The sequence below is a fragment of the Pongo pygmaeus genome, chromosome 7 (genome assembly GCF_028885625.2).
Source record: "Pongo pygmaeus isolate AG05252 chromosome 7, NHGRI_mPonPyg2-v2.0_pri, whole genome shotgun sequence".
NCBI classification, from domain to species: Eukaryota; Metazoa; Chordata; class Mammalia; order Primates; family Hominidae; genus Pongo; species Pongo pygmaeus.
This window is the reverse complement of record NC_072380.2, coordinates 138,754,216-138,826,304: the sequence shown is the minus strand read 5'-3', so window position 1 is coordinate 138,826,304 and position 72,089 is coordinate 138,754,216. Positions and strand designations below refer to the sequence as shown.

Genomic DNA, 72,089 nt, shown 5'->3' with positions numbered 1-72,089 from the left:
GTCTTAATTAGCACCTAGTCACCAAGCTGAAAGTGGTAAACCATGAACTCAAGAGGCAGGGTTTGAGTGAGAAGTCCTTTCAACCTAAGGGATGACAGGGTGGAGGATATGGCCAGTATATAATTTCTTACAAAGTGGTCTTTTGTTTCCATAGTAGGAAAGTCAGTAGTCCTACCTAAATATAGGAGTCCATATAATAACTCATGAGACAATCCCACATTTTTCCTTGGGGCTGTCCTAATCCTAAGAAGTGCTATTGGCAGACATTTGGTCCAAGGCATTTTAGTTTCTAAGATTAGTTTAGTAATATGCTTTTTGAGGATCTGATTCATTCTTTCTACTTTTCCAGAGGAGGAGGGATACCAAGGGGTGTGGTAATCCCATCTAATGTGTCAACCTTCCATAATTCCCTTTAGCACCCTTGAGGTAAAGTAGCTCCCATTGCCTGAATCAATATTTTCTACCAGGCCAAATCTGGGTATAATTTGTGCTAAAATTATTTTGATCACATTCCCGGGAGTGGCAGTTGGGAGGAAGAAGGCAGCCAGAGAGGTGGTTTACCATTGCCAGTAGATACTTTAGTCTCCCTATTTTGGGCATTTCTGTAAAATCTATCTGAATGCTTTGAAATGGCCTTAACCTAGAAGGTTTTCCTCTGGTAGTCTGTTTTTTAACTACCTTTTTGTTTATTTTCTGGTGGCTCACATAACCCCCACACACTTGTTTAGCAAGTGTATAAAACTCTATACACCCATAATTCTTAAGCATTGTATTACACATCAGCTGGGGACCCCAATGACTTTCCTTATAGAGTATGGACATTAGTTTTCTCATTATGGATTTATTTATCATTTCTCTCCCATCAGGGAGCACCCACCTCCCATCCTCAGTTTGAGTGGCCCCTATCTTGCCCAGCTCTTCCTCCTCCTCCTTAGAAAATTGGGGTTTTAATACCACCTTAGGGATATCTAGGATTTGTCCGAACAGTTTAACTTTTTCCTCCAGGGAGACTTGCTTAGCAGCTTTATTTGCAAGCCTATTTTCTACAGCTTCTATACTGTTTCCTTTCTGATGGCCATTTACAGGAACTATGGCTACCTCTGCTGGAAGCAGAAGGTTTTCCAAAACTTTTTTGACTAGTTTCCCATGTACCGATTCTTTCCCCCTGCTATTTGTTAGGCCCTGCTCTGTCCAGATTTTTCCAAAGGTGTGTACTACTCCATAGACATATTTGGAATCAGTATATATAATGTCTTTTTGGCCTTCTAGGAGCTTTAGGGCCTAGTTAAGAGCATATAATTTACAGGTTTGGGCTGGCCAGTTATTGGGCAATCTATCTTTTTCACATAAGGATTGTTTGTTTCCATCAGTGACAGCAAAGCCATCGTGTCTTTTACCATTTATCACTCGGGATGACCCCTCCACAAGCAGCCTTATCCCATAATATAGTGGAGTTCCTCTAAGGTCTGGTCTAACTTTGGTTTGATATTCTATGATATCTAAATAGCTATGGTCTGATGCCTCCTCATTCTCCTCTCCTGTCCATAAGAAACTGGCTGGATTCAAGCAAGTATCTGTTGTTAAGACCAAATTATCTTTTTCTAGTAATATGGCTTCATGTTTTAAACTCTGGGAATCAGTCAACCATCTGCCAGCTTTTTGATTTAATATATTCCTGACCCAATCTGGGGTGCTTACTACCAGGGCCCTGCTGAAGGTCAGCTTCCAACTCTCCTCTACCAGCAGGGCCATGGCAGCTACTGCTTTCTTGCACTTTTGTCTCTTTGTCTCCCATCTTTTATGGTCTCTCTCTCTCCCTCGCTTCCTCTTGTACTTTACTTTTTCTTCCTCTTATGTTATCTTTCTTTTCAGTCTCACCTTCTGTGTCTCTCTTTAATCTCCATCTGTCCCAGTCCCTCTCTCGCTTATTTTCTTCTTCTATCTCTCTCTCTGTCATCTCATTTTCTTTCTCCCTCACACTCATTTCTTCCTCTTTCTCTCTCTCTCTAGCCCTCTACCTTTGCTGTTTCCTCTCCTTTCTCTTTCTGATTTCCCTTCTTACTTTTTTCTTTCCCTCCCTTCCCCAGTTTCTCTTTTCTTCGTTTCTTTTTTTTTTAACAAAAACCTTTTGAGCTTCCCTCAGTAATCCCTTAATCCATTATTTTATCCATTAATCTTTTGCAGTTTCTTAGTAATATCAGGACAGCTTTTAGTCACAAAATTAACCTTTAAAAGGCTTTGCCATACTGGGTTCTCTGGATCTAACCTTGAATATTTTCTCATTTGATCCCTGAGCCTCTGCAGAAACAGAGAGGGAGATTCTCTTTTGTTGTTGTTGTTGTTGTTGTTGTTGTTGTATCTCAAATGCTTTGGAGACATTATGTGTCCTAGGAGTGGACTTTTTAATCTCTTAGTTCCCTTAGGTCCTGCATTTGGGTCTGATCTCTGGGGTTATTGTTATCCCATCTGGGATTTTGCGTTTTGGAATTTCTGCTCAGCTGACAGGACTCCTTGCCTGGGAGGATGCTGTCTCTCCCAAATGTTCATGGCTGCCCTTCTAATCATTCCCCTCTCTTCCTCAGTAAACAGAATATTTATGATTGACAGCATCTCAGCCCAAGTATAAAAACTGAGTCCTAAAAAATTGATCTAGCTGCTCTGCTAAAACTAGGGGATCTTCCAAGACTGGCATCATTTCCTTTTTAAAACTCCTAACCTCAGTACTTGTTAGAGGTGCACTCACAAATCCAACTCCTCCCTGTCCCATAGGGACTTCTCTAAGAGGGTACATGTTAGACATCTGCTGCTTAGAAGGGATAGGGAAATTCTCAATGTCCTTCTTACATTGTTCTAATTCTTTCCTCAAGTTTGGACAGGAATTTAAGAGAGCATTGGGTTTACCTCCTTCATGACCCCCAGATTACTCTTCCTCTCGTCTTCCTGTTGCGCCCTGATCTCCATGTCTCCTACTTTGTGAGACATATGGGGGTGGGGTCAAGCATGTTAAGGGATCACAGGGCTTTTCATTGAGTGAGAGCTCTTTACTATGCTCTTTTTTTTTTCTTCCTCTTTTTTAAGGGGGAACATGTGAGTTAATTCACCAATCCAACGAAGACTGTAACCCATCTCCTCTTGTGAGGATGGGGAATTAAAGTTTGGCACACTCAATCCTCATCTGAGCCAAACTTAGGCCAAAAGACCGAAAACTGATCAATGAGCTCTTTGGGCCAGATAAAACAACTATACTTTATCATCTTTTGGTTTTCCTTGTGGTTCGAGGGTTATCCCTCCGAACCTGCAGCATTCTCCCCAGTGGACTATTTGGGGGAATTTCAGAGGGAGTTTCTTTAGTTCCCTCTTTCCTTTGTTCCCTAGGCCTAGAATTCTTATTTCCCATTTTCAGTTAGTTCTGTGTCTGAGTGTTTCCCTATATATTCACCGCCTTGCCACTGGAGGTTTCTTGCACACCCAAGAATCACTTCATCCATCTAAAGCCATTTCCCTCGCGGGAGTACAGAACCATAGATTGGGACCCCGCACTTGCTTTGTGTCTTAGATACATCTCAGTCACACACACTTGACTTCCAAAAATGCCCAACCACCAAGGCAGTGCTTACAGTCCAATTTTCCTAACTTGGCTCATGCACAAGGTTGCCTGGTTGCTGCTGTGCCTGCTTTTCTCCCTGTGTCACTTCTGTTGTCTCCTGAATAACAGTCTCAGGTTTGTCTATGGCTTCTGTGGGGAGCCGGGACACAAGGACAGAGTGGGCCACCTAAATCAAGTGGGATGAGTCTCCCCTCTCAGCCAGAGTCCCACTGCATGCAGGCACAGAGTTCCCCATACTGGCTACCAGGTTGTGAGAAACAAACTCACCCGTCCAAATCCAAAAAATAGACTCAGTCAGCCTATTCTCTCCTAAAGCATTCTGCACCTGTCTCATAGCACTTTCTCTCCACATTCTATACTGACAATTCCTAACAGATTCTAAAATTTCAATTCTGAGCCCTACAGTAGATAGTTTTCAGATAGATACTTCTCCTTACAGTTCAGGACCTTCTCCTCAACTTATTCTCTATTACTTTTCATGGGCACTGCCTGGGCATTCATCTCAAATGAGATGAGGTCTGGAGAGTCATCAAGAGTCAGTGTTTGCTGACAGGTAGGATATATGAATTTCCAGGGCTCTGGCTGATATCATTCTCACATCCACACCCACTGAACAAGCTACTCATGTCGGCTTCTAGCACAGTTGCTGAAGATAACAGATATTCGTCTAATGGAGCTCACCTGCAGTGTAGGCAGTAGAAGGGCATGTGGTTTCCTCCTGGCTCTATTACTTGTTTCTTCTTTTTGTTTTTGTACTTTAAATGAATTGAATTTATTAAAATTTGTCATCTCCAGCATACTCTTCTTACTAAACTTTTAGTTTCTGGTTGATAGCAGCCATGTCCAATGGACTTTGACATCTGTACATCACACCTCAAAAGAGTAGTCTATGTTCTCTCTCTCTTCAGTTTCCTTTAATGTAAAGAGCATTTAGTTACTGCAGTCCCATTTCAGTAGCTCATAAATTACTTAAGATAGATGCCTATTAAGTTTCCTTGGAAGCTGAGCTCGTGGAAAAGTGCTCAATATGTTTTGAAGGTTAATTATGATTTAGCAATCTTTTCATCTCCCCTAAGAAATGTATATAGTTAGAGTGAAGCAATAAAAGCAAATGTCTGCACAGCAGATACTGAGAGACATGAAGACCACAATGGTAATATGGAGCTAACATGCTTTTTCTTAAAGAATCAACTATAGCTGTCTGTCTTTAAAGACATGTAGTTTACCTGATCAATTAATCTCCCTTGTAGCTACCCTGAACACATCTCCAAGTTTAGTGACAAGGGGTAGTAAAGTTGTATGTTTCAAGAATACTTCTGCATGGAAAGATGGTATGCAGATCCCTTCTATTGGTTTTGAAACCTGGATTGTTCTTTCTCTAAAGTGGTTTTCCCACATTACCCAGTAAGCCCTTAAAAGCTAATACTGTATCTTATTCTTCTTTGTAAATTACATCCTTGGCACAGACTAGGTATTCCAGTGCATCCAAAATGTTTTTGAATATGGAAATTAATAAACAATGTTAAAAATGTGGGAGTTCATAATATTTGTTAAATAAATAAATAAATTTGTCATTTATTACACAAAAAGTATTTTAATCCCTCCTCTTCTCCACCTACAGGCTACAGCCTGCCTCCATTTTCAGAATCAATCACTATATGAAATACATTTCATTAGCTTATTTGTTCTCTATCATACTCCTACACTATAACTTCCATTAGGTAAGGGAGTTATGCCTAATTTGTTCATTGCTAAGGACAGTCTGGCATATAATGAATGTACAATAAATATATGTCAAGCCAATAAACATAGGAATAAAGAAATAAATGCTGGAAGAACCTAAATCTCTCAATGGTCAGGACTTAGCAACAAGTCACTCTTACTACTTTTTTGGTCCATAAATCTTGCCCTAGTACTTGAGTTTCCACCTCTTCCACTCTCTTCTATATTACAATTTTATTTTTGACTTGGTGAGGAGAAGAGACAAGTTTCTGGGGGCCCAAAGTTTATGTGTTGGGGGAGGTTCTTCTTGTAAAAAAAATTACAAATATAAAATTAGAAAATAAAGTAAAAATTGATTTATAATTAGAAAAGAAAAAAATTACCAATTTATAAATTCTGGGAATAAATTGCAGGAGACAAGCATAGTTTTTAATTTCCTTTAGTTACCTCATGAAACAGACCAACTAGAGCAGCTAACACAAAAAAATTACAAAAGTGTTGAACAGAACAAGCTTTCCTAAGAACAATTTGGAGAGGATGGGAACCAATTTCCAATAGATTCAAGACCCAAATTGTAGGAAGAAACAGAGGGAGGGCAAGGTATTGTGTTGTCCCCAAGAGTTTAAGAACCCCCAAATCCCCAAGAGGTACTCACAGGACTGGAAAAAACTATCATCTATCTATCTATCTATCTATCTATCTATCTATCTATCTATCTATCTATTTGTCTGTCTGTCTGTCTGTCTATCTATCCACCTATATTAGGCCGTTCCTGCATTGCTATAAATAAATACCTGAGCCTGGGTAATTTATAAAGAAAAGGTTTAATTGGTTTACAGTTCTGCAGGCTTCATAAGAAGCATGGTGCTGGCATCTGCTCAGTTTCCGGTGAAGCCTTATGGAACTTTCAATCATGGCAGAAGGCAAAGGGGGAATAGGCATGTCACACAGTGAAAGCAAGAACAAACAAGACAGAGAGAGTCCAGGGGGAGGTGCCACACATTTTAAAATGACCAGATCTTGTGTGAACTCACCACCATGAAGACAGCACGAAGTCAGGAGGGATCCTCCTCCATGATCCAAACACCTCCTACCAGACCCTACCTCCAGCACTGGGGATTAAAATTCAACCTGAGATTTGGGAGGGGACAAATATCCAAACTACATCACTCTCTCTCTCTCTCTCTCTCTCTCTCTCTATCTATCTATCTATCTATTGACATCTATCTATGTATCTATCTATTGACATCTATCTATCTATGCAAGCATCCTATACATAATTAAAAATAAAAAACTAATGTAAAATTAAACATAATAATAGGCTGAGCTCTTTTATAAAAAGAAAAAAGCATGTTCACAATGCCTAATTGGATAAATCAAACCTATATGAGCACAGTTCAGCAACACAACAAAATCAAATAGAACGAAAAAGTATTAAAGGTGTACAAGGACTAAACAACAAAATCAGTAAAGTAGAATTACATAATTATACATAAAGAGATACAGTTACACCTTGGAGAAATTGCAGGCTTGGTTTCAGACCACCAAATAAAGCAAATATCACAATAAAGTATGTAACATTTTTTTGGTTTTCCAGTGTTCATAAAAGTTATGTGTACACTATATTGTAGTTTATTAAGTGTGCAATAGCATTGTGGCTTTAAAAAGTAAATATCTGAATTAAAAATATTTTATTGCTAAAAAAAAATAGAGAAACCTGCCAATGATCATCTAAGCCTTTTATTCTCAGCCTTTAGTGAATCAAAATCATTTTGCTGGTGGAGTGTCTTGCTTCTTGTCCATGGCTGCTGACTGATCAGGGTAGTGGTTACTGAGGGTTGGAGTGGCTGTGGCAATTTCTTTACATGAGACAATGATGAAGTTTGCCACACTGATTGACTCTTCCTTTCATGAAAGATTTTTTGTAGTATGTAATGCTGTTTGATAGGATTTCATCTACAGTAGAACTTATTTCAAAATTATAATCAAACTTCTCAAACTCTGCAGTTGCTTGATCAACTAAGTAGATGTAATATTCTAAATCCTTTGTCATTTCAACAATGTTTCCAGCATCTTTACTGAAAATAAATTCCACCCCAAAAAAACTGTCTTTGCTCATTCCTAAGAAGCAACTCCTCATCCACCCAAGTTTTATGAGATTGCAGCAACTGAATCACATCTTCAACCTCCACTTCTAATTCTAGTTTTCTTGCTGTTTTTACTGCATCTGCAGTGACTTCCCCCACTGATATGCTGAACCCCTCTAAGGCATATATGAGTGTTGGAATCAACTTCTTCTAGACTCCTGATAACGCTGCTATTTTGACCTCCTCTCATGAATTACAAATGTTTTTATTGGCATCTAGAATGGTGAATTTTTTCCAGAAGGCTTTGAATATACTTTGCCCAGATCCATCAGATCAATGTCTATGGCAGCTGTAGCCTTTTGAAATGTATTTCTAAAATAATAAGATTTTGAAAGTTAAAATTACTCTTGGATTCATGGACTACAGAATGGAATAGATCTCCTTGTACTTCCCCATCAGAACTCTTGGATAACCAAGTTCATTGTCAATGAGCAGAAATACTTTGAAAGAAATCTTTTGAGCAGCAGTTCTCAACAGTGGGCTTAAAATATTCAGTAAACCATGCTGTAAACAGATGTGTTCTCACCCAGACTTTGTTGTTCGATTTAGGGCACATACGGAGTAAATACAGCGTAATAATTCAGGCCTTAGAAATTTTGAAATGACAAATGACCATTGGCTTCAACTTAGTCACCAACTACAGTAGTCCTATCCTTTGAAGCTGGGCTTCAGAGATCATCAGCCTGTTCTTTGAGAAAAGCAGCATATCCTTTGAAACTTAGAAGCCAGGTATGGACTTCTCTCTAGCTATGAAACTCCTAGAAACCATCTTCTTCCAATATCAAGTGGTTTCATCTACATTGAAAATTTGTTGTTTAGAGTAGCCACTTTCATCAATCATCTTAACTAGATGTTCCGGATAACTTGCTGCAGCTTCTACCTAAGCACTTACTGCTTCACTTTGCACTTTCATATTATGGAGATGGTGTCTTTCCTTAAACTTCATGAACTTATCTCTGCTAGCTTAAAACTTTTGCAGCTTCCTCACCTGTCTTAGCCTTCATAGAATTTAAGATAGTTAGGGACTTGCTCTGGATTAGGCTTTGGCTTAAAAAAATGTTGTGGCTGATTTGCTCTTCTGTCCTGGCCACTAAAACTTTCTCCATATCAGCAATAAGGCTGTTTTGCTTCTTATGGTCATGTGTTCTACTTGCCTATTGGAGTAGCAATTTTGATTTTCTTCAAGACTTTTGTCTTTGCATTCACAATTTGGTTAATTTTTTTATGCAGGAGGCCTAGTTTTCAAGTTTATCTTGGCTTTTGTCATGCCTTTCTCACTAAGCTTAATCATTTCTATCTTTGGATTTAAACTGAGAGACATGTGACTCTTCCATTCGCTTGAACACTTAGAGGTCATTGTAAGGTTATTAATTAGCCTAATTTCAATACTGCTGTCTCAGGGAATACAGAGGCTGGAGGAGGGAGAGAGAGATGACGGAATGGCAGGTCAGTGGAACAGGCAGAACATACACATTTATCTGTTAAATTCCCTGTTTTATTTGGATGTAGTTCATGGCTACCAAAAGCAATTATAATAGTAACATTAAAGATCACTGATCACAGATTAACATAACAACTGTAATAATAATGAAAAGGTTTGAAATATTGTGAGAATTTCAAAATGTGACACAAAGACACAAATTGAGCACATGCTGTTGGAAAAATGGCACCAAACTTGGTCGATGCAGGGTTGCCACAAACCTTCAATCTGTTAAAACAAAACAAAACAAAACCCTGTAGCACAATATCTACAATTGTACACTTTTATCTGAAACACAATAAAGTCAAGTGCAATAAAAATGAGGTATGCCTATATCTATATCTATCTATATATATAAAATCAACCCTGCTAATCAAGAATACCTATTTTTAAATGCATATGAATCAGTCATGAAAATTGGCATTCCTTGATCTACCAAAAAACCTCAATAAATTCCAGGCACTAGAAACAATACAAATACTGTTTTCTGACAGTATGCAATAAAATAAAAAATTAATTTTAAAAAAAGGTCTTTTTTTCCAAGTATATACAGTTTATTATATGTTGATTATACCTCAATAAAGCTGAACAAATTATGGTGAAGACAAGAAAATTTTTCATTTCATATGCCAATTATATTTTCCAGAACTTTAGTTTTTAGCTCTGTCTCTTTAGTCACCAAATATAATTAATAAGTCTATGCCTTTTGTCTATCATAGGATAGTTTTCAGCATTGAAGGAACTTATTAACCTCTTTTAACATATGTGAATAATTTTGGGACTCTGAGTTTTTATTTGGTTAATCAACACAGAAAAAAGATCTTTTTATATGAAAAAATATTTAGAACTCAAATTAAAAAAAATAAATTAAAAACTTTTATAAGGGGTGCCTGGGCCAGGCACAGTGGCTCACACCTGTAATCCTAGCACTTTGGGGGGCCAAGGCAGGCAGATCACTTGAGCCCAGGAATTTAAGAGTAGCATGGGCAACATGGCAAAACCCTATCTACACAAAATACAAAAATTAGCCAGGCGTAGTGGCGGTCACCGGTAGTCTCTGCTACTCAGGAGGCTGAGGTGGGAAGATCACCTGGGCCCACAAGGTCGGGGCTTCAGTGAGCTGCGATTGTGCCGCTGCACTCCACCCAAGGTAACTGGGTAAGACTCTGAAAAAAAAAAAAAAGAGGGGGTTGTCTATTAAATAACTCAGGACAAAGTTTATTTAAAAAAACAAAATGGGGCACTTTCTCAAAATTAATGATTGTGGAAACAAAGTATATCCAGATGTGTGGAATATGGCTAAAAGATCTATAAAGTGAAAATGTCTATTAAATACCTTTATTAAAAATAGAAATAAAAGTAAATTAATCAAACTTACCACAAAGAAAGCTAAGCATGCAAAGTAACAAATATTAATAGATATAAAGATTTTTTTCTGTAAAGATAATAGCAAATTTAATAAACTAGAAAACAAAAAAAGTAGAATAAATAAATATATCTAAAGAGAATTCTTTTAAAAATCTACAAAATTAGAAAAAAAATACTGCCTAACCTATTTCAAGAGAAAAGGAGCAAGCCAAATACACATTTCAGAAATGACAGGTAAAAATAGCCATAAAAAGCAGAAAACGAATACACCAAAAAACTACTTTGCCTAGTTTTATATAATTTTTTTTTAATTTCAGTAACTTTAGAGGTAAAAATGGTGTTTGGTTACATGGATGAATTGTACAGTGGTAAAGTCTGAGATTTTAGTGCATCCGTGACCTGGGTAGTGTATATGGTATCCAATGGGTAGTTTTTCGTCCTCATTCCCGCTACCCCCTCCCCACTTCTGAGTCTCCAGTGTCCATTACACCCGTCTGTATGTTTTTGTGTACCCAAAGCTTAGCTCTCACTTATAAATGAGAACATGTGGTATTTGGTTTTCCATTCCTAAGTTACTTCATTTAGAATACTGGCCTCCAGTTCTATCCAAGTTGCTGCAAAAGACATTATATCATTATTTTTTATGGCTAAGTACTATTCCATGATGTATGTATACAACATTTTCTTTATCAACTCATTTGTTGATGGGCACTTAGGTTGATTCCATATCTTTGCAATTGTGAATTGTGCTGCAATAAATATATGCATGCAGGTGTCCTTTTTCTATAGTGACTTCTCTTCTTTTAGCTAGATACTCAGTAGTAGAATTGCTGGATCCAATGGTAGATCTACTTTTAGTTCTTTGAGAAATCCCCATGCTGGTTTCCATAGAGGCTACCAGCTCATTGTGGTTTTAACTGTCTTATGCAAATAAATTTAAAAGCTTAAGTCAAATGGATAATTTTTTTGAAAAATGTGACTTACTAAAATTGACCCCAGTAGAGACAGGAAGACTAAGCTAATTACTGTACCTCAGGGGGAAAAAAAAATCAAAAAGTACAATAGCTAAGAATGCCTCCACAAAAATAAATGAATAAGAACCAGGCCCAGAATTTTTAGAGACAGATCATTCCAAAGTTCTGTAAACTATTTCAAAGTATAGAAAAAGAATTTGTTAAGACAAGTATAACTTTCATCCCGAAATCTAAAAATGTTAATGTTAAACAAAGAAAACTAAAGACCACTCCTACATATGAATGAGTATAGAAATTTCAAATAAAATACTAACAATGAGAATTGAATCAAATTTTTTAGGACTTTTGATCATGTGAATGAAAGGGAGTTTCAACATTTAGAAATCAGTAAATATGGCTGGGTGTGGTGGCTCACGTCTGTAATCCCAGCACTTCAGGAGGCCAAAGCAAGTGGATCATGAAGTCAGGAGTTCAAGACCAGCCTGGACAACATGGTGAAACCCCGTTTCTACTAAAAACACAAAAATTAGCCAGGCGTGGTGATGGGTGCCTGTAATCCCAGCTACTCGGAAGGCTGAGGCAGGAGAATCGCTTGAAACTGGAAGGCAGAGGTTGCAGTGAGCCGAGATCATGCCACTGAACTCCAGCCTGGGTGAAAGAGTAAAACTCTGTCTCAAAAAAAAAAAAAAAAAAAAGAAAGAAAAGAAAAAGAAACAGAAAAGAAAAAGAAAAAAATTGGTAAATGTAACCCATCATATTTGTAGAGCTATGCAGAAAAATTATGTAACATATCCATTGATGTCATTAGGTTGGTGCAAAAGTAATTGCAGTTTTTGCCATTAAAAGTAATGGCAAAACCTAACATATATTTAGCACTAACCTAATATATGGAAAATGTACTTTACAAAATTTACACCTATTTATAATAAAACATTAAATACGATATAAACTGATGAGTAAATCATTACCATAATAATATTTACCTTAGTCCCCAAACCAGCACCTTAATAGGAAACATTATAGGGTGCATAATTTTTCCTCTGAACTTAGGGAAAAGATAAGGATGCTTACTCCCTCCCCTATTACTTAACATGACAGTGAAGGCATCAGTAGCCAAAGAAATGTGACAAAAGGGAGCAATTGGGGGAATAAGTTTTGAAAAGTAATATGTAAATCAATCACTATTTACTAATGACATAGCTATAAATTAGGAAAATTCTCCTTGTCTCCTTTACAGTCTCTGCTGCTCCTGTCCATGCCATCAGCACACCCAAGCTCCGCCTTCTGCTTTAAAGCAGACCCTCTGGATTTAGCTTGGCAGTGGCAAGATAAAAGGAGCAAGAGCCCCAACTTGGCTGTGAAGCCCTAACTGCCTGCCAGAGCTTAAATTTGTTCTCCTAAACTATAGGATATCAGGCATTCCCCTGATTGTATAATCTGGCAATTAACCCTTACGAGTATAAACTTTCCAGTCAATGTAAAGGAAGGAATGGTGAGTGGTAGGATTTCTGGATCTTCACCTGGAAAACTTAGTACCAAGGACTTCACAATTAGCTCTCAGAGCTAATTGTATAGCTGCTGTAACAAACTGCCACAAACTCAATGCCTTAAAACAACACACATTTATCATCTTACAGTTCTGGTGGACAGAATCCTGTAAAGAAAAGTCTGGGCTAAAATCAAGGTGTAGGCAAGGCCATATTCCTTCGGGAGGCTCTGGGAGAGAATCCTTTTCTTTGCCGTTCACTGCCCAGATTCCATGACTTGTGGTTTCTTCCTCCATCTTCAAAGTCAGCAAAGATGGGTAGGTCATTCCCACAAGTCCATCTCTTTGGTTCCTTCTCTCTTCTGCCTTCCTTTTCTGCTTATAAGAACCCCTGTGGTTACACTGTGTCTACCTGGATAATCTAGTATAGTCTCCACATCTCACAGTCAGTTGCTTAGCAACTGTAATTCCATCTGCAACCTTAATTTGCCTTTCTGTGTAACCTGACACTCACAAATTTCAGGGATTGAGAGTGGACATCTTTGGGTGACCATTATTCTGCTTACAGCAAGCTTTTAGAGGAGAGAGCCATAATTTTACAAATCACGAATCTGAGATCAATAAAAGTAAAATGATGTGCCTAAAATCACACAGTTAGCTCTAATCTTGGTTGAATGTAGATTAGAATCAAATACTCCTATCTTTTAAACCAGAATAATATTCCCATAAAAGACCCAATACACATTAGATACTATAGCCCTCCTGCCATACAAAAATATACTACTCCATTTACGGTATATAGAACATTTTAAAAGTTTAATACACAAGCAGATATTTGACATACACTTAGTTTTTAAATTGAAAATGTAATGCCTCATTAATGTTTTTAGTATACTAGGTGACAGTGAAGATGACAGCAACACAAATTACAGGATTGGGATTGTAATGAATATTCCTGCTAGCAAAACTTGAAAATCTGAGCCCTGATGTAAGAAGGAAGTTGTTTTTTTATTAAACATACATTGAATTTGCACGTGTAAAGGGATTTTCTATCACAGCACTGAAATTCAATGTTTGATCTTTAGGCTCAAATTTAAGCTATTACACACTGCACTTACACATACACACACTTGCTTTTTTTTTTACGTGAATAAATGTCCAGCCTTTTTTTTCTTGGAAAGGTCAGCGTTCTTCACTTTGGGAATGTCATTAGAGACACCTCTCCGTTTTTCAGTGAGGTGGGAGGGAATGTTAGTTCTTGGAACCACAGAAATTAAAGAGCAAGGAGAACCAGGGAGGTCATATACATTATTCATCTGCATGACACTCAAGGACTGCCTTTTACAGACCTCTTCAGTGATTTGTTCCCTTCTATTTTGACTGCAGAAAAGAAAGGGTGCTGTCACTCTCATTTCGAAGGTTATTCCACGTTTCTATGTGTTAGGTGCTCTTTTCTCTCGATGCCTTTCTTCTTTTATTATAACCCAGTGCTCTTGGCGATTATCTTTCACTCTCATTCATACATTGCCTCATGAGCTTGTCTGTGTAATTTTCATCCATGGAGAGAACCAATTATCTCTCTGTTCTATAAAGAGGTCTTTGGCCTCTTTGGAGAAAGATAAGGCTGGCAGAGAAAGGGAATTAGACTGACTCCATGGCTGAGTTTGGGGCCTGAGATTAAGAATCAATGAGATTGTTCTCTCAAGAACAAACTGTTCTTTCCTGCTCTGGTGTTGACTGAGGTTGGATACCTACACATCTCTGAAAATTTCAGGCTTTCTGAGCTCTGGGCATTATCCAGGGAGAAAAACAGTTGTGAATATGAAGGAGTGAAAAAGACTCTATGGGCTACTGGGAAAAATTCAACATAATTCTACTGCAGATCGTGAGGTGCTTTTTTAAGCTCTGAAAGGATACCTTTAAGTTTAGAAGAAACAAAGGAAAGAACACATTAGTTCCAACATGAGTAAGAGGAAGAGATGAGCAGGTGAGACGCTTTAGTGAAGGAGCAAAGTTCTTTAAGGGTAGCCACTGGTTTTTCATCATAATATCAGCACCACAGAGGGTTGCAGAGCCGTGAGTTTTGTAATCCTAGGAAGTTCAATTCCATCCCCCATCCCCATCTGTGGAGAAAGTAGGTTTAATAGAAGGAAAAAGGACTTTGTAGTCATTTAAACCTTGGTTTGAAAATCACTCAAACACTCACGAGCTGGGGGGGGTCTCAAAAGAAATTTAACCCTCCTTAGTCTCAACTATCTCATTAAAAACAGCAGCAGGCAGAGGTGTCCCACTTCCAGCTTGCTTTGCTGATGAGAAAATATGCAGGCACTTGGAATCAACCCACATAAAATCATGCAAATCTTAGGATTTCAATTTTAAAATATAGTAATTCCATTTATTGCTGTCTTTCTGCTTCCTCTGATTCTTCTCCCCTTCATAACGGGTCATTATTAAAGGTAATAGAGTAAACGGAAGCATAGTTAAGGTGAAAATATCCTGTAGACCACTGTGGAACCTTCCTAACTCTTTCCACTGCCTCTGTTCATTCAGTTGCCATCAAGATGGTCCACTGCTACTTCCCACACTTAACTTTATATTCCACATTACCATATCAAACTTGATAAAAGTGTTTCTCAGCTCAAAATAAAAGCTCTTCAGCATGAAATTCAAATCCATCTACAATCTGGTCCCTGTCTACTTCTCCAGCTCAGAGATACAAGGCTATTTATTTTTTCATTCATTCAACAAATATTTATAGGCTACCTAGCATGAGCAAGGTACTATAGGTGTTAGGCAATTAAATTTGAAGATGTTGACAGAAAAAAAGGAGTGAAATGTAATTTTATAGATTTAAATTTCCATTATGCTCAGTTTATTTTCTAAAATAAATATGTATTACTGATATAATTATTTTTAAAAGCCATATCAGGTCTATAGTATCTCTGCTTTATTAATGAGGGCATCAAGACTTTGAAAAATTAAGTACATTTTTCAAAATAAAACAGCATAGAAAAAGCCAAGTAGAATTTGAATTATATAATTTTAAATTCTGCAGTTTTTGTTTTTGTGTTCCTTTGGACTTTAGCTTATTTTAAAAATGCTTTTTATCTGTATCTGCTCTAGTGGGTTTTAACAAAGACTTTTATGTTTTCAGAAATAATTTCTCTTACGTGACAATGAATCAAACATTTAAAGATGCTTTTTCCTGCTTTTTGTATCCCAATAAAGGAAGCTTCTGCCTTAGCCAGAAACCATTGAATTATAGAATTGAGTAATGCAATTCTTGCATCTTTATAACTATTTTCTGGCCTAGAGTTTTTTATCCTTGGGAGATTCAGAAGCATTATTTATATATGACATTTTGAGGTTGGTAACCCTCTTCAGAAATTTTCTTTCCTTCTGATGCAAAGGAAAAGAAGCTGTCTTTGCATACATTTTTCACCTCAAAAACTCTCAGGCATGTAATCAATTTTGACCCATTTGGGAACCGCTACATACACTGGAAAAAAAAAAATATGGTCTCGATGACCTTGGTAACAATTGCCCTAATTTTCAACCAAAACCAAGGAAGGTCTTAGGGATTTGAATCTCTTGTCAGAATGTTATCATTCATTATGTTGGCCAGGCTGGACAGTGACCTAATTGTTACAGAGTTTGTTTTGTTTTGATTTGTGTTCTTTGTCTTCTCGGGTTTTAGGATAGGGTAAGAATGTCATTTTCTTGCCAAGCAATGATGCAAATGACAAATCATAGGATAGGACTGTGACCTAAGATATTTTAAGAATACTGCCTTCCTCTTCTAGGAGTTTTTCTATTTGGGGACATATTTTCATAATTGTCTCTCTAGGGGACAACATCTGACTAACACCAAGGCTTCTGAGTCTCCTGAGCTCAAGTTCATCTTCTGTCTTCCTCTGGTGTTGGTTTTCCTTGGATGTTTAGCTATTCCACGTTGTGTGTTCAGTTTTTGGATTAGTATTTCCTGTCAGACTACCTGATACATCTCTGCAGTGTCAGCTTGAAGGTAACCACAGAAGGTGCTGCTAAGGCTGTCCTCACTGGGAATGCGAAGCAGCTGAGGATGGTGGCCCACCACTTTCTCCTAAAGGGACCAGCCATCTGGGCTAATGCCTTGGCAGTGTGCCTACAGCCTTTTATATCCAACCCAAGCTCCACAACCTCTGCATCCACCTAGAAATGCACATCAAGGTGAGGATACATGAATATACAGTCAAGTGCTGAGCTATTCCTAGTGGCAAAACCCATGAATCACTTTGCTGGTTGTCACGGAGTTGCTTTCTGCTCTGAGTATAGGCCAATCCCAGGGTGCAAGCATTTTTCTGTCAACTTCAATTTTGTTATCACACCTTTTAGGGTAGTTTTAGGCTGTGGTTGCAGTCTTCAACTCTGTGTCTTTCATGGATTTCACACAGTTCCTGGTCCATAGAATAACTCTTTTGTGTGCCTCATGTACGTGGACTTATTTATTTATTTACATGCCATTTTTATCATTTTGTATTTGGAGCAAAAGTGGGATGCGAGAGCCTATTTCAGTCTACCATCCTCAACAAATGAATTGAACATACACTCTCAACTGTGGTGGGTTGAATATGGATTGAATGTTTTTGTTTCCTCCAAAACCCATGTTGAAATTTAATCCCCAATGCAACAGTGTTGGGAAGTGGGGCCTAATGGGAGGTGTTTTGATCATGAGGGCTCTGGCCCATTAATGGATTAATGTCATTTTAAAGGGCTTGAGGGAGGGAGTTTGCTCTTTCTTGCTCTCTTGGCCTTCCACCCTTCACCATGGAATGACAAAGCAAGAGGGCCCTTGCCAGATGCTAGCTTCTTCATTTTCAACTTCCCAGCCTCCAGAACTATAAGATACAGATTTCCATTCTTCATAAGTTACCCAGCCTTCAGTAATTTGTTATAGCAGCACAAAATGGACCAAGGCAATAGTATCCCCTAAAAGCTCACTTTCACCCAAAACCTCACGATGTCACTTAATTTGGAAATAGAGTTATTTACAGATGTAATTAAGGACCTCAAGATGAAATCACCCTGGGGTTAAGGTGGGCATTAAATCCAGTGACTGGCATCCTTATAAGAGGAGAGGACACAGAAAGACTTAGATACACAACGTGGAGGCTGCCATGTGAAGTGAAGGCAGATTGAAGTGATGCATTTACTAGCCAAAGAATGGCAAGAATTGCTGACAACCACCAGAAACTGATGTATGGTAGGCAAGCCCCAAAATTAGCTTAGTCCAGGAGGGTCCTTGGCTTTACTCGGGAAAGAATTCAAGAGCAAGCCAGTGGTGGAAGAAAGCAGGTTTACTGAAACAGCAGTGCATAGCGGAATGGCTGTTCCTTGCATAACTGGGCTAAGCCCTTGGCAGTGCGCCTACAGTAGCAGTGTACAGCACAGTGGCTGCTCCATAGGCAGAGCAGCCTGGAGTAGTAGTAGTAGCAGCAGCAGCAGCAGTGCCAAGCAGCAGCAGAAGCAGTATACAGCAACAGTAGCTGTCTGGAGAAACCGTTGGAGCAGGAGCAGTGGCCACAGCTGAAGCCACAGCTGCAGAGGCAGCCCCGGCATTGATTGCTGGCTAGCTATATTTATGCCCACTCTTAGTTATATACTAATTAAGGGGTGGGTTATTCATAATTTTCTAGAAAAGAAGCAGGGAGTTCCTGGAGCCATATAAGGTCACTTCCTAGTTGTTGCCATGGCATGTTGCCATGGCATTTATAAACTGTCATGGCACTGGTAGGAGTGTCTTTAATTATGAACAGTGTGGGCACCAGAAGTCATTTTTGTCACCATCTGCTGGTTTTGGCAGGTTTCTTTACAGCATCCTGTTTTTGACCAGCGAGGTCATTACCAGCGCTCAGAAAACAAGTTCTACTGATCTCTCCACTTCAAAACTAGAAAAGAAGCATGAAAAAGACTTCCTCACAGCCTGCAGAAGGAACCAACCCTGTCAATATCTTTATTTCTGACTTCTTGCCTCTTAAACTGTAAGAGAATACACTTCTGTTGTTTTAAGCCACCCAGCTTTTGGGGCTTTGGTACCTTTGGTACTTTGTTACAGCAGAATAATTATACCCTAGGAAACTAATACAACAGCTCTCCTCATTCACATAAATTTCATAAAGGTACAATAAATTATAATCTTTATAAGGCAAGGGTAAAATGATCTCTATTTATATATCTTTTCCATTATTCTTTTCATGATATGGCTAGAAACCTAGAAAAGACTGAATCCTGCTGCATGATTTATTCCTACTTTTTTCATTCTTTCTTCAACCTCCAATCCCCACCCTGTAACCCACCCCAACCAAAGCCAGTTTCTTAGAGAGCTACATATAAGAACAGAGGTTATATGAAAAACAAAGTATTACTTTATTTAATGGAATAGCACCATTTAACCTTTAAATCAGAGCACTGGTAAAAATTAGACTGGAGAATATAGACCAAGCCTGAGGCTTAAATGGGATCCCCTAGGTCCCTCTGAATTTAAGTCCTGAGATAGAAAGAGGAGAGATGTGGCTCTGCATCCAGCCCAGGGCTATTGACCGTGCTGATGTCTGCTTCCTATATGAAAAGAAGAAGCAGAAAGTGCAAGAGAGTGCTATCTGCACATGTGCATTCTATCCTTTTAATGTCACCAGACTCACTAATAACTATTATCCAATCCAAATTCAAGACTCTGATTGAACTAGCAGATTCTCTTACCTTGGAGGGGGGCTTGAATTAAGCAAGAAGAGGTAGAATCTTCCTGTTAGGGCAAAGAGTACAACAGTATTTTCTTCCCCCTCCTTTCCAAATTGATCCCAGTACTATGCATATAGCTAAACAGCCAATAAATGTCTATTGAAATAAAACATTCACTTTAAATCATACATATTAAATATATTACTGCCATCAATTTATTAGGTCCAACTCTGACTTGCTTTTGCTCAGACCGAAGGGAAAGCTCAACATACATTTGCTTTTAAATCTATTCATTTATTTCAAGCCTATATAAAGTGACTATTTAATGGCAGTTTTTCTGGTAGGCACTTAAGATCAGAAATAATGAAATAGCTCATGAAGCTCAGAATCCAGTGAGGGTATGTATAGAAAAATAAGCAAAGAAGTACGATGCCCATGATAAATGGCATTGCACAGGTATGCTCAGACATCCAGAAAAGCCCAGGGGAGATACGGCTAACACTGAATATCAGGGGCTAGAAGATCAGGAAAGGTGATACTGAAATGAGTCTTTTTTGTTTGTTTGTTTGTTTTTGAGACGAAGTCTCACTCTGTCACCAGGTTAGAATATTGTGGCGCAATCTCGGCTTACCGCAACCTCCAACTCCCTGGTTCAAGCGATTCTCCTGCCTCAGCCTTCCGAGTAGCTGGGATTAAAGGCATGTGTCACCACACCTAGTTAATTTTTTTTGTGTGTATTTTTAGTAGAGACGGGGTTTCACCATGTTGGCCAGGATGGTCTTGATCTCCTGACCTCATGATCCGCCCACCTTGGCCTCCCAAAGTGCTGGGATTACAGGCGTGAGCCACCGCGCCCGGCCAAGATGAATCTTCAGTGATGAGTACAAAGAAGTACAATCAGGAGAAGGTTGGCAGAAGGTAGAATATTTGAAGCAGAGAAGAAGGTTTACATAAAATTCTGTGAAGATGACAGAGGATTGCGTAGAGATAGGAGCCACAAAAAAAAAAAAAAAAAATTTAGACTCTCAGAATCATGAGGTGTCGATAGGTGGAGAAAATCAGTGAAGTTAGAAAGGCAATTGGAGGTCATGCCCTGTTGAGTCAGAAGGGACCGAACTGCATATTTAAAACTAGAGATTGTAATATTCATGATGATGATGGCATCTTCAAGCAAAGGCTAAATAAAGTCATGTTCAGCATATTCTAATGGAAGAGATTCATGTAAAGACTGCAGTGTCACTTACCTAGGAAGCTAATTTATCATAAAATTTTTATTATAAATAAATTATAGAGGAATGATTTAGATGTTTTATAAATAAAATTTATAATAAAATTAATTTGTATTAACTACTGTTCCAAGCACTTAACAACATATTCTCTCTCATAATGCAAAATCCTCCAAGGTGAGAACAATTATCACCCTGTTTTACAGATGGGAAAACTGAGGTGTGGAGAGGATATCTTGCCCAAAGTGGCAGGTCCAGTCAAGCCAGGATTCAAACTCAGGCTGTTAAATCAGGAGCATGTTCTCTCACATCAGCACATTACAGTATGATGATGGACCACCAAAAATATGCAGAATGTGGGTGCCCTGTGGGTTTTCCTCTCAGTCCTGAAACCCACATACAAAATCAGGGGCAGCTCTACTAGGACCTAAGTAAAAGCCTCACTTGAAATAAGTTGTATTCCTCTAACATCTATTTTTTTTTCATTTTTTAATGTAGCCTAATTCAAATATTATTCCCTTGTCATATGAATTGCTCCTTATAGGCATTTTTGTGATGGACATAACCTTATTTTTTCTTTTACTAACCAATGGGTACTTGGCTTTTCCAATCAGTTTATGCTGTTTATGAATTGCTATCTCATCTTTTCCTGAAGTTAAGCCGGAGTTTTCACAGCTCTCATAAACAAACCACTCTGAGTATATGACTCACACGTGAACAGCATCTGGCTGAATCTGACTAGGAGAAATCACTTGTGGCATGATTGGTATATTAGCCTACTAAGGCTGCCATAACAAAATGCGATAGTCCGGTGGCTTAAAAAACGTAAATTTATTTTCACACTGTTCTAGAAACTAGAAGTCCAAGATCAAAATGTTCATGAATTTGGTTTCTTCCAAGGCTTCTCTCTTTGGCTTGCAGATGGCTGTGCCCTCACCTTGTCTTTTCTCTGTGCTTGTGCACCCCTCATGTCTTTTTATGTGTCCACATTTTCTTTTTTATAGGGACACCAGCCAAATTTCATTAGGATCCACCCTAAAGGCCTCATTTTGACTGAATTATCTCTTTAAAGTCCCTATCTCCAAATAAAATCACGTTCTAAAATACGAGGAGTTAAGGCTTCAGTGTATGAATTTGGAGGCCAGGACATGACTCATCCCACAGCACTCAGTCTAAAAACATCAACATCACATAATTTGTAGGGCACATACCAGCTCTTATGTGTTTATATGAGCATCTGACAATGTGTCTTTCAACAGATTCTGCAGATGCAATGCCCTTATATGCAATCTCTTCCCTTATAAATGACCAACGCAATAACAGAGAAATTGAGGCTGAGAGTCTTGTGAAAGCTTGCTTGGATACAAATTTCAGCTTCACTACTTGCTAGGTATTAGCCTTAGACAAGTTGCTAATGTGACTAGGCCTCGGTGACCGCATCTGGGGATAATAACAGTGCATATCTCATAAGGATTTTTTTTTTTTTTTTTGAGACGGCGTCTCACATTGTCACCCAGGCTGCAGTGCAGTGGCATGATCTCGGCTCACTGCAAGCTCCGCCTCCCGGGTTCACGCCATTCTCCTGCCTCAGCCTCCCGAGTAGCTGGGACTACAGGCGCCTGTCACCATGCCCGGCTAATTTTTTGTATTTTTAGTAGAGACAGGGTTTCACCGTGTTAGCCAGGATGGTCTCGATCTCCTGACCTCGTGATCCGCCCGCCTCGGCCTCCCAAACTGCTGGAATTACAGGCTGAGCCACCGCGCCCGGCCCTCATAAGGATTTTTGAGGATCGAATCTGATAATGCCTGCAAAATACTTAATACAGTCCCTTGCATATCATAAACACTTCACAGACATTAGATATCATCATCATTATTATTATAAACGGCTAAAATCTACATATACATATATATAGTTCATTAGTAGTCTGTACTTACAGAGATGAAAGAGCAACATAAAATTTTACAATAATGCAGGTTCCCAAATTTCCAAGTAAGCAACAGAAGTGTTTATCGTGATTTGGTTTGAAAACTTACACATGAAGTAGTTGCCTCTCTAATAGGGGCAAATCTCATAGGTTAGTTCACTTAATATCTATTCACAACAATGCTCTCCTCAATCACAGGGGTAAAAGGAACCAAATACTTGATTTTCTGGGTCAGCTTATGAGAAAGAAATAAAGTCTTCTGGAAAGAGTTCCCCTTCCTAAATAAAAAGACAAAGTCCACTTGGTACCAATATTTGTTCTTTTAATGTCATTCTCCAATAAAAGGGACCAGGGCACCTTAAAGAAATGGCTCATTCTAGGATTGAGGGAGAGAATATACAAGATGAGTAGGGAGCACATTGCCAGAAAGAAAGGAAGTGCTCAAAACAAAAACGATGGGTGTATATCAAAGAGACCTAGGAGTCAACTGAAAAAGCTCGCAACAGCCAAAACTGAAACCATGTCAACAAAAAAATAAATGAAGTAGTATTGGATAATAACCCAAAACATAAAATAAATTTTCTTGAATACACACACACAAACACACGTGTGCACGTGCACACAGACACATACACAGCATATATATTTATATTAGAGACAGGATCTTTCTGTGTTGTCCAGGCTAGAGTGAAGTGGCACAATTATAACTCACTGTAACCTCAAACTCCTGGGCTCAAGTGATCCTCCTGCCTCAGCCTCTTGAATAGCTAAGACTATAAGCATGCACCAAACACCTGACTAATTTAAAAAAAATTTTTTTTTGTAGAGACAGATGTTACTGTGTTGCCCAGGTTGATCTCAAACTCCTGGTCTCAAGCAATCCTGTTGCCTCAGCCTCCCAAAGTGCCTGGATTAGAGGCATGAGCCGCCATGCCCACCCTGTAGAGATATTAATAAAGGATTGCCCATATAAATAAAAGAAACAGAAGAAACACACCTCTTGTGCAGAATTTCAGTTAACACTGCATGTGCCTTCAGAGATGGCCTTATATTCCATAAGTATCCATGGATTATTATTTATGACAATAACAATGGTGCAGGGCTGAGACTGGCCCCTGTTTGAGCTTGAGATTTCTCAGATTGTATCTGCTCTGCTCTGACCATATCACAGTTTCAGGGACTTTTCCTTCCATACATTCTCCACCTGTTGATAACCAGGACCCACCTTCTCTCTTGTGGGTGAAGGACAAAGGCAGTGAGGGTGGTTGTTCCACAGGGTAAATAAGGCAAGGACCAAGCAAAGGGTTAAGGCAGACACGAGCACCACTCCTCCTCAACAGTTCATGGGCAATCTCTGGCTGTGCTATGGACACTAATGATGGCATCATCGATGTAGCCCCTCATGATGCAACAAGAACAGCACGCACTCGTGAGAAGCTGAACTATCTAGGGCTGCTGATTCTACTGCTCCAAGAAAGTCTGCTCAGTTCTGGCCCCTCAGTTGGGGCCACACATTCCCCTTGCCCTTTGCACATTCTACTCCCTCCTTCCTGTCTGGGGAAATTATTATCTGGTCTCATTCTAGAAGCCTTTCTCTTGTCTTCACATATTCCAGTTTTATTCTCTATGCCTTGGATTTTTATCTATTGGCCACTAAGTTTTAAGATCTTGAATCTCAAAGCCATCTTACTGCTGCCATGTCCTTTATTGGAGGCACTTAATGAACAGCTTAGATTAAAGAGAACCAAATGATGACAGAATTGGAAAAAATAGTTAACACTTTTAAAATATTCTACTTCATTCTCTCTCCTTTTTCTCCTTCTCTCCCTCCAGTCCTGAAGCATCCGTATATTCCAGTCATTATAATGTAAGGTAGAATTTCCCCAGTGCCTTACAACATGTATGGATGAGATGAAGAGGCAAATGAGAGAGTATGGTCAGCTTTTAGATAAGCCTGGAAGGATGGGGAGCTAGGCATACAGGACTTGGGAAAGGGCATTCTTGGAAGAAAAAGCAGCCTGGAACTAAGCAGGCAGCAGAGGAGGGCCCATTTATAGCAAGAATAGCTTGGCCAGTTTGTTTGGAGCACAGGCTTACAATGCCAGGAAAGCTAGTTTGTACTTTGCACCCATGTTAGGACATGCTGGAGTCAGGAAAGGAGGGGAGGAGCATGGTAGGAACAGGGCCGAGTAAGACATATTGCTGATCATCTGAAGGGCAGATGGACAAGAATAGAAAATAGAAACAAAGTCTGGTCCAACCACTTTTATAACTATCAGCTGAGAGACAATGAGGGCCCAATCTGGGCAATGGCAATGAAGAGAATGAATAGTACAATCAACATGGGACCACAAAACAATCAGAGCTCATCCAGCACCCGCCATTCTGTGCCAGACACAGGGTCTCAGGTTTCACCAGGATTACTTCATTCAATCCTTACTGCAGGTCAGTGCAAGTTACCTTATTATTACCTGTATTTTACAGAAAAGGAGACTGAGAGTGAGGTTGGATGGCAGCCCCTGGGGTAATCCTGGGTTATATATTTTTTTCCTAATGTAATTATTGAGGTAACTCCCCTCTGAAAGGACCACCACCAACTCTTTTCCTCTTGTATGAAAGTACCATTCTCCCATCAAGAAGCATAGTCTGTCTATTCATCCCATGGACTCCAGGTTGTCCTTTGGTCAATAGAATTTTGTGGATGTGACATTGTGCTGGTTCCAAGCATCACTTTTGGAGGACTTGGGATTTCCACTTGTGCCTCTTAGAGAATGCTTGTTGGTATGGATGTCCTTCCTCAGAACCCAGTGCCATGCTGTGGTTAATCCAAGCCACACAAAGAGGTCACACAGAAGTGCTTAGGTCAGCAACTCAGCTAAGCTCCCAGTTGATAGCCAACACAAACTTCCTGCCATATGAGAGGGTCATTATGGACATCTAGTCCAGGTGAGTCTTCAGATGATACTACTCCCAGTCAACAACCACACAAAAGACCACAAGTGAGAACCACCCAGTTGAGCCAAGCCTGGTCAACACAGAGAATCATAGGTGATAATAATAATGCCTGCTTTAAGCCACTAAGTTTTGGAGTCTTTTTCCACAGCAATAAGTAATGAAAGCAATTATTAATAATGTTCCCTTTGTCTCTCAAAAGGGAACTTATTTATTATTTATTCTTATTATAATATAAATAATAATATAAATATTATTAATTATATATTTATTTTTTATTATTATTTATTTATTATTTATTTGTTCTGCTGTGGACAATATATTACATGGCTAACCTAGCTAAGTAAGTGTTGAGTAAGTATAAATGTTGAATTAAAATGTTTGTTAAGTGAATAATTAAATAAATGAATGGATTTAATGGATGTATTAGGGTCGACTGCCCTTAGTTTGTTAAATGATTGGGGAGACACTTCTCCACTTTGGCCAGCAGCACTGTTTGCAGAAAAAGAGCTAGTGGATGCATTTACCAGGTCACAGCATGGCCTCATTGCCTGTTCTCAGCCTTGTCTTTAACCACCATGGGGAAGTAAGGGTTGGGGGGCGGGGCAGGGAAACCTGAGTATGAGATAAAATTTATTATGAGGTCTTAATAAACTCTAGAGTGGACACTTTAAAAAATGATCTAACTTTTTTTCTAAAATAGAAATTCTGTCTAGCTTTTATAATGGCTCTGGCTTTCCTCAAGCACTTTTCCCATAAATTTTAACATTAGCAACCGTGGTAATGCTTAACTGCAGGTAATATATTTTTTAAACCATATTTTTCTCCTAGAGCTCATTAAGAGCACTCACTCTGCTAATGATTTCTGAGCCTCAAGTTAGACTTATTAGTGCACAAGAAGCAATAGATGCCTAAATGTCAGGTCTATTTACCAGCTCAAAGTGTGGTTGCTGTATAGGCATTTGTCTTCTGTGGGACATGCTGACTGTGGTTAGTTCACTCCATTTTTCCTGATGGGAAATGATCCTGAATCCAAAGCTGTTTCATCCAACCAAGCTTCAGCATGGAGAATTACACTCTGGATCAGAACCTTCTCAGTGTGGGTTTAAATGAAGGAGTTATTGCTGACGCTGCCTTGGAGTCTTCCCTGCCTTCTGGGCAGACTCTAAACCTACAATTTTATTTATCCTTTTGTTAGTAATGCTTGTTATAGTGACTAGAACAAATGTCCAAACCAATGAAGGTTTGTCTGCCTTAGTTTCGCCTCTTTTTCCTTCTTTCTGTATCATCTGCTTCTATATGATCAATGTTTAAAAATTCTAGATTCAACCTCCTTAATAATTCTCAAAGCCAACCCCTCTCAGCTCCATTCCTTCTCTTGTTACCTGAGTCCAAGGCTGCCATCATCCCTTAATTGGAATCTTGTGCAGTCTTCTGACTAATATCCTCCTCCTCCATCCATTCTCCACATTGATGCCCAAATGATAGTGAGCTTTGCTCCATTCATACTTAAAACACCTCAGTAACTCCTCTTCATCCATCTCTTATCACAGGGAAAATTCAAACTAATCTTGGCAGGTAGTCAAGTCTCTTTTGATCTATTCTCTCTGTGAACCCAGAAAATTTAAGACAGGTCTCAGTTAATTTGGAAAGTTTATTTTGCCAAGGTTGAGGATGCACACTCATGACACAGCCTCAGGAGGTCCTGATAACATGTGTCCAAGGTGGTCAGAACACAGCTTGGTTTTACATATTCTAGGGAGACATGAGACATCAATCAACATATGTAAAATGAACACTGGTTTGGTCCAAAAAGGCAGGACAACTGGAAGCAGGGAAGGGGCTTCCAGGTCACAGGTAAGTGACAGACAAATGGTTACATTATTTTGAGTTTCTGATTAGCCTTTCCAAAGGAGGCATCAGATATGCATTTATCTGTTAGTAGAGGGATGACTTTGAATAGAATGCGAGGCAGATTTCCCCTAAGCAGTTCCCCGCTTGAATTTTCCTTTTAGCTTAGTGATTTTGGGGGCTCAAGATATTTTCCTTTCACATCCCAATATGTTCTAGCTTCATTTCTCGCTCAACATATCTAGGCAAACTATGGCTCAATCAAGCCAGACTCCTCATTCTCATAATATTTCATGCACTTTTCTTCATCTTGTTTTATTGTATGGTTTTCTTCCAGAGCCTGGAATATTCTTCCTGCCATCACAGTGTGTCAAAATTTATGTTTTCTTTACGACCTAGTGAAAATGCTTTCAACACCCTCAAATTCTTTTCTACCACTTTCTTAGGACCCCCAAGTTTAAAGGAATTACTCCCTTCTCTGTCCCCTCCACACCCTCCCACACTCACATCCTGTTTGTGCTATTGAAACTCAGCAGGTAGTCAGCAGAGGATAGGGGTGACACCTCAAATTTGGAGGTTGCCTGCTGGGTTTAGACCAAGGCTCTGCTGCTCACCGGCCTTGTGACCTTGAGCAAATTATTTTATCTCTCTTTCTCAGTTTCCTCAACAATAAAATGGGAATAAGGAAATAAGGATGGTGTCAAATTATAGCATTGCTATGATAATTAAATGACTTTATTATCTGACCCATTGAAAGTGCTTTGTAAGCATTCTTCAATAAAATAAAAGAGCACTGATCTCCTGAATCACTGATCAGAGGTTCTCCAAGCATGTCTAGCAGCATCAGTCCCACCTAGGAAAGTACTAGAAATGCAAATTATCAGGTCTCGCGTCCAGCCTACTGAATCAGAAACTCTGAGCATGGGACCTAACAGTGTAACAACCTCTCAGGATAATACTGATGCATGATCAAGTTTGAGAACCACTCTATAGATGATCTCTAAGATGCCTTTCAGCTCTCACCACCTATGGATTGATGACAATCCTCCTGTTCAGTCGTTGAAAACTGGAATATCCCATTTGAAGGCAATTTTAAATGATTGGAAAGGGAAGTAAGGAATTAAGTCAAGAAATCAAAAGTGAAAAGGGAAACAACGTATCTATTTGCAGGAGAGAACAAATGAGGCAAGAGGAAAAATAACACTTGGAGAAGGAAAAAAGCCAAGGGTATTTTTTCTTAGTTCTTTCTTTTCTCATAAAAGCAAGTAGCCTCACATAGACTACTGATCTAAACATTTATTGATAAGTTGTTTTTATTTCTATACTCACATTAACAAAAGTCTCTTTCCTTCTTAACTTTTCTTGACTTGGGAATTGCATCTTTGGGGCAAGAACACTGAAAAAATTTTGTTTAAAAATGCAACCAACTTAGTGTTTAATCACTCAACATAAATATGTGTGAAAAACTAAAATAAGACACAAGATGGGTTGCACGTAGCACCAAGCAGCAAAATAGTTCTTTGCAAGGCTGAGGTCATGCAGCAGAGACTATTGCCAAAACAAAAGGCATTCTGAAATATTTTACACATACAAAAATGTACAAAATAAATATCTATGGATCTAACAGGAAGCTGAAGAACCTTCACGCACCCAGATATTTCTACAATTGGTTTTCAAAGGATGAAAAAATATTTATGTATTTAAAATGCTGTGTGGCTATTAAAATTAATTTAAAAAGCATAGCACAGGGCTTATCACAATAAATGTCCACTCCCTCCTTGTGCCCCTTCTTTCAAAATGTGCAAACAAGCTCTCTGGCAGTGGGACTTCCAGATTGAAATATGCCTTTGCAGGTAAACTTTGGGATGGTGAAATTGTTACAAGTGAATAAAAACAATTACTGCTGTTTCATTATTCTCCAAATGAAATAATGTATTCTTACAGGGGGTGTATTTTACCCTTTAATAAATAAAGATTTGTGTTAAAAATGCTTTGGAAAGCTCTCAGGGATAATTCCACTATTCATGTGAAATATTACAGATTCTGAGGGTGAAAAAATGAATTCTATTTAACTCTGATGATTGTGAATGTTTTTGTAAGCATGAGGGAAAAATATGGCCATGAAAGCCTACAGAGAAATTAAACAAACATGTAAATCAACTAAATATAACTTCCATGTGCTCTTTATTGATTTCCCTGGAACTCTGGCTTAATAAGATAAAATAGAAAATGTAGAAGGTTATCTGGATTTTCTCCCTTCTTTTCTTGGTTCATCTTGCTATTATTGGTCTATCAATTTTATCTTTTCTCAGCAAAATCGGCATACAAGGGACGTACCTCAATGTAATAAAAACCATCTATGACAAACCCACAGCCAACATAATACTGAATGAGGAAAAGTTGAAAGCATTCCCTCTGAGTACTGGAACAAGACAAGGATACCCACTGTCACCACTCCTCTTCATTGTAGTACTGGAAGTCCTAGCCAGAGCAATCAGACAAGAGAAAGAAATAAAGGGCATCCAAATCAGTAAAGAGGAAGTCAAACTGTCGCTGTTTGTTGACAATATGATCGTTTACCTTGAAAACCCTAAAGACTCCTCCAGAAAGTTCCTAGAACTGATAAAAGAATTCAGCAAAGTTTCTGGATACAAGATTAATGTATGCAAATCAGTAGCTCTTCTATATACCAGTAGCAAACAAGCAGAGAATCAAATCAAGAACTCAATCCTTTTTACAATAGCTGCAAAAATAATACAATACTTGGGAATATACCTAAACAAGGAGGCAAAAGACCTCTACAAGCAAAACTACAAAACACTGCTGAAAGAAAGCATCAATGACACAAATAAATGGAAACACATCCCATGCTCATGGATGTTAATATTGTGACAATGACCATACTGCCGAAAGCAATCTACAAATTCAATGCAATCCGCATCAGAACACCGCCATCATTCTTCGCAGAATTAAAACACGCACACACACACACACACACACACACACACACACAATTCTGAAATTCATATGGAACCAAGAAAGAGCCTGCATAGACAAAGCAATACTAAGCAAAAAGAACAAATCTGGAGGCATCACACTACCTGATTTCAAACTATACTGTAAGGCCACAGTCATCAAAATAACATGGTACTAGTATTAAAATGGCACATGGACCAATGGAACAGAATAGAGAACCCAGAAATAAACCCAAATACAGCCAACTGATCTTTGCTAAAGCAAACGAAAACATAAAGTAGGAAAAGGACACCCTCTTCAACAAATGGTGCCGGGATAATTGGCTAGCCACATGTAGAAGAATGAAAGTGGACCCTCATGTCTCACTTATACAAAAATCAACTCAAGATGAATTAAGGACTTAAATTTAAGACCTGAAACTATAAAAATTCTAGAAGATAACACTGGAAAACCCCTTCTAGACATTGGCTTAGGCAAGGATTACATGACCAAGAACCCAAAAGCAAATGCAATAAAAACAAAGATAAATAATTGCGACCTAACTAAACTAAAGAGTTTTGCAAAAGGAACAGTCAGCAAAGTAAGCAGACAACCCACGTGAGAGAAAATCTTCACGATATATACATCTGACAAAGGACTGATATCCAGAATCTACAACGTACTCAAACAAATCAGTAAGAAAAAAACAAACAATCCCATCAAAAAGTGGGCTAAGGACATGAATACATAATTCTCAAAAGAAGATATACAAATGGACAACAAATATATGAAAAAGTGCTCAACATTACTAATGATCAGGAAAATGCAAATTAAAACCACAATGGGATACCATCTTACTCCTGCAAGAATTATCATAATCAACAAATTAAAAAGCAGTAGATGTTGGCATGAATGCGGTGATCAGGGAACACTTCTACACTGCTGGTGGGAATGTAAACTAGTACAGCCACTATGGAAAATAGTGTGGAGATTCTTAAAGAACTAAAAGTAGAACTACCATTTGATCCAGCAATCCCACCACTGGCTATCTACTCAAAGGAAAAAAAAAAGTCATTTTTTGAAGAAGATACTCAAACACACGTTTGTAGGAGCACAATTCGCAACTGCAAAATTGTGGAACCAGCCCAAATGCCCATCAGTCAATGAGTGGATATAGAAATTGTGGTTTATATACACGATGGAATACTATTCAGCATAAAAAGGAATGAATTAACAGCATTTGCAGCAACCTGGATGAGATTGGAGACTATCATTCTAATTGAAGTAACTCAGGGATGGAAAACCAAACATCGTATGTTCTCATTGATATGTAAGAGCTAAGCTACGAGGAAGCAAAAGCATAAGAATGATACAATGGTCTTTGGGGACTTGTGGGGAAGGATGGGAGGGGAGTGAGGGATAAAAGACTACAAATAGGGTGCAGTGTATACTGCTTGGGTGATGGGTGCACCAAAATCTCACAAATCACCACTAAAGAACTTATGTAACCAAATACCACCTGTACCCCAATAACTTAAGGAAAAATCAAAATAAATAAATAAACAAGAAAATGTAAAAGAACATAATAATGTTTACTTTTAAGGAGCAACTTTCAGATGAAACTCATTGTGCTAAGTACTTTATAGATGTTAATTTGTTTAATATTTATAATGATTCAAGTTGGTAGGTATTGTGAGGCATTTCTTCTAAGAAAATCAATCATAAGAGAGGTTACATGACTTGTCCAGAGTCAGTGTTAGGAAATGGAAGTGTTGGGGTCTAACTCCTGTATTTTAACCAGTGGCCAATCAGAGTATATTGCCAAAGACTGAGGATCCCTAGTCATTTAGGAAGCACTTGACCAATAGATCACTCATATAGTCCAACCTCTTCATCTCAGGGGTAAGGAAACTAAGGCTACAATGGGAAAGGCACTTCTCCAAGGTTACAGAGCTGAGGCTAGCACGTAGGATTCCTAAATCTGTTTACCCATTCTCACTTCCTCTTTCTCACTGGTCCAAATGGAATGGATCTTCTTTCCCTTCAAAATCTGGTTATGTGTTCAGCCATATTCTAGCTCCAGAAAGGAGTGTGTGTATGTGTGTGTGTGTGTACACATTACATGTATCATTTTAAAAGATTGTATCTTCCAAACAAGAACCACACTGAGACGCACACAGTAAATGCATACATTTCTCCATCTAACAAACATTTACCCAACACCCGACTCAAACTGTTGCAGTTGTGTCTGGCTGCACCACAGGGTCATTTGAGGAATTAAAAAAAAAAAAATACCAAAGCCAGAACACCACTCAAGAAATTTTTATATATTTTGGTCCAGGGTGGGACCAGGACTCTACATTGCCTCAGTTTGTACATATCATAGGGTTCTCAAAACTAACAAGGACACAATAGCTCCTCCCTTCATTCTGTCTCTGTAACTCAAACCCAAGTGAATCCTACTCGGATACAAATCTTTTGCATCTCAGTAAATAGCACCACCAGGTGGCTCAGGCCAGAAACTAGCATTTATTTTTGATTCCTCTTTTTCCTATCCATCTATATCCAATCCATCAGCTTGAGTCAGATGTTGGGTAAATGTTTGTTAGATGGAGAAATGCATACATTTACTGTGTGCATCTCAGTGTGGGTTCCTGTTTGGAAGGTACAATCTTTTAAAATTATGCATGTTATGTGTACACACACATGCACACACTCCTTTCCAGACTGTTTCTCCTGCCATTCCTTCATGTCTTTGAGGGCTCAGAGCTCCTCTCTGAGCAGGTTGAGCTGCAGACAAATTACCCCTTATGAAGGGTTGGGCTGCTTTTTGAGCTCTCACATTTTTCAGTTATATTCTTCCCTTCTATCCTTCATGCTTTTCTCATAATTGGCCTATCTACATAAGCATTTTTTGTGGCCTTAGAGGAGAATGCTCTTCTCTGGAAAAAACTGATAAAGTTTCATTACTGTATAATCTCCATCACTTTTTAGCCAAACAAGAAATGAGTAGTTTCAACATTGAAACAAGTCAAGCAGAGGCCTCTGATCGGTCATGAGTCCACTCTATCTGGATCATACTGTCACAAAGAAAGGGCACCTCTTTGGCCTGCCATACCTTAGCCTCACTTGCAGTGGTGTGAACAGACCTCACATTCCAGGGCTGTGACCTCACATGTTGGGAAGAGTCAATGGCCAATAACAATTTAAAAGTCGGAAAGCCATAGATGATTTTCTTCTTTCTGATGATCACACAGCAGTTACAGTACTTCAGAGTTTGAGCTTTGTATTTTAACCCAGAAATAAAAGTATTCTAGAGTAGTGCTGTCAAATAGAAATAAATATGAGCCAAATATGGAACTTGAAATTTTCTAGCAGCCACATTAAAAATAGTAGGAACAGATGAGATTAGTTTTAATATTTTATTTGTCCTAATACATGAAAAATTGCTTCTGCATCTAATAAATATAAAAATTGTTAATGAGATATTTTACTATTTTTTCATACTGTCTTCAAAATCCAGTGAGCATTCTATGCTTATTGCACATCACAATTTGGATGCTAGGTTTACAATAGTTTAAGTGAAATATACTTCTACCAAAGCAATAAAGTTACATTTAATGGAAAATGATTAAAATTAAAATTTAGTTTCTTGGTCACGCTATCCACATTTCAAGTGCTTAATAGTGCTGGGTGGCTTGTAGACACCATATTAGACAGCTCACCTTCAGATGCTAGAATATGGCTTTTATGATTTTTTATTAATAGTATTAAGGACCTTGTAATCCAGTCCTTATGAAATTGAATTCTTACTAATTGATAAAATTATTTTTAAAACCACTGAAACAAACAAAAGAAAGAAAAATATTAAGTATGGAATCAGAAAGAAGGACAAGTTTGTTTTACATCTCATAACTCAAATGTTCTTATCTGTCAATGAAATGTTAAGTTCTTCAGTACTACCCGAAGCGTATCTGTGGACAAATGATTCAAGAGCAAGCAAATGTGGGAAATGCTGCGTACAAATCAATCTCACCAGATATTCACACAACAGACTACCATTATCTTTTTCATTCATGGATCAGAGATTCAGAGCAAGCTTTGTCTTATGCTATGTGCTCATCTTTGGTCTACAACTGTCTTTCTTCTTTCTCTCTCTGCTTCTTTTGTCAATGTAATTAGCAAGTATGAGCCCACAACAATATAGAAAATGCAGAACTTTAAAGTAGCTTACAACTTTGGCCTAAGGTAATCATTATTCCAGCTAAATTCTATGCTTATGATTATGATTTCCTTACTTTCACTTGATAAATATTTATATCATATGTTTTAGCAAAATGTGATATATAATTTATTACACACAGAGTCATACTATAGTGAGTTATCATGTTATATATAATTTTGAAACCTACTAGACACTGAGTCAGATGGAAAAATCCGTAAGATATCTCCTCAATCTTTGTTCAAGCCTCTATCATCTCTAAATCTATCTCTAGACTATTTTATTAGTCTTTTAAATACATTTTGCCTAACTTCGATCTTTTCTCTCTTCAGTTCATCTTCCATACTACCTTCATAGTTATCTTTCTAAAATATAAACTTGACCATATAATTCCCCTGTTTAATACCTTTTAGAGATGTCTCAATCATTAAAAGATAAAGTTCAAATTCCTGATAAGATTGTGTTAGACTTTTAAAAATTTCCATAGTTTTCCTATTCCAGTAGACACCGCTATATTGTAATGTGACTTTGCCATTACTGTTATCAGTTATGGGGTTCTTTCTCCATTCTCTTTAATCTGGGCTAGCTTTATAACTTGCTTTGATTAATAGAATGTGGCAAAAATGACAATTCAACTTTTTTAAAAAAATTTTTAAGTTCCGGGATACAAGTGTAGAACGTGTATGTTTGTTACATAGGTATATGTGTGCCACGGTGGTTTGCTGCACCTATCAACCCGTCATCTAGGTTTTAAGCCCCATATGCATTAACTATTTGTCCTAATGTTCTCCCTCCCCTCACCCCCTAACCCCTAACTGGCCCTGGTGTGTGTTGTTCCCCTCTGTGTCCATGTATTCTCATTGTTCAACTCCCTCTTATGAGTGAGAACATGTGGTGTTTGGTTTTCTGTTCTTGTGTTAGTTTGTTGAAGATGATGGCTTCTAACTTCATCCATGTCCCTGCAAAGGACATGATCTCATTCCTTTTTATGGCTGTACAGTATTCCATGGTATATATGTACCAAGTTTTCTTTATCCAGCCTATCACTGATGGGCATTTGGGTTGGTTCCATGTCTTTGCTATGGTAAAATAGTGCTGCAATAAACATACGTGTGCATGTGTCTTTATAGTAGAATGATTTGTATTCCTTTGGGTATATGCACAGTAATGGGATTGCTAGGTCAAATAGTATTTCTGGTTCTAGATCCTTGAGGAATCACCACACTGTCTTCCACAGTGATTGAATTAATTTGCATTCCCACCAACAGTGTAAAAGTGTTCCTATTTCTCCTGTTTCGCCAGCATCTATCGTTTCTTGATTTTTTAATAATCACCCTTCTTACTGGAGTGAAATGGTATCTCACTGTGATTTTGATTTGCATTTCTCTAATGATCAGTGATGTTGAGCTTTTTTTCATATGTTTGTTGGCTGCATAAATGTCTTTTCTGAGAAGTGTCTGTTCATACCCTTTGCCCACTTTTTGATGGGGTTGGTTTTTTCTTGTAAATTTCTTTAAGTTACTTGTAGATTCTGGATATTAGACCTTTGTCAGATGGGTAGATTGCAAAAATTTTCTCCCATTCTGTAGGTTGCCTGTTCATTCTGATGATAGTTTATTTTGCTGTGCAGCAGCTCTTTAGTTTAATTAGATGCCATTTGTCAATTTTGACTTTTGTTGCAATTGCTTTTGGCATTTTCATCATGAAGTCTTTGCCCATGCCTATGTCCTGAATGGTATTGCCTAGTTTTTCTTCTAGGGTTTTTATGGTTCGGGTTTTACATTTAAGTCTTTAATCTATCTTGAGTTAATTTTTGTATAAAGTGTAAGAGAAGGGTCCAGTTTGTTTTCTGCATATGGCTAGTCAGTTTTCCTAGCACCATTTATTAAATAGGGATCCTTTCCCCATTGCTTGCTTTTGTCTGGTTTGTTGAAGATCAGATGGTTTTAGATGTGTGGTGTTATTTCTGAGGTTTCTGTTCTGTTCCATTGGTCTATATGTCTGTTTTGGCACCAGTACCATGCTGTTTTGGTAACTGTAGCCTTGTATAGGTTGAAGTCGGGTAGCGTGATGCCTCCAGCTTTGTTCTTTTTGCTTGTTATTGTCTTAGGTACACAGGCTCTTTTTTGGTTCCATATGAAATTTAAAGTGGTTTTCTCTAATTCTTGGAAGAATGTCAATGGTAGTTTTATGGGAATAGCATTGAATCTATAAATCACTTTGGGCAGTATGGCCATTTTTACAATATTGAGTCTTCCTATCCATAAGGATGGAATGTTTTTCCATTTGATTGTGTCTTCTCATATTTTCTTGAGCAGTGGTTTGTAGTTCTTTTTGAGGAGGTCCTTCACACCCCTTGTTAGCTGTATTCCTATGTATTTTATTCTCTTTGTAGCAATTGTGAATGGGTGTTCATTCATGATGTGGCTTTGCTCGTCTATTATTTGCATATAAGAATGATTGTGATTTTTTCACACAGGTTTCTATCCTGAGACTTTGCTGAATTTGCTTATTAGGTTAAGGAGTTTTTGAGCTCAGACATTGGGGTTCTCTAAATATAGAATCATGTCATCTGCAAACAGACAATTTGTCTTCTTATTTGAATACCTTTTACTTCTTTTTCTTGCCTGATTCCCCTGGCCAGAACTTCCAATACTATGTTGAATAGGAGTGGTAAGAGAGGGCATCTTGTTTTGTGCCGTTTTTCAAAGGGAGTGCTTCCAGCTTTTGCCCATTCAGTATGATATTGGCTGTGAGTTTGTCATAAACCGCTCTTATTATTTTGAGATATGTTCCATCAATACCTGGTTTATTGAGAATTTTTAACATGAAGGGATGTTGAATTTTATTGAAGGCTTTTTCTGCATCTATTGAGATGATCATATGGTTTCCGTCATTGGTTCTATTTATGTGATGGATTAGGTTTATTGTATTTGCTTATGTTGAACCAGCCTTGTATCCCAGGGATGAAGCCAACTTGATCATGGTGGATAAAATTTTTGATGTGCTGCTGGGTTCAGTTTGCCAGTATTTTATTGAGGATTTTTGCAGTGATATTCATCAGGGATATTGGCTTAATGTTTTTATTGTTGTTCTGTCTGCCCGATTTTGGTATCAGGATGATGCTGGCCTTATAAAATGAGTTAGGGAGGAGTCGTTCCTTTACGGTTGTTTGAAATAGTTTCAGAAGGAATGGTATCAGCTCCTGATAGCTATCTCTGGTAGATTTTGGCTGTGAATCCATCTGGTTCTGGGCTGTTTTTGGTTGGTAGGCTCTTAATTGTCTCAATTTCAGAATTTGTTATGGTCTATTCAGGGATTTGACTTCTTCCTGGTTTAGTCTTGGGAGGGTGTATGTGTCCAGTAATTTATCCATTTCTTCTAGATTTTCTAGTTTATTTTCATAGAAGTGTTTATGCTATTCTCCTATGGTAGTTTGTATTTTTGTAGAGTCAGTGGTGATTACCCCTTTATGATTTTTTATTGTGTCTATTTGATTCTTCTCTCTTTTCTTCTTTACTAGTCTGGCTAGCTGTCTATCTATTTTGTTAATTTAAAAAGAAAAAAGCTCCTGAATTCATTGATTTTTTGAAGGGTTTTTTTTTTTTTTTTTGTCTCTATCTTCTTCAGTTCTGCTCTGATCTTAGTTATTTCTTGTCTCCCGAGAGCTTTTGGATTTCTTTGCTCTTCCTTCTCTAGCTCTTTTAATTGTGATTTTAGGGTGTCGATTTGTGGTCTTTCTAGCTTTCTGATGTGAGCATTTAGTGCTATAAATTTCCCTCTTAACACTGCTTTAGCAGTGTCCCAGAAATTCTGGTACATTGTCTCTTTGTTCTCATTGGTGTCAAAGAACTTATTGATTTCTGCCTTAATTTCATTATTTATCCAGGAGTCATTCAGGAGCAGACTGTCCAATTTCCATGTAGTTGTGTGATTTTCAATGAGTTTCTTAATCCTGAGTTCTAATTTGATTGTACTGTGGTCTCAGAGGGTGTTTGTTATGATTTCAGTTTTTTGCATTTGCTAAGGAGTGTTTTACTTCCAATTATGTGGTTGATTTTAGAATAAGTGTCATGTGGCACTGAGAAGAATGTATATTCTGTTGGTTTGGGGTGGAGAGTTCTGCAGATGTCTATTAGGTCCATTTGATCCAGAGCTGAGTTCAAGTCTTGAATATCCTTTTGAATTTTCTGTCTCATTGATCTGTCTAATATTGACAGTGGGGTGTTAAAGTCTCCCACTATTATTATGTGGGAATCTAAGTCTCTTCATAGGTCTCTAAGAACTTGTTTTATTAATCTGGGTGCTCCTGTATTGAGTGCATATATATTTAGGATAATTAGCTCTTCTTCTTGAATTGATCCTTTTACCAATATGTAATGACCTTCTTGTCTTTTTCGATCTTTGTTGGTATAAAGTCTGTTTTGTCAGAAACTAGGATTGCAAACCCTGCTTTTTTTTTTTTTCTTTCCATTTGCTTGGTACATTTTCCACCATTCCTTTATTTTGAGCCTATGTGTGTCTTTGCACATGAGATGGGTCTCCTAAATACAGCACACCAATGGGTCTTGACTCTTTATCCAATTTGCCAGTCTGTGTCCTTTAATTGGGGTATTTAGCCCATTTACATTTAAGATTAATATTGTTATGTGTTAATTTGATCCTCTCATCATGATGCTATCTGGTGATTTTGCACACTAGTTGATGCAGTTTCTTCATAGTGTCATTGGTCTTTATATTTTGGTGTGTTTTTGCAATGGCTGGTACTGGTTTTTCCTTTCCATATTTAGTGCTTCCTTCAGGAGCTCTTGCAAGGCAGGCTTGGTGGTGATGAAATCCCTCAGTATTTGCTTGACTGGGAAGGATTTTATTTCCCCTTCACTTATGAAGCTTAGTTTGGCTGGATATGAAATTCGGGTTGAAAACTCTTTTCTTTAAGAATGTTAAATATTGGCCCCACTTCTCTTTTGGCTGGCTTGTAGGTTTCTCCTGAGAGGTCCACTGTTAGTCTGATGGGCTTTCCTTTGTAGGTGACCTGGCCTTCCTCTCTACCTGCCCTTAATATTTTTTCCTTCATTCTGACCTTGGAGAATCTGACGATTATGTGTCTTGGGGTTGATGCTCTCATGGAGTACCTCAGTTGTGTTCTCTGTGTTTCCTGAATTTGAATGTTGGCCTGTCTTGCTAGGTCGGGGAAGTTCTGAATAATATCTTGAAGTGTGTTTTCCAACTTGGTTCCATTATTCCCATCTCTTTCAGGTACTCCAATCAATCATAGGTTCAATCTTTTTAAATAGTCCCATATTTCTTAGAGGTTTTGTTCATTCTTTTTCATTCTTTTTTCTCTAATCTTGTCTGCATGCCTTATTTCAGCAAGATGGTCTTCAAACTCTGACATCCCCTCTTCTCATTGGTCAATTTGGGTATTGATACTTGCGTATGCTTCATGAAGTTCTTATGCTGTGTTTTTCAGCTCCATCAGGTCATTTATATTCCTCTGTAAACTGGTTATTCTAGTTAGCAGTTCCTGTAACCTTTTATCAAGGTTCTTAGCTGCTTTGCATTGGGTTAGAACATGCTCCTTTAGCTCAGTGGAGTTTGTTATTTTCATGGCTGTCAATTCATCCATCTCATACTTCTGTCAATTCGTCCATCTCTTCCTCCATCCAGTTCTGCTCCCTTGCTGGAGAGACTTTGTGATCATTTGGAGGAAAAAAGGGTTTCTGGCCCTTTGGGTTTTCAGTGTTTTTTAGATGATTCTTTCTCATCTTCATGAATTTGTCTATAACAATCTTTGAGGCTGCTGACCTTTGGATGGGGTTTTTATGGGGATTTTTTGTTGTTGTTGATGCTGTTGTTATTGCTTTCTGTTTGTTTCTCTTGCAACTGTCATGTCCCTCTTCTGTAGGACTGCAGGAGTTTGCTGGGGGTTCACTTCAGGCTCTATTCATCTCATTCACTCCTGCTCCTGGAAACGTCACTTGAGGAGGCTGGAGAACAGTACAGATGGATGCATGCTCCATCCTCTGGGATCTCTGACCTCGAAGGGCACCAATCTGATGCCAGTAGGAATGCTTCTGTATAGGGTGTCTGACAACCCCTGTTGGAGGGTCTCACCCAGTTGGGTGGCACAGGGAGCAGGACCTGTTTAATGAAGCACTTTAACTATCCCTTGGTGGAGGGGATGTGCTTTACTGGGGATAAACCCATTCATCTGGGTTGCCTGGATTCCTCATAACTAGCAGGAGGAAAAACTAAGTCTGCTAGTCCACAGAGACCACAGTCACCCCTCCCGCTAGGGGCTCAGGCCCAGGGAGATCCTGAGCCCCTGGCTGGAGTTGTTTGAGTTCCTGCAGGGAGGCCCCACCCAGTGAGGAGAGATGGGTCAAAGTCAAGCCTGAGAGGCACTCTGTCTGCAGTATGCCACAGCCGATGTGTTGGGCTGTCGGGGATACCTCTTGGGACCAGGCCATCCAGCCTCCCCAGCTCCAGCAGGGGAAAAGTTCAGACTGGAGCTATAGAGATGGCTGCCGCCCTTCCCCCACCCTGGGAGCTTAGTGTGTTAGGTGGCTATCAGTCCCAGTGTTGGCCGTCACCTGTCCCCCAAGGAGCTCAAACAGCTTAGGCAGCAGGCAGCTGCAGCTGTGGTGCTGGTCACCCCTCCCCATGGGAGAATGGAAGGCTTAAGCAGATTCTATCTCAGTGGCTGTTGAGACTCTGCAGGGCTTCAGGTTGGGACCCTAGGCCCGGGTGGTGTGGGCTCACGAGTGGGATCTTCCAATCCATGGGTTGCACAGTTCCATGGGAAAAGCACGTTTTCCCAGGCTGAGTAGCACGTTCACTCACTGCCTCCCTTGGCTGGGGGGCGGGGGCTCCCCTGCCCATGTGGCTCTCAGGTGGGCCGCTGCACCACACTGCTCTTCCTTCCTCTCCATGGGTCACACCAGCCACCTAGTCAGTTCTGATGACAGAACCTGGATACCTCAATTGCTAATACAGAATTCCTGTGCTCTTATGGTTCTTTTTGATGGGAGCTTCTGATCGCTGCTGCTTCTAGTCGGCCATCTTGGCTGCCTCCCTTGAAAATCCATCTTTTGAGGTTAGGCTTAAGAGGCTTTGCATTTTCTGATTTTGTTCTCTTGGAACACTTCCCTGAGTCAGCCATGAAAATAATCTTAATTCACCTACTGAAAGATGAGAGGCCATGTGGAGAAAAACCATGTTATCCCAGCCAAAGAGCAGAATCAGTGGCCAGAAAGTTCATCTTGTACCTTCCAGTCTAGTCAAATCTCCAGCTATAATGAATCACATGAGTTAATCCAGGCAAAATCTGTACAAGACTCTACTAATTGACCCACAAAATGATCAGATTTTTTAAAAAAATAATGATTGCTTTAATTCACTAAGCTTTGAAATGATTCGTTATGTAGCAATGGATGACTATAAAACCCTTTAAGACTTCAGACATTGAAGATTGTGCCTGGTAGACCCTCTCAGACAAAAAGGACTTCTAATGACCTTTGCATTTTCACAGGCAACAGAAGTAGATGGAGGCTTTACTTAAAAAATAATTATGGATATGTTTTTTGAGGCATAGAGAAAGTCTCATCAGATTCATGGAAAATTCACAGAGTTTTTAAGGAATTTTCATCAGTGAAAATACTGGCAGTTTGAATTAAAAAGGACAAAGATAGCTTGAAAACGGTTCACAATTTACTATATTCAGAAAGCAGGCAATAAAAAAGCTTAACACCTGCAAACATGGGTCATTTGTTTGTTTTCTTTTTTTTAACAAGTTTTTTGAGATACAATTCACATACCATAAAATTCATGCATTTAAAGTATATAATATTGTGGATTTTAGTATATTCACATATTTTGAATCTATCATCACAGTGTTAGAAAATTTTTTTACCTCAAAAAAATTACTGTTTAGCTATCATTTCCCACCCTACCCCCTGAATCCTTCCCATCTCTATGCAATCATTAACCTACTTTCTATACCTATAGATGACGAAATCTATAGGTTGCTTATTCTGAACATTTTATATAAATAGGTCATAAAATATATGGCCTTTTGTGATTGGTATCTTCACTTAACATAATGTAATCAAGGTTCATTCACGTTATAGCATGCATCACTACCTGATTTCTTTTATGGGCAAATAATATTCTACTATATAAATATATCACATTTTGTTTATTCACTCATCAGTTAATAGGCATTGGGTTGATTTCAACTTTTGGCTTTTATGAGTATTGAATATTGGAGCTGTAAACATTTGTGTGTACATTTTGTGTTTTTATTTCTCTTGACTGTATACATAGGTGGGAAATTTCTGAGTCTTATGGTAAATCTATGTCTTATCATTTGAGGAAACTGCCAGATGGTTTTTGAAAGTTCCTGCACTATTTTACATTTCCAGCAGCAGTCTATGAGGATTCAAATTTCTCCACCTTCTTTTCAACTCATATTATTATCTGATGTTTTGATTCTAATTGTCCTTGTGGGTATGCTACTTTATCTCATTGTGGTTTGGATTTGTATTTACTTGATGACTAGTGATGCCAAGCATTTTTTACATATTTATTGGCCATTTATTTATATCTCTTGAAAGAATGTGTCTCTAAATTATTTATCACTTTTAAAATTAGGTTATTCATCTTTTTTATTACTGATTTGAGGAGTTCCTTATGTATTCTACATACAAATTCCTTATCAGATATGTGTCTTGCAAGTATCTCTATAGTCTGTTGATTGTCTTTTGACTTTCTTGATAATATTCTTTAAAGCACAAAAGTTTTTAATTTTGATAAATCTCAATCACTAGATTTTTATTTTGTTGCTTGTGCTTTTGGGTGTCATATCTAAAAACCTACTATCACATCTAAGGTCATGAAAATTTACTCCTATATTTTCTTCTAAGTTTTTTTATAGTTTGAGTTCTTATATTTAGATCTTTAACCCATTTTGAATTTTTCAAAAAGATATCGTAAAGTAAGAATTCAACTTAATTATTTTGCTTATGGCTATTCAGTTTCCCCAGAACCATTTGTTTAAAAGACTACTTTGCCCCTTGAATTATCTTGGCACCTTCATCAAAAATCAGTTGTCCACAGACACCTGTACACATGAATCTTTCTGAACACAGAGCTCAGGTAAAGTTCCACAGTGTCAGGATGACAAAATGAACTCCTTTTGTTCAAGATGAACAAATATAATAGATTGCTGAGCAAGTAAAAGACAAATATAAACCTCCTGAGTGGGATGAAGCAGGATCTAATAAACAGTCTCTCCAAGGCTTTTGTTGGTGTTCCTCCTGAAAAATAAATTGAACCATCTGATGAGAAGTGTTAGCAAAGGTCAATTGTTTTAGAATCCTGAAGTGCAGGTGTCTTCACCAAGCATTCCTGAAATGAAAAAGAGAAATGTTAATGTAAAAGATTGAATTAAAGCAAATAGCCAGGAGTCACACCCTGAGGGTGAAAAATCGAGGGGATTGAGTGGATTGCAAGAGGTTGGTGAAAAAAAAAAAATCTTTTGATACAAGCAGCACTGGTGTGAAATTACCAGCTAACCAGACAGGTTACATATTTGGATTTCTATTCATCTCTTTCAGATGGCAAGTACTTAGCCCATTGCCCTCAGAAAGTTGTTGAATTTAAAATTAGAATTACATAGTATCTGATCAATAGATTATAAAAATTGAGTTTTTGTTTTCTAGGAAAGGTAGATATTAGTAAAGTCACAGGCTGATTTGTTTAAGATCATTTTTCCATGTAGGTGCAAGTAGAAAAACTATCAACTGTAATTCCTTATGGTCTCATTTGATAAGACAGGAATTTCCCAGTGGCTTTTATAATAGGATCAGGTGATGAATAAAATATCTAACAGTCAGTATGACTAAGAGCAGTGGCTACTGTTTGGGATAAACTAAGAACAGCATTAGGATAAGTATGTTGTGACCTAACAATTATAATAAAGAGGAAAGAAAAGAGAAAAGGTCTATTATGACTAGATGACAAGCAAGGGTCTATAGAAAATATGAACAAAGATGATTATGAACAAGTAGAAAAGCAAAACAGAAATTAGAAAGAGGTCTTGGTTCCAGCATGTTGAGCAGAATCTGTCCACTGTCTGAAGTCAAATGCTTGTTCCAAAGGTCTTGGGTCAGTCATAGCTTTCAAACATCAGCTGTGTCTACAGGATCACCGAGTATCCTCATGTTGAAGTCCCCTATTAGAGTAGCCTTCCAACTGTATAAAAATCTGAATCACCAAACATTGACTCACTACTGTTTTTGTTGTTGACAATACCTGACAAGGTCTCTTCCAATGAGGACAAGAGAAGTTTTCCTCTGATGCCTCTTCCAATAGATGAAATATCCTGTTTGAAGATCAGAAAAAAAGGTACTTTAGGAAAATGTTGTGCAATGGCATCCTTAATCCTTTGGATAGGACAGAGTATAGTACGTGAGCCACTTACAATATTTTGCCATGCCACCATGCAGTAGGGAAGTCTAGCAACAGAGGTAAAATCCCTAAATGCATAGGCCTTCCAGTTACCAATTCATAGGAAGATAACCAATGTGCTCCTGAGTAAGTGGGCTCTATGGCCAAGACAGCTAGGGGGAGTATCTTTGGCCTAGGGAGCTTAAAGGTTTTAAAAAGTTTTGCTAATTTTAGTTTTAAAATGTAGTTTATCTATTCAACCTTTCTAGAAGATTGTGGGTGGTAAAGACAGTATTGTTTTTTGAGTAAGAAATATTGTTTAACAGAGTTCTTTTACAATGGTTTTTGTAAAGGGAGTGCTCAATCACTTGATATAAAATTTGGGATGTCCCTGCTTGAAAACACAAAATCAAGCAGCTTTTTTGGTGTCTGTAAGGGTTATAGCTTTTCAGCAAGAACATGCTATAGCCTCTCCTGAAAATGGATATACAAAAACTAAAACAAATTTAAATCTCACAGAGGCTGTAAGCTGGATAAAATCCATTTGAAGATATTCAAAGTGAGACATTGGGTCCTGGTCATGTTTAATCTTTATAATTTTTTCCAGGATTGTGTGGCTGACAGGTGACACATAACCTGAAAATAGCCTCAGCTTCTTTTTAAAGTTTTCTCACTAATGGTGATTAAAAATACTAACCGATTTTTATATTCCATGATGAGTAGTTTCATGAAGAAATTTAGTTAATATCCACTTGAAATGATCTGGTGCCATAAGCAACCACCTTGAGCGTTTCAGAGATTATATCAATGAAGAGTGCAACCGGAATTTTTCCACTCTTCTTTTTCAAAGTTTCACCAGAGATTTATCCTTTGAGGGTTTACCTTGTTGAGCATAATGATCTGCTTGAGTATTTCTTTTAAGTGGCCTCTCTCTCCATAAGTTCCAACATTTATAGTCATCTCTGTAGGTAGTAGGAGTGCATCTAAAATTTACTTCACTTATTGTCCATTTTTAGAAGGGTCCAAGCAGAGATAAGAAACCCCCTTGTCATGAAAGCATACCAAAGTCATGTACTACTCCAAAAGCATATCTGCTATCTATCCACCTATCCGTCTATCTATTTACTTTCTCTCTGGAATTTAGCTAGTTGAAAAACACTAGTAAGTGCAAGAAGTTTTGCAATATGGGATGATTTTAATTCTAGTAGAGGACTACATTCTAAAACCTATCTTCTTAAATTATTGATGGCACATCCTGTTTACTAACTTCTAGTTTCAGTTTTGAGATATGATTCACCAACAAATATTAGATGAGGTTTCCCAATGGGATCTTTAATATATCTGAGTGAGGCAAGTAAAGTTCCCTAACTGAAATTAGACAATCATGATGTTGCACTTATTTCGGGTGGGGCAAGACACTGGTAGGACTCAGTGTGTTGCAGGGATAAATAGTAATGTGACAGAAAGATAGAGTATTAGATGCTAGTAAGTTGACTAAAAAGTGTTATGTATACTCAGTCAATAGTAATGTCTGTGCTGCATGAGGAACCATGAGGTCAAGCAGAGAGCCTAGAACTAGTTCAGTACAAGCATTGAAAAGTTTTGTTTCTGTTACCTGTTGTCTTAAGTCAAGAAGGATAAGCCACCACAACTGAGTCAAAATTGAGGCTATGGTGAGCAATAGGTTTTTCACGAATCCCATGAAACTGAGCTACAACCCTAAGGGCATGTCCATAACACTCATGCACAAATTAATGGAATGGCTTTTTGTATAATACCTAGGGATGACTAAGGAAGGAGGCTGTTGAAGAGCTTTCTTCAGATTACAGAAGACCTGCTCATGTTTGAGCTCCCAGATCAGAGACTGGGACTTAGCCAAGTTATAAAGAGTATTGCAATCACAGAAAAAATTTGGTCCCCATTGTCTGCAATGTCTAGTCATATCTAGAGGAGCTCTCTGTTGCCACTATGAAAAGGGTCTAGAAAAAGTTTTGATAGTCTAAAAGAAAATAATGCTTTTTCCTCCTTAAATGGGTCATGCCACAAATAATGGGCTGTGTTCTGGAAAATTTATAATATATCTTTGAAATATTATGTTCTTTTTCTGCTAGGGCTGAGAGCAACTAAGTGGAATCCTTTTTATAGGCCTCTTTATTTACCGAACAAAGTAAGAGATCATCTACATATTGTATCAGAACAGAATCACAAAAGAAATTTATGAATCATGTAAATTTTGATTGTAGACCTAGGGAAAATAGGAGGGGGCTTCAGTGAACCTCTGAAGCATGGATGTCTGGGTATATTGTTGTTCTAGCCAGAGGAAGGCAAAAGGGTATATCCTGGTCTACAGGCACACTCAAGAAAGTCCAAGCAAAGATCCACAACAGTGAAGCAAATGGTGTTAGGCAGAATTGATGACAAGATGGTAGTTGAGTTAGGAACTAAAATTCACTGATCTCTGAAGCTGGCACTAACAACAGTCTTAAAACACCCATGCCAGTGTTCTATCCTGTGATTCTCCTTATGACAAACTACACTTTAGAGAGCATAACACAAAAGAGTAACACAAATAGGGGCAAAAAAGGGATGAAAAGAAGGGCTTGGTTTTGCCAGCAATGCCAAACAAATGGTAAGGAATAACAAAACCAGGGTATCAAACATGGAATAAATAGCCAAAGAACTCACCACAAAGAGAGTGGAGTTCAGACCTGGTGCTGACTCAGCAACATCATTGTGGGCTTGATAAGTGGCAAACAATAAGGCACAAGGGGTTCTGCCCCAGTTGAAGGCTAGGGTCTGAGGTGATAGGCAGAGCAGATCTTATCTTGATGGAATTTCCAAGAAAACTGTGGAAATAAATAAAAATCACTCAAATGAGAACAAACAAATGTTATTTATTCAGAGTTTGCTAAACAAAAGAGTCACCAATCATCAGTTGTGTTTGGCAGAGACTCAAATGCAGGTAAAGTGATGGGAAAGCTGTACAGTGGGAAAAGGGAAGGGATTAGGTATGCCTAATTGGAGGCTATTGGGGAAATTAGAAACAGGCTAACTAGAAGTGGATCATCCTATGTGATTTGTTAGGAGTGCATATTTGGCCTCCTATGATTGGTTCTAAGTTAGAAATACAAGCAAGAATTATGTAATCTGGCAATTATTGACCAGGTCCTTACTGATGTTGAAGAGGTTGGGGTTGGGCTTCATAGACTGGTTGTTACAGAAGTTGTGGTCAAAGTTGTATTTTTAGGTATGGCTTGGCAATTGTAGATTCACTCTCCCACCACTCACTGAGTTTTTGAAGGTAAGATGTTGATCATATTGGTAATGTTGTCCACAGTGTTGGTTACTTCTCCAATAAGGGTGTGCATGACCTGAGCATTTTGCCAAAAGTTCTCAGTAGTCCAAAGAGTGGCCTTATCCAAAGAGATAGTTGGACCATGAATGTTTAGCTGGAATGATAATAAGTTCTTCTAGGCTTATAACAAATCCTCAAACTTGAACTTGCAGTGATTCTTCAAATCCTAGGGGATAAAGACCAGCAACAGGGCAATCTAAAGTCCCAATAAGGATCTAGGCAGTGAGATTTTAGTTCTCAGTGACTAACAGTCTAGAGGAAGAAATAAAAATAGAGTCGTTTTAAGGCTGTTAGTTTGTAGCCAGATGCTGAAGGAAACTGGAATAATTGAAAATCTGGTAAAGGTTGACAATCTGTGCAAGGTTAACAATCTGTGCAAGGTAAGTACCAAACTGATTTTCCACAGTGATAGAGAAAGCTTGGCTACAAAGTTTGCATATTGATCAGTTACCAGCGTTTACAAAGAGGCAGTACATAGCTCAAACACAAATTAACAGGATCAGAATCTGATAATCCAGAAGGATTTTCTTTCTACAGTTACTCCTCCTCTTTTGATCAAAGACAATCTCAAAGAAAGATTATTCTTGATCTCAAATTAAGGTTGGTCTCATGAGATTCGGCCTGGTTATTTGCATAGGTGCTGCAAGAGTGGCAATTTACATATAGATCATATTATATTTGCTTTGCTGGAAGTTTTCATAAATAATGTCAAATTGGACTTTTCAAAGCCTCTTGAGGATAAGAAACCAAGCCAACAACTCACATCAGATTTCACATGCAATACCTATCGATTTGGCAGGCAGTCCTTTCTTCTTGAGATCCCACAAATCTCCTAAGATTCCAGAGCCTGCTGGGAAGTGACATTCCTTGCTCACCTGCAAAGCTGCAAACCCTGCAAAGCCAGGTTTCAAGCCAGTTTTCACAAGAGGAGCTTTGTAAGCCTTGGCCCTATAAGGTCAACCTTGGTTCCTTAGAAGTGTCTGGTCATATCTGATTAAATAAGCGTCACTCTCAAATATGACATCCAGGCAAAGCCTTGGTTGTATTACCAATGTTTTTGTGCCCTGTTAACAAAGAGGACAGACTCTTACGGAATCTATGCAAATAACCATATTGCCATGAAAATAAGAAGACTCAAGAAGATTTTCCAAATTTTGAATGGGTGAGTCAGGGAAGAAAAGAAAGAAGTTTCATTTCTGTTTAAAAGAAATTAGCATAGTCTATAAAATTGTTTGAATGATAGCTTAAGAGAAAAAGAAAAGAAATTCTTACTTCCAAAAAATAGAGCAATAAAACCTTAACAATATTTCAAATAAAAATCATAATCATCTGCTCATTCAGTTCTATAAAATTAACTCTTCTTCCACCTGATCTCGTGTTGTTTCATGAATGCATCCGCTTCTCAGCTAGACATCTGCAACTCCTGACTCAGTCCAATGGTATGATTTCATAATCGTTTAAACAATGCCATCAGAAATCTGCTCCCCAGAGTATATGGCATGATCCTTTTCCACCAGACTCTAATATTGTTCTTTTTTGCTGAAGATAGAACACCTTAGCCTATCATTGATTGCAAGGATTTTATGGAAACATCAGCGTAAAACAGAACAAACAAAACTATCAGTAGATGATAAAAGTCTAAAAATGTCTATCATGTACATATTATTGATAATTTTCAAAAGTGAATAATCTAGAGTTCATTATAAGAATAATGCAATTGACAAACACATCTGGTTGTTTCTGTTGTACAAAACAAAATAAATTCAATCCAAAAAACATTTTAGAGAAAATATCTATAAACACAATGTACTGGCAATATTTTCAAAGAGGCCATATTACATCCAATTTATAAAAATGCTCATATATAACCTTACAAAGAAAACATTTTCATATATAACATATACCTAGCCACAAATACCTAGCACTTCATTAGAATTTACTAAAAATATATCAAAGTTATCAAGTAAATAGAGTCAGTACATCTGAAGTAGATTCTAAACATTAGAGTATTAATAAAAATGCATAGATAAGTGAAGTGAATCCTCAACGTAAAACTACCGGCCTAGCATATACTGGTTCCAAATAAAAGAAGTAAAGTTGCGACCAAGTTAAAGTTTGAAAATATAATTAATTATGACTGATAACACTATACTGCTTTTATCTAACATCAAGCAAAGCGACCCCAGGACTCTGATAAATAGAAATACATCATGGACAGTGAAAACATTAACAATTCTGGGGTTTGCATTGTCATCTCTTATAGCATCTCCTGTTTCCGTGGCAATCCTCAGAACCCAGACAGAAGCGTGGCCCCATCAGTGCATGCTGAAGGGCGAAGGCCTGGTACAGAGAATTATCCATTTCAAGCAGACGGAAAATGGACCAGTTGTGGTGTTGTGACACATTACAGGATTGCCTGAAGGCCAGCAGATTCCATGTTCATCAGTTTGCAAATAATATACAAGGCTGTACCAGTGCAGGTCCTCACTTTAATCCACTATCCCCAAAATACGGTGGACCAAAGGATCAAGAGAGGCATGTTGAACACCTGGGCAATGTGACTGCTGGCAAAGATGGTGCAACGATGTGTCTATTGAAGATTCTATGATCTCACTCTCAGGAGGCCACTCCATCATTGGCCACGCAATGGTTGTCCATGAAAAACCAGATGACTTGGGCAAAGATAGAAATGAAGAAAGTACAAAGATGAGAAATGCTGGAAGTTATTTGGCTTGTGGTGTATTTGGGAATTCCCAGTAAACATTCCCTAGGATGAGGTCTGAGTGCCAGTAACACATCTGTTATCCTGCTAGCTGCAGAAATGTAACTTGATAAACATTTAACACTGTAATCTTAAAAGTGTAAAGAAAAAAAAACACACACACATTCACAATTCTCCAGAAACTTCTTATGTAGAATACAGTTTTAAACATGTTTATGTTAATGACATTTTACCCATACAAATTTAACCTATGCAAACCTGAGCATCTCTTCTGATTGGACAATGCTTCCTAGACATCTTATCAATGATAACATATCAAATAATCCTATTTCCAATTCTTGTCTTTTCCCACGGTGAAAGAACACATCTTTGCAACTTTCCAGAGGTCCTCTGGGAAATCTCAAAGGCAATTTTGGGCACTGAGGCGGCTGAGAAGACTGTGCTTGACTGTTAGCTGAAACAACTTTTGGCTGTTTGGCAGAAGACTAATAGGCCCTGTGCTTTATGTGAATTTCTCACTTTAACTTGTTTGCTCCATTTTGGGTGCAGACCCAGCCCCATGTGCCTGACCACAAACCAACATTTCCTGTCTCAATTCTCCTATTCATATAATGTTTGAGGATGTTTGTTAAGTTTTAAGAATTCCCTCCCACCCCCAGATTTTCGCAGGGTTTTGTTGATTTCCCCTCAACTTTCCACAGGTATCTTAAAAGCTTTGCTCACTCATCCCTTCTCTGACTTAGGATTTGAGCATCTTTCTGTTATGCTGTTGCCCCACTCCTATTGCAATACTCCCCTTCTTAAGAAAGTTTTTCTAGACTAATGTCTAGATTAAACTTCTTTTCTTTGACAATAATGATGCCATGACTTGGACAAAATGCCCATTGCCCCTGGGTCCTGCTTTCTTCACCCGGTGCTGCCTTATTGGACTCTTTGTGCCTCTCCTTGGCTGGGGAAATCAGAATCCACAGTGGTAAGTCATGATTTCTAATCCAGTGTTCCAGACATCTATCTGTTGTAGCACAGGGAGAAGTTGACTTATATTTCTCTCATTTTTGTCATTTTCTTCTGTTTTTCTTTCTTTCCCTTCTGCCTTTTTTGAGTGTGGTGAAAGCCCCTCATTCTCTCCTGAGAATCATACCTGAGTTGAAATCCCAAGGCCTCTAGCACTGGCAGGTGTCCCTTCCGTTATCATGAGAAACCGTCAATTTGGCTGTTGTTCTCCAGACCCCTCAACTGTGGGGTATGCTCTGTGTTACTATGGTAATAATTCCACCCACTTTCTTCAAAAAAAAAATGGCAATATTTTACAACTTAAATTTCAATGGCCTCTTTGGCGAATGTAGAATTTTTCCAAATTGCCTCATTCTGCAGAGGGCAATTGAATCCTGTGCCACCAAGATCTCATCCAAGCAATAGATGCTTTGTTAGTGGTAGTGGGCATTTGGTACAAAGAGGCAGAAAAAAAAATGCTCTCTCTCAAAAACTTTTCAGCGACCATTGCTTCTTTCAAAGACAGTCTTCCTTCTCCAATCTGTGACCTGTGTCTTCTCATCACCTATCCCCCAATCTCTCTTTTCTACCATCTTCCATGTTCCCTTCAGCTCCCTTTAATCCTTGGATCGTCCTCTTTCAACCCTCTATCTCCTCCACCTTTCCATCCACTCCTGCCAGACCTTTCGTCTCCCACTCTGGCCCCTCAATTCCTTATAATCCCTTGAGCTTTAAGTCCTGTCCCTTCATTGGAGGCTCTAGAGAAGCTTAGGGGCACTAAGAGCAACAGCCTGAGGCTAAAAAGTCTCACTGGAAACAGGCTGAATGTTTTATCCACTCAGGTGGGCTCTGGAGACACCAAATGACCGCTTGGTCTCTCCTCCATGCCTCCCTTGAAATTGAGTCCACAGCTTCCTTAGAGTTATACACCAGAGCCAAGGGTAGCTTATGGGTCTCCTACACAAATATTGGTGAAGATGCTTCAGTTCACATACTGAACAGGTTACGTCAACTTGCCCCATCTACCAAAAATATTATCCTTGTAAAAATATAAAGGTGAGGCAACGATGATACTTTGTTTGTTTGTTTGTTTTTTGTTTTTTGAGATGGAGTCTCGCTCTGTCGCCAGGCTGGTGTACCATGGTGCAATCTCAGCTCACTGCAGTCTCTACCTCCCAGGTTCAAGCGATTCTCCTGCCGCAGCCTCCAAAGTAGCTGGAATTACAAGCGCATGACACCATGCTCAGCTAATTTTATATTTTTAGTAGACACTGTGTTTCACCATGTTGGCCAGGATGGTCTTGATCTTCTGACTTCATGATCTGACCGCCTTGGCCTCCCAAAGTGCTGAGATTACAGACATGAGCCACCTTGCCCAGTCAATACTCTGTTTTTTTATATGAATCAGTGAGTTTTGCATTTCTGTGATTATGCCTAAGTCATGACTAAAATTTAAAAATTAAAGCTGTAAGTTGGCTATGTCTGCCTATATGTTTATGTATGTGTGTTTGTGCATGTGCACATGCATTTTGTTTGTGTAATATTTTCCTACCTCCAGATGGTATTACCACATTAAATTATAAAACATCTTAAATAAGCTCCTTTTGGATTGTCTTAGAGATGAATGAGAGCCTACATAAGTTAAGTATTCTTGAACTTCCTTGAAATTAGGAAAACCAAATCTCTAATATCATCAATGTGAAAAAAGTATTTTTATAAAAGCTTAACAAAATGTTAAAAAATTCAAGTTCATCTAATTTAGATAAACCTTTGGCCATTGAGAGTAGTTTAATATAATTGATTTAATAAATATAGCTATGTCTTCTGAGTTGTCCACATGGTAAGAATACATTTTTGTTCTACATGAGTATTTTTTTCCTAAACCTATACAAATATACTGAATCTCTTTGCTTGATAATCTAAATATATTCTTGGTATATTCTAACTATATGTTTGATATGTTCATGACACATTATGTCTCATGATTATCATGTTATTTCTTTTTTTTTTTTTTTTTTTTTTTGAGACGGAGTCTCACTCTGTCACCCAGGCTGGAGTGCAGTGGAACGATCTCGGCTCACTATAACCTCCGCCTCCCAGGTTCAAGAGATTCTCCTGCCTCGGCTTCCCAAGTAGCTGGGACTACAGGTGACTGCCATCACACCTGGCTAATTTTTGTATTTTTAGTAGAGACGGGGTTTTACCACGTTGGCCAGGCTGGTCTCCAACTCCTGACCTTATGCTTGTGATCTGCCTTCCTCGGCCTCCCAAAGTGCTGGGATTACAGGCATGAGCCACTGCGCCCAGTCAATCATGTTATATCTGAAAATGTTTTCTCTATAAAAACTATGCCCATCCACTTTCATAAATTTGATGTAATATCCACCCTTTTTTGAAAATAAAATTAATTATTATGTTTACACATATTTTCTCTGAAACTTTTTGTAGTAACTTTAAGTGCCATAACGACAGTTAAATTTTTCTGTCAATGTATTATTTTTATAGCAAACTTTCATCGGATCTTTTACTTTCAAAAATTATCAAAAATATGTTAACCACAGCAATTTTAAGTCTTTTGTTATCTATGCAGGACTTTGTTTCAAAAAAAAGGAATGACTCAGAGGTACATGGAAAAGGATTATGCTAGGTGCTCCTGTGTAAAAGTTTCTAATTACATTGTTTAAGTAACTTTGGGACCAAAACAATGAACTGAGTTAGGAATTCCAGAACTCTAGTTGAAAAAGAGATGGGTTCATAAGCCTACTAATCCGGGATCAAGTGGGACAAGAACTAATTACACAGGAGTGAATGAACTGATGATGGATAATTATGGGACTTTTTTGGAATAGGGCTATAGGGCTATTCCTTTACTGTACTATTTTCTTTTTTTCTTTTTTCTTTTTTTTTTTTTTTTTTTTTTGAGGCAGAGTTTTGCTCTTATTGCCCAGGCTGGAGTGCAATGGCGTGATCTCAGCTCACTGCAACCTCTGCCTCCCAGGTTCAAGCAATTCTCCCGAGTAGCTGGGATTACAGAAGAGTGCCACCACACCTGGCTATTTTTATATTTTTAGTAGTGACGGGTTTTCACCATGTTGGCCAGGATGGTCTCAATCTCTTGACCTCATGATCCACCCTCCTTGGCTTCCCAAAGTGCTGGAATAACAGACGTCAGCCACCACGCCCCGCCTAATATCCTATTTTCTGGACATAAGAAAACCCCTCCTCTTTTTTTTTAAGCTATTCATCACTCATAACAATTTCATAGACTATGCTAATTTCTTGTAAACAGAAATGAAACTTCTTTCTTTTCTTCCCTGACTCACCCATTCAAAATTTGGAAAATCTCCTTGAGTCTTCTTATTTTCATGGCAATATGGTTATTTGCATAGATTCCGTAAGAGTCTGTCCTCTTTGTTAACACGGCACAAAAACATTGGTAATACAACCAAGGCTTTGCCTGGATGTCATATTTGAGAGTGACGCTTATTTAATCAGATATGACCAGACACTTCTAAGGAACCAAGGTGGACCTTATAGGGCCAAGGCTTACAAAGCTCCTCTTGTGAAAACTGGCTTGAAACCTGGCTTTGCAGGGTTTGCAGCTTTGCAGGTGAGCAAGGAATGTCACTTCCCAGCAGGCTCTGGAATCTTAGGAGATTTGTGGGATCTCAAGAAGAAAGGACTGCCTGCCAAATCGATAGGTGTTGCGTGTGAAATCTGATGTGAGTTGTTGGCTTGGCTTCTTATCCTCAAGAGGCTTTGAAAAGTCCAATTTGACATTCTTTACGAAAACTTCCAGCAAAGCAAATATAATATGATCTATATGTAAATTGCCACTCTTGCAGCACCTATGCAAATAACCAGGCCGAATCTCATGAGACCAACCTTAATTTGAGATCAAGAATAATCTTTCTTTGAGATTGTCTTTGATCAAAAGAGGAGGAGTAACTGTAGAAAAAACGATTGTGTTTCCATGGGAAATCATAGCACATCTTTCTGGATTATCAGATTCTGATCCTGTTAATTTGTGTTTGAGCTATTTAGTGCCTCTTTGTAAACTGCAGGTAACTGATAGTTATGCAAACTCTCTCTTCTCTGGTAGAGATTTAATTGACTTTCTCTCACACTATGGGAAAACCAGTTTTTGTAACTACTAATAAATTGTACTTGAATCTGTTATCTTGCACAAATTGTCCACTTTTACTAAATTTTCAAATCTTCCAGTTTCCCTCAATATCTAGCCATATACCCCTAAATTAACGTTCCAATTTTTCTCCTTTTTTGTTACTCATAGTCACTGAGAAAACCTTACTATCCAGATCACAACTGAGACCTTAGGTTGCCTTGTGGCTGGCCCCCAGGCTCTGAAGAATTACTGCAAGCTCAAGTCTGATGACTTGTTATAAACATATAAAGACCCATCATTGCTAGCAGACTATGCATGGTTCTCTTCTTCTCTGGACAAGCCCTGACTGGACCACAAAAAAAGGATGGGGAAATGCTCAGGTCACGCATGTTCTGATAGAAGAGGTAATCCAGGCTTTGGGCAACATTACCAAGAGCATCAAAACGCTCAAAGAGCAATGCTACATGATCAAAAGGGCTCATCCACTAACCCCTTGAAATCCCCTGAAATGGATACCCTTGGGTTCAACTTCTGTCTTTCTCAGTTTAATATCTCCTTCTATATTAACATTTCTCTTTTTTCCTTTTAGGCATCCCACTTCTAAGATGCCTGATCTGAAGGACAGTAAAACAACTGACCTTTTCCAGCATGTCAAACCCATGGTTTAACTAGTCCTCCAGGAACAACACTGAGCAATCCTGACCTGGGACTACTTTACTCAGCCATCTCTTACTTGAGATTCTCCTTGTCTCTCTGTTCAAGGACACCTTTTCTGAGCCTTTCTTGAACAAGAGTGGAGGACTGATAGGTTGGTTAAACTGTCCTTGACACAACTTTAGGTTGGTTTGCCTAAACTACTAGGTTCTCAAATCTATATGAACCTCCTCCAGCATTCTAATTTGTTTGCTCTGTCTTAGACCCAGAATCCCACCCCATGTGCCTGACCATAGACCAATCTTCCTGCCTTAACTTATCTGCTGCCAATATTTGACGTAGCCCAGTAAGTTTCAGCATCATCCCTCACCATCCCACAGTCCCCCACCCTGCCCCCACCCCCGCCACACACACGTACAAGCTCTTAGCATCAAACCCCCTTCCATTTTCCATAAGCATTTCTCCCAAGGTCTCTGCATATAAAAGCTGTGTTTGCTCACCCCATGCCTGACTCCCAAGGTCTCTGCATATAAAAGCTGTGTTTGCTCACCCCATGCCTGAGACTTTCCTGGCTTAGATCTTGAGCATCTTTCTAAGATTCTCCATTAGTAATGATTTCCTCACTTAACTTCAGATTTGTACATTTTTTTTTCCTTGACAGTGCAAAAGATACCATTTAGGATTTGATTTTCAGAAGGTAAAATATAAAACATTGTCAGGAAATTCAAATACTTAATTAAGTAGGAAAATGGATTACTGAGAAATAGTACGTGGTTATCTATTTAATCAAATGATGTAAAATAATTTTAGAGTAGATATAGGAGGTAACATAATTGCAAAGAACTTTATCTCTTTTATATGAAGACTGTTCTCTTAAATAATCAAGGACTCAAAAAAGTCAGCACAAAGCACAGAAAATTATTCTGATGAGATTCTGAATGTTTATCTTCTAAGCAGATTACTCAGAAGGTAAAGAAAAATATTTTACAGGCTCTTATTAAGAGAATACACTAATCCGAAAAAATTATTTTAATAGAGAATAAAACAAATTCTAGTTTTGCATCTGCATATTTGATACTAACGCTTATATTAAACATTTTGTAAACAAACCCATTAAACTTCAGCCAGCTGTGACTACAAGAAATAAAATTTCTTATCCATGAACCTTCTACAGCTTTCTCTATCTAGTTAGGGTTTTGTAGGGTTTTGCCCTACACTTTCCCCTTTCTCATCCTGGAATAACTACTCATTTTACTTCAGAAAAAAATTACTCTTGTTTTCCTTAACAAAAAAATATCCTGCATACCTTGCACTCAAAATGTTCCTTTCTGCCACAGTCACTTCTACTAGAGTCTCATTCATCTCATTGACATATATTGATTATAACTTTTTTTTTTTTGAGTCAGAGTCTCGCTCTATCACCCAGGCTGAGTGCAGTGGTGTAATTTTGGCTCACTGCAACCTCAGTCTCCCGGGTTCAAGCAGTTCTCCTGCCTTAGTCTCCTGAGTAGCTGGGATTACAGGCGTGTGCCACCACGCCCAGTTAATTTTTTTATTTTTAGTAGAGACGGGGTTTCACCATTTTGGTCAGGCTGGTCTCAAACTCCTGACCTCATGATCCGCCTGCCTTGGCCTCCCAAAGTGCTGGGATTACAGGTGTTAGCCACCGTGCCCGGCCTTGATTATTTTTAACTACAGTAACTCCTATGGCATAGAGAAAGCTTGGAGGTAGTATAAAAGAAAAGTTACTGGTTAGGTATTAAAACAGCCAGATAGATCTTATTCAAACTGCTGCAGTAGGGGAGAGAGGTTTCTGTATGGAACTGAGCTCAACTTCTAATACAGCAAAGACAGTTGTGGATTTATAGCCAAGGAGTAGAGCAAGGAGGTAAGCAGATGGAAATTTACTAAGAACTTAACTAGATATCAAAGGTAGAGGGATTCTTGCTAAACTGGCTTAATAAAATTATTTTTAATAATAAAACTATTAATAATAAAACTACTTTCTAAAACTAAGATATCCAGAGTAGAGAGTGAGAAACTTGATCAAATATCCAGTAGTCTAATACCAAGAATTAGTAAATTCTTGATAAATTCGCTAAGCAGGAATCTTTACTAAAACTGGGCTGGGCAGGCCAAGGTCAAAGTCTACTTAGGAAGAATGCTCCAAGGAGCCTAACTCAAGTTTGGTCAAGGGAAGAGTCTTTTGCAGTGGATAATTGTGAACTATTTTCATACACACTATTTCGTAGCAGACTAACAGATCTTAGGAATATACATCTCATAATTTTTGCAGTAATAAACATCCCTATAATACAACTCGCTGTAGCAAAAAAATAAACATGCTCATGAACACACCCAAATATATAGGCTCTCTGTATTATATAAAAAATAATAAGCAAAAAGTCTATAAGCAGAAAATTATACTTAGTAATGAATGCTTCAGTATTTTATTATAGTTAGATAATCCAGGTATCTAATGAATGCCCATTAATTAACCAAGTTTAGCATCAGCCAAAAGTTTTATGTTATCAAAAGATCTTGGTCTTGAGCCAAGATGACACACTATAAAACGTAATTAGTTACTTTTGAATTAACATTTGTCAAAAGAGTGATTCAATTTAACTAACTGCAAATTTATATTTTTATAATTATAAACATATAGTAAGTAAAATGATAGATTATTAAACCAAGAAACCTGTATAAGCTGAGGAAGAATGTGCCGAAGTAGATTAAAATGTATGCTTGTGTATTACCTAATACTGAGAACTCAGAAGACATAACTGTTTTAATTAAACCAACAAAATAAAGCTAGTCTCATTTGCCAAAATTTACCTAAATTATGTAACTTAAATTCTTAGAATATTCAAGCTAGTATCTATAAGCATATTAAAAATAGAAATGCAATTATCTTAATTTCCAGAAATTTTTGAATATTTCATTTATATAAGACCTTAGTTAGTTCTAAGTCAATCAGAAAATAGTACCTTTAAAAATTTTGATAATCTAATTTAGTAACACCATCTGGAGGCAGGAAAACATTACATACCCACAGACACATAAATATACATACAGATCTAGAGAACTAATCATTTTAATTCTAAAATCTCAGCCATAGACAAGGCATAACACAGAAATACATAACTCACTTGTTTCTATAAAAAGGGCTCTTTTCATTCCACTGGGTAGAAATTCTTGATTGAGTTCAAAATAGAGAAAAAAATAGACAAACAAAAATAACAAACCCAATTTTCTGGCATCTTTCTGACCTAACAGAGACACAATATCTGCAAACCATTTAATTCATTTACAGAGATTACCAAGTGACCACACCCACACACACACACACAAATCCAGCACTAGAGATCAACTGCATACTCAATGAAAATTAAATTCCTACCATGCTACCAACAGACAAGAGTCTGGAGCATTGAATTAGGAATAGGGCTCACCTTTAGGTCCCTGTATTGCCAGTCACAAATGGAGCACAAAGGCTCCAAGTGTCCTTATTACCTGGGTGGAGCAGATGGAGATCTGAAGGCATGGTCCCATTTTGAGTCATGGCAGCAATCCTGTCAAAGAAACAGACAAGTTAAAAGATTGCTTTTATTTAGGCTATTGCAATAGGGAAACCACCGTTATCTGAAGATGATGGGAATGACTCAGCCTCTTAGGCAGTTTGACTTTTATAGGGAGGGGTAAACAAATGCAAATGATGTGGTTTAACACTGTGGTCAGTTGCAAACTGCAGATGTCACAGTTTGTTAACTTTCCAAAACATTTGGGGATGTTTTTCTCAGTAGTGGTTGTGGTTTTTCTTAGTAAGCTTCGGAGAGCAGAGATATTATCTCAGCTAATCAGCTATGAGACAACAGGATGTAGATTTTTTTGCTTTGTCAGCAGGTTTTGTCAGCAGATGAAAGGGGACAGTTTGTGGTAGGTCTTGTCACACTTGACCAAAGATCTTCTAGAAGAGTTTCACACAGAGATAACATCAAACAGAAAAACCAGAAACAGGAAGGGGGCTGTGGTTGTTCCCGCCCCCACTCCCCACCCCAAGTAAGGCTAAGAGGTTGAGGCATACCTCCTTGCAGCCTAGCTCACTTACTTGCATATGATGCACTTCCTTCCCGTGCCTGCCTGTCCCAACCCCACCCCACCTTCTTACACGTAGCCTTTCTTGCCCTGTGAATACCCATTTCTACACCTCTCTATTTGCACTCATGCTGACTCAATCAGTGTGTCACCTCATCCCTCCAAGGCTACTGTACTACCTTCCAAAATGGCTGCCTTCCTTCCACTCTTTTTTCTCACAATTTAGTTTCCACAGAGAAGCTAGAATGAACAAAAGTGAAAATCTGATTTTTGTTACCAACCTGTTCAAAATTTTTCTGTCTCTCCCTATTGCCCTTCAAGGAAAGCCTAGGCTACATAGCACAACATTCAAACCCTTCATGTTCCAGGTCACCCCCTTTTTTTGCCAGCCCTTAGCCAACTCTACATTCCAGCTGTGCAGGACCTCCAGCTGCTTTCCTACACCCCCTGCAATTCTCCATGTCTAGGACTTTGCTTGTGCCTTTTCTTCCACCTCCAATGCCCTCCCTCCAACTGGCTAAGTCCCAATGTATGTATATGAGAATTTAGAGGATACGTCTTCTGGATTTATCCCAGGCCCCAACTTCAGCCCCCAGCCTTCCCTACCACCTTGAAGCTGAGTCTGGCTGAAATTCCTCTATTCCCTACCCTTTCCAGTCACAACTTGTTTAGCAAGTTCCTCCTTCTTTTTCTGTCTCTGCAGCTAGACCAGGAGCTCCCTGCAGGTCAAGACCATGTGTTCTCTGATGCTTTCTCATGGCAAGGGGAGACATAGGGTTGCAGTAGTGAGTGGGCATCTGTTCTCAGAAGGCAGTGCCTGGAGCACTATAAGTACTTAATAAACTCTTGTGAAATTAAAAAGTGGGTGAATTCACCATATGTGTTTAAAATTGTTCAATACACTGGATTTACAGAACACATCTCAAATCCTGTAGAAACAAGACAAACTCACATGAAGCAATTAGCAAAAACTGAAGACTCTAAGAGGTAGAATATGAAATGGAATGATTTATGTTAATCAATTGTGTTACATCTCATGAAACCTAATGGATGTTAGAACATGGTAACCAGCCACTCTGGGGGTCTGGATATTCACTTATTTTAGGATTGACTTTTTTAACTCAAACCCAGGAGAGAATTCCTCCTTAAAAGCTAGTTCTTGGGACACCTTCTGAGCAAGCCCCATACTGAAATCAGTTTCATTCCTTTTTAATTAACCAATGTGAACATCCTCTTGGCTTTCATGACTACGGGATGTATTCCTCAAAGTCACATCCACACTCACAACTATATTGGCTCCCACACAGGCATGCCCAAGGCTTGATAGATACTGCCTGAATTGGTGACTTGCAGAACAGCTGTACACCACTTCTGGGATGGTTATGATTTCCTTAAAATGAGTCTTGGTTTTTTTAATCCCAAATTGTCTGCAATATCACTCAATATTGTTAAGATCATTGTCACAATTTTTTAAAAAAGTATGTATCCTTACTAACCATATTCATAAATATGAGTTACAAAGTGTAGAATAACTTCAGAAGAAGGATACTCCAAAACTGCAGAGTAGTGTTGTAGGTAAATTGCCTCTTATAGACACTGCATCTCAGTAGAGGGCACTCAGGGGACTAGGAAAGGTCTGAGGTGGAAACTTCATGGTTTAATTTGGGTTCCCCCAGAAGAAGACCCTGACATAGGATTATTGCAGATAGATTTGGAATGGGATCCCAAGAAACATCAGTAGGGGGCTGGAGGATGAGAGAGGCAAGAAAAAGAAGCTAAAGGGGAATGTCGTTATAGGAAACAAGGTTTCAGTCTCCAGGAGATGGAGCAGGACAGCCTCAGAGATGATTCACCTGAGCAGTAAGAAATATGAAATATTTAATATAACAATTTCCATTAGCTATTAGTTGACAGCTGCCCTGAGGATATTAATTCCCTGTGTTTCAGCCCACCTAACATCAGGTCAAACATATTATCATGGCAGAGGGAGCCCCTAGGTAGAAAGTCATTGATTCTTGTAGTACAAAGAACATGGACTCTATTATATTTCAGCTGAATCTAAGCTGTTGCATGTGTAATAAGCTGTCTCAGCTGATAGGCAGGCAAAAAAGAATTATGAATTTATTTAGCTTCATTAAATTTCTGAAAAACACCATCTAATAACTGGGTTTCCAAACTTGTTCTCAGAATGTTCATTCACTCCTTTCCTACTTAAATGAGAATAGTTACCTCAAGCGCATTAAACATGCAGATTCTGTCCTTTAAACTTTCGCTCAATCCACATCCAATGCATGTTTCTTGTAGGTCCAGAAGCAGATTCTGATGCAGGGATCCCAGTATAAATGATGTATTAAGGATGTTCTCTTATAAGAAGGCAGGCGGGAAGCAAGAGAGGGAAGGGAAGAAGCCAAGCAGATGTGTGATTTCTCAGGAAGTTCCAACTGCAGCCTGTTCTGCAGAAGGCTCTGAAGTATAAAATATGCCCTAGAGGTGGTCACGACTTAAAGGAGCTGGGTTTTTCTATTCCCAATAGACAATCAGGCATTGGAAACATTGCGCTGAAATACTCTGGGTGGGGCACATTAATTTTGTCTCATCTGTCACAGACTCTTACAGTTTCTGGTTAGTCACAATTTCTAGGAGAAAATTTATAAACAGAAAAGTTAGTGGAATAAAGTAATCTGTTGTAGCATTTAGACCTGAGGCCATAAGTGATGGTCATCATCCCTCTTCTCTGACACTGTTTTAGATTCCTCATGAAGCTTTGGCTAGTGCCTCTGTCGGTGTAGGTGACCTTCCTGGAGGGGCTACTAAAACCACCATCCCTGAGGAGTCTAGGCCCCTAGTTACCACATTTTATCAAACCATAGCATGATAATTCTAAGAGATGCCCCAGCAGGTTTCCCAAGTGCAGAACATTTTGTCTGCTCCCCTTATATAGCAGCAACCCCTTCTCATGGTCCTGGCAACTCAGCTCTTTCATGCATCTCCTGCTGCTGAACGTCCACTGAGTTTCAGCTCAAGATCTCACCTCTTCTGTAAAACCTGCATTCCTCAGTGCCTTCTTGTTCCCATAACGCAAAGAAGTTACTGCTTATGCCTCTCATCTGGCCTGAATCTCATTCTGCATTGTAATTCCTCATTATAGAATTTTTATTGACCTTGGACAATGTAATTTGGTTGACTTGTGAGTGTATGTGTTGTCTTTTTATGGGAACCTGAGCACCTGAACAGGGTTCTACCCCACACTTCAAGGGCTGCCTCCAGTGCTGGACACAGGTTGCTGTGCATCCCCAGGCCTCAGGGAACTCACCATGAATTAGCAACTGAACGGCTTACAGAATTGCATCTCTGCACCGTAGAACTAATTGTGATTTTTCTCATCATAAGTCTTGCTTCCAAGAGTTCTGTAACTTATTTGGTTGTCAGTGACACTCATTATCATTCAGGCCACAATCATCTTTCAAAGAAAAACCCGACAGCTTTCAGAGGCTTGACCATATTACATTTTAAAACCAGCCCTTAAAAGCACATATTTCTAGATGCTTTATTATTAATCCAAATTGTGTGCAAATGAATGCCATAATTTTCCCCTACAAAGGACAGATTTTTTTTTTCTTTTTTGGCATTACTCAGAACTTGAGGTTGACAAACCTACTTTGGGGACATTGGGTATTTGTGAAGGCATAGAAACATTTACATAAAGAGGCAATTCAACCTATATTGAACACTTTTTGGGTGCCAGGAATTGCCCAAGAGACTTTATGAAGACTGCATTGTCCAGAGGTTTTTTTCTTCTCTTTTTTTCTGAAGCACATATGTTGGAGTATTTTGAAGCATTTTATAGCCTCTTGTGGGAGCTTAAAGAGAAAGGAGGAAAACTCATGTCACTTCGTTTTGCAATTAATTACTTCTTCTGGGAAGACTTTGCCTTGTAATTGTAGTATTTATCTCTATGTATTTATTATTTCTGATTGTTTTTGTCTTGTATTCTCTACTCAGAAGCAAAAATTGGATACAAAAATAGTACCAATCTTGACTATGTATCTCCAGGTATCTAATCTACTCTCCATAAATGGTATTGAGATGAAATAAAATATTTATGTTACTATAAATAGAGGTTAAAATCTATTGAATGCTTGCTGTAAGCCAGGCACTCTGCACAGCCCTTTATACATATCATCTCATGTAATACTCACAGTAATTTTCAGAGGCAAATACTATTATCATCTCAGTTTTGTAGATACAGAAATTAAGGCTCAGGGCAGCTGAACAACTTCCCAAAGACCATACATCTAGTAAGTAAAGAAACTGAGCTTATGCTGCACAGAGGGAAAAAAAGCCTCCCTCCTTGGTTCTCTCCTTGGAGATGGCAAAAGAAGTTGTATTCTCAGCCTATGATCTTGCTAGCCGAGAGATCACAAACTCTTTGGGTCTCAGCTTCTTTATTTATTGAATAGATACTCTAATGTCCACACTGCTATACTCATCTATCTGTCCATCATTTATCCGTCTTCGAGCATTTAACTTTCACTGTTTTACATTTTGCTTATTAGAGTTACTGATAGCTCTCAAAGAACATAAAGTATGTCACATTCATCTTTATACCTAGAGTTCCTAGGCCACTATTCTAAACGCTTTAAACGTATTAAATCATTTATTCCTCATGATACCATGAGAAAGGTATTATTTTTATCCCCACTTATTTCAGACTTAAGGAGGTTATTTGACCCCAATCACAATTACATTAATGGTGTCAGATAGATTTGAACATAGGTATCTGGTTCCAGAGTCCATGCTCTTAATTACCATGCTATACAAGAAAGCAACTTAATTTTCTTCTCAAATCCAGGTGCTGTTTCAGAATAGATTTTCATATGTGTTTTTATCTCATTTTTCTCTTTACTCTTTAGCTCTTGTTTTTATTCCATGATCTGTATTTATTTTTGTGTAATTAGAGATGTAATTTTTCACTGCACGTTACTTTTAAAATCCCAGATATGAAATCTCATATGGACATTAATTTTAATTTGTCATTGATTTTTTTCTTAGAAGCAACATTGGAAGAGAAAAATTTTCCTCTAATTTTCGAATTTTATGACCTTAAATGTCATGGGTAGCAAAAATGCCACGTTGGCATAACAATGATTTTGAGTAAAAAAATGTGAAGAAATAGATACCCCCCAAAAAAAGCTCTCTGCCCTCCACCTACTTTCCTAAAATTAGGAAGTAAATTTGCAAAAGTGCTCCTCTTCACCTCTGTACCAGGAAGGACGAAAGTTAATCACCAGAGACAACTTTAGATCCTTGTCATCCTGGAGATGGGATGGTACCAGAAGGATCTGCATAATAAACTTTATCAACTAGACTTCGTCTACCACTAGTTTTTCATATATTTGCATTTCCACAATTTACTATTCCTAGAGGTTAAAAGTCCCTTTCCTCTGCCTTGTCACTTCTTTAAAAATTTATTTTTCCTTTGCTATATAAGTCCGAGTTCTAACCAAACCTTTAAGTTACTCATCCCTGAGTTTCTCTCATCTACATATGAGATATACACACTAGTAAACTTCTGTTAGTTTTTTGCTCATTAATCTATCTTTTGTTGCAGAGCTTCAACTGAGAATCTAGAAGAGAGTAGATGGAAAAATATTTTTCCCTCCCCTCCAAATGCAAGAATAATCTTACATGAGTCCAGGAGGAAGGTAAGTAATATTAAAGATACAGGAAGATGAATGGCTTCAGATTTTGCCTTTTAGACTTTCAGAAGACAAAGGTTTAGATGAAAATCAACACAAATCTAGGATAAACAAAGCAATTACAAGGAGTGGTAAGTCCCAGATATGCTAATTTTGGTCTCTGCAGGTCATAGAAAACAGAATTAAGACATAGGGACTGAAAAAGATTGTTAACTAAGTCCTTCATCTTTAAAAATGAGAAGTAATAAATAATTTAAGATTCAAACTAAGTGGAACATAATTTTAAAAAATGAACACTATGACAAAAAAATCAAGAGCAGTAAAGCGTTTGAAAAAAAGAAAAAAGATTGGTCAGCTGAGCTATTCATTGTGAAAACCTTGAGGTATAACCAAAGAATATCCAAAAACATTTCTGCCATCAAAACATTACCTTTAAGATTAATATTAAGAAATAAAGGAAATGAAGCCTAAAATATAAACAGATTCACTTTTTAGTGTGACTTTTATCATTTACTTAAAAATCTGCAGTCATAAAACATAAAAAGAACATTCACCAACCAGGACCAAGTGACTACTCTCCCACAAGTTCTTAACACGTTACAGTAAATTGTTATAGGCATAACCAACATCACACACACACACACACACACACACACACACGATGCACACATTCTTCCCAGCTTTCTTGCAATGGTTTGGGATCCATTCGTGAGAGATGTTTTTGTAGCCACAAGTTAAACAAATTTAGAAAAGAAAATAGAATAAAATAGCATTTAAGCATATGACCTCAAACTAGGGAAGCAATAATATACATAGTAAAGATAGATGATGATGGATGGATAGGTAAATCATAGACAGATGATAATTAGGTGGATGGATGGATAGATAAATAGACAGATAGATACATACATACATACATACAAAGAAAGATTTCAATTAATGTGCACTCAAAAAAAGATTAATCACAATATTCACTCAGAATATTTAACTGTAGAAAGGTGATATTCCAAGGCCATCAACAGGCTAATGCAGGTCTGCAAATGTTTATCTCTGACAAGATGAGTACTGAAATTGAGAGTAAGTCTTTAGAAACTTTTCTAGACATTTGGCAAAGAAATTTCATGTCTGTTGAATCTGATGATAAAAAAAGAGCTGCATTTTATGCCTTTTTAATAATTTTTGTAGTAATTGATTTTTATTCTATTTTATGAAAGAATCAGCATTAGAAATTTAAAAAAATAAAATTATCCTTTTCCCACAGGTAGTTTGAGAAGCTTTGAATAAAATTATATTTGGTCTTGGGGAAGCTAGGGATTCTTCCTTCTGTTGTGGTTATACAAAACATACATTTTATGGGCCTATCATTTTATTTTTGCAGGGATCATAATTGCTTACTATCAATGTAAGAGAAGAGAAATTACAGGAGGTAGGTGAGCTGAGAGAAAGGAAAAAATACCTTCCTGTTTAGTAGTTACAAGTTAGAACTGTAGGCAAAGTGTAACATTAGGAAATACAGCTGCTGGTTGACCAGTAGTTTGCCCATTTGTACCAATAGTCTTGAGGTTATTATTTTTTTTTTTTTTGTATCTATACAGTTTTTCAAAACTTTGTTGTGGACTTCATTCTGTTATTCATAGACATGACAAGATAACTTGTCCCTTTAACTTCTGGGCTAAAGCTACGTTTTAGACTAAAGGACAAGGAAAATGTAAGCATCCCTTTTAGGCTTTGGGGAATTAGTGGTATCTGTGACATTAGCCTCACTTTGTTTTGGTGGCACTTTTTATGTGCTGTGGTTTGCTGTCCATGCAGGGCAAAGCTGACCTCCAATGGGATGTATGCAAGCAAAAGGTGCCCAAGAGTATAAAGAACTAAAATCTTTATGCAAAAACAAAAGAAGATGTAAACCTCAAGTGTACCTCCACCCATTTACATTTCTTAGCTCCAAACCACAAACAGAACAAAAAAGTACTTTCCCAGACTTGTTTTTTTGTCACGTTTTCTGAGAAAAGACATGGTTAACTCTTAAATGCACTGTCCTGGCCTTACTCTTAGATGTTGATGTTTTCGTAAAATTGATAACAGTTGACTGCTCTTAGAGAGCATCTGCCTCGCCCCCCAAACCACATCCCTGTTTCTTGGTCCACTGGTCCTATGACCAGACTTGAACTACAGGACCTATAATGTACAAAATCTCTGCAAATTGCCAGATGTCAAGGCTACTTCACATTTAGACCAACCTTCATGCTAGCAACACATACAGTTTTTTTTTTTTTCTCACCTCTATAACCTCTAAGAAGAAGTTTTTGTAAAATTAGGGCACAGTCCATTTTGCTGCCAGGCAGTTGTCTCTCCAGAATTCCTTTACATGGACTTTGTCTATGGACGAGAGTATATGGCTAATATGAAATTCAGTGCTGTAGAAAATAGGATAGAAGTAAATCCTAAAACAAATTAAGCTCTTTTTGTTGTAGAATCTAAGGAAATCCCAAGCGTTGCAGTTAAATTCTTAAATACTAGTGACAGCCAGAGTGTGAAATGAATGGATTCCATTTCTGGCAGCAAAAACTGAGTACCTACAAATTAATGCATTAAGAAAGAGATGTTTTTTAAACACACACATACCCCACCCTAAATGTACAAGAACACACACATCAGTGGAGAGGGAAAGCCTCCATGAGACTGAAAAGGCTTTAAAATACCTATATTATTCTAAGTGGCAATCCATGTCAGTGGTATTATTTCTGAGTCCTGTCATCCCCCATCCACACTCCATCCTAACTTCCACCACTAGATTGAATTATCCTAAAATAGAAACCTTATGATATATCCAATGGTCTAAAAGCTCTTCATCCCCCAAACTCCACCCTTGCCATAGCACAGAAAAGGCCAAATTCCAAAGTCATACAAGTGGCCCCATCCATTCTTGATGTAGCTCCACTTACTTTTTAGAAATTCATAATTATTAAATTTTTGTTGTTATTTATGGCAGTAAGAACATTTACCATAAGACCTGTCCTTTTAACAAATTTGTAAGTGTACAATATCGTTAACCATAGGCACGATGTTGTACAGCCGATCTCCAGAACATGTTTTTCTTGCATAATTGAAACTTTATGCATATCGAACAGTAACTCCCCATTTCATCCTCCTTCCAGCCCCTGGAAGCCACCTTTCCACTGTCTACTTCTATGAGATTATTTTGGATATTCGTGTAAGTCAAATCATACTGTATCTTTCCTTCTGTGACTGGTTTATTTCACTTAGCAAAATATCCTTCGAGTTCACCCATGTTGTTGCACTTACTTTTTATATTCATTTTCTGGTCTCCTCAGAGTTGCTCATTTATTGACCTCCAATGTCTATGTCATAGGCTCCCCAACCCTGCACTTTTTTATTTGTGTGTGTGCCTTTTCATGAAGCTTTTCTACATTTTTGCAATTTAGACTACTTATCCTTTCATCACAGGGCATTCAGTCTTATCTGCTGCCATTTATTGAAACTTTATACTTCATTTTGACATTTCTTGTTGGGTTTGTCTGTACTGCAATTTGCAAGTTTGTGTGTTTCTGTCTAAAGTTTCCAATTAGGTTAAACACATGTCTTACACCACATTTGTATCTCTCATAGTATTTAGTGCAATGTCTTACATGTAGTAATTGTGCAGTAAATACTGTTTAATCGATTGAATGGTTGTAAACTCCTTGAGGGAAGATTTTATTTGGTTTACTATCCCCAAAGCCTGGGAAGTCCCTAACATATAGTAAATGCTCAGTAAATATTGTGTTGTGTATGAGGAGAAACAGAAAGAGGAAGTTAGATGATTCTGCTAAGACCACACATTGCTGAATACAGAGGTCAATTCTCAGTTCTCTTCTTACTTGACCTAAATGCTTTTGATGCAGCTGATAACTTCTTCCTACTAAAAATGCTCCCTTTTCTAGATTTCCAGCATATTCCTTGTCTTGGTTTTTCTCCTATGTCACTGACTGTTTCTTCTCAGTCTAATTTGCTAACTTTTTGTCTTCTCCCAGTTGCTTTATCTGCAATGTGTTAGGGGTCAGTCAGTCTTCTTCTCTTCTCTTAACTACATTCACTCCCTAGGGGATCTCATTAGTTCACGACTTTAAAAATCCCACATGTTGCTGACTCCCATATTTACATCTTCAACCTTGACACCTTCACCAGCTCCAAAGCTACGGTGTCCTATTGCCTACTTGATGTTTCCACCGAGATGGCCAAGAGTGTTTCTAACGAATATACCCCTAGTCTTCCTCCTTAAGCCTGCCCTCTAGCAGTATTCTCCATCTCAGTTCAAAATGGAAACATCCTTTTCTAGTATCTCAAACATTATTGGCAATCTCATCTCTTATATCTCAATCTGTGAGGAAACACTGTTGTGCTCTACTTTCAAAATATTTACAGACAGCAACACCTTCTCATCTCCCACCCTTCTACCTATCCAACCTGAAACATAACCATTGTTTACGTGAATTGTTACCAAAGTATGCACAGTTTATTCCCCACATGGCAGCCAGAGGGCTCCTTTTAGAATGGAAGTCAGATCATGTCACTCCTCTTTCACAACCCCAGAACAGCTCTCTCTTTCACTCAAAGCAAAACTCAAAGTTGTTACAAGAAAATATCCTATTGAACTTCCCAAATCCTCTATGACTTCATCTCCTGCTAATTTCCCTCCTGCTCACATTCCTCTAGCTACCATGTTCTCCTTTTTATTTATTTTAGTTATCTATTGCTCCATAACAAGCCACCCAGAATTAAGTGGCTTAAAACAATTTGTTATGTTCTCTATTGGGTCTGTGGATTAACTGACTTCAACTGGGCATTTGTGCTTTAAGGCTTCTTGTGTAGTTACAGTCCAATGTCAGCTGAGTCTGAAATCATCTGAAGGATCCATGGGCTGACGTCCACGGTAGCTTGCTCACTCCAGTGACTGACAGTTGATGCTGAGAGCTGAGGTGGGATTGTGGATAAGAGCACCTACATGCCTCTGGTCATGGCCTTTCCACATGCCTTGGGCTTCTCATAGCACAGCATCTATGGCATTCAGTGTTCTGAGGGTCAGAGTCCCAAGAGCAAGTGTTATAGGAGGCAGGAAGTAGAAGTTGCCAAGCCAGTTAAAAACTATGCTTGGAACTGGCCAATCAACACTTCTACCATATTCTACTAGTTAAAGCAGTTACCAGTACTGCCAGGATTTGAGCGCATGGAGTAATAAACTCCACTTGCTCATGGTAACATGGCAAGGTCACATTGCAAAGGAGCGTGTGGGATAGAAGATATTATCAGGGAAGTCTCTGGAAAATCCTATTCTTCAAACACAACAACTGCACTCTC

General features: G+C 38.2%; 2 long non-coding RNA genes and 1 pseudogene across 3 annotated transcripts in view; 2 read left to right on the top strand and 1 right to left on the bottom strand.

Annotated features, from left to right (window-relative positions):
* Window positions 1-38,215: 38,215 nt before the first annotated feature.
* On the bottom strand, window positions 38,216-60,596 carry LOC129042801 (uncharacterized). Of its 2 annotated transcripts, none has more exons than XR_008504206.2 (5): window positions 60,451-60,596; window positions 48,376-48,608; window positions 47,773-47,933; window positions 44,953-45,022; window positions 38,216-43,955 (listed from the first exon to the last, which is right to left on the bottom strand). It is a non-coding gene; the product is annotated as an uncharacterized LOC129042801 (long non-coding RNA). The 2 variants fall into 2 exon arrangements; XR_008504205.2 differs by having other exon boundaries at window positions 60,390-60,582.
* Window positions 50,693-51,280, top strand: LOC129042800 (superoxide dismutase [Cu-Zn]-like; annotated as a pseudogene).
* A 6,078-nt stretch (window positions 60,597-66,674) lies between the features above and the next one.
* LOC129042799 (uncharacterized) overlaps window positions 66,675-72,089 on the top strand; it is a 15,200-nt gene continuing 9,785 nt past the window's right edge. Inside the window, exons 1-2 of the long non-coding RNA XR_008504204.2 lie at window positions 66,675-66,737; window positions 69,890-69,945. This is a non-coding gene — a long non-coding RNA (uncharacterized LOC129042799). The remainder of the gene's footprint in view (window positions 66,738-69,889; window positions 69,946-72,089) is intronic.